General features: G+C 43.4%; 2 protein-coding genes across 2 annotated transcripts; both read left to right on the plus strand.

Moving 5' to 3' along the window:
- The first annotated feature begins 4,297 nt into the window (after positions 1-4,297).
- LOC130386030 (B-type lectin plumieribetin-like) lies at positions 4,298-4,938 on the plus strand. Its single transcript, XM_056594817.1, has 2 exons — positions 4,298-4,390; positions 4,669-4,938. The coding sequence occupies exons 1-2, from the start codon at positions 4,298-4,300 to the stop codon at positions 4,936-4,938; spliced, it is 363 nt and encodes a 120-aa protein (XP_056450792.1).
- A 12,032-nt stretch (positions 4,939-16,970) lies between these two features.
- On the plus strand, positions 16,971-53,177 carry LOC130386032 (uncharacterized). Its single transcript, XM_056594818.1, is given in 22 exon segments — positions 16,971-17,558; positions 18,741-19,024; positions 19,227-19,290; positions 21,940-22,223; positions 22,423-22,489; positions 25,060-26,226; positions 27,266-27,272; positions 27,953-27,971; positions 29,659-30,082; positions 30,807-31,084; positions 31,264-31,330; positions 32,999-33,282; positions 33,462-33,525; positions 34,495-35,646; positions 36,122-36,196; positions 36,976-37,221; positions 43,343-44,034; positions 45,968-46,005; positions 48,420-48,727; positions 49,338-49,615; positions 49,788-49,851; positions 52,207-53,177. Coding segments are annotated over 22 exon segments (7,128 nt in total). The 5' UTR covers positions 16,971-17,263.
- Positions 53,178-60,948: the final 7,771 nt, after the last annotated feature.

The raw sequence follows: 60,948 nt of genomic DNA on the forward strand, positions 1-60,948 counted from the left end.
GTGTCAGCAGTCAGCACTTTCATTCGGCTCACTCTCATGTTATTGCCCTCTGGGGCAATAACATAATTCTATTATGTTAAAAGAAAAGAAGAGGGATAATTGGGCTGAAGAAATTGGTGACCCTTTGAAAATATGTTGGGTCTCAAACCCAAGCGCTTCTTTTTTTAATCAGCCTTGCTGACCGTGTTGAAACCTTTCCGTTAGAAAGTCTTTACTTTAGTTAAAAAACACTCATCCTGGTCTGGTAAAAGTGAACAATTGAATATTGGAATCCGGTCCAAATAATCATGACCGTATATGAAGACATATTTCATCCTTAACCTCCAACTGGGTGACAAGGAGCATATAGCTCCAGACATTCCCAATTGTAGCTCTCTCAGACATTTAGCGCTCCATTTACACATTATACACATTTATTAATCTTATTAATCTAATCTTGCTAGGCGGCTATGCTCATGATGCTCTCAAAAAACAATGATGGAAAACAAATAGTCTTGCACAGTGCCTGCTGGTTTGTACTGTTTTATCGGGGAGTTCTGAAGCTACATGCTCCTGGTCACCAAGCTGGATAGCATGACCCCATAAGAAGCATAATGTCTCCATTTGAGGTCATGATGAATTTGACTTGATTGCAACTTTCAATTGTTGACTTTAACTGCAAGGTTTTCATCACCAGTCAGCAAGACTGATTCTAAAAGAAGTGCTTGGGTTTGAGACCCAAGGGGTTGGGGTCCAGCGTTCATTCTGCCCATAGATTAGTCTGTTTCATTAAGAATTAATTTAAATACGCAGCATATTTTCAAAAGGTACCAAATTCCTTCACCTCAATTATCCATCTTCTTCTCGTTCAACAAACAGAATGTTGTCTGGCTGGTCATTCTAAAATACCATGTACTATTTGATGGACAATAGCAGGTCAGAGGTCAGGGAATGTGGTTTCCCAAGAAAGGAGTCTAACCAGAAAGTCCTTACTGCCTAGTCTGGTGCAATTGAAAGTAAGCCAGTTGAGCAGGGAGAGGAGGATCTGAGGGTTCACGTTGGCGAAGTCTCCTGAACATCCTCAAATGGACTGGTCTTTATATCTTATCGTTCTGTACTTTCTCGTCTTTGAATCAGACAGCCAGTACCTATCCTAATACGGTGAGCTGTAGCAAAAGCATTTGAGGTGCCCCACTCTGTCTTATACCTAAAAATAAATAAATAATATAAACAACAACTCCAGAAGACTTGATTCGACATGTACATAAATAATCGTGAGCGACTCGCATTGATTACCCGTCAGGCATATAGGAAGAAGCAATTGGATGAACAGTATACTTATTTGGAAACCTTTCCATTTCATCTCTGAGAAGATACTAGGATTCAGTTCAACCTGATACCAAACTCCACTGTAGAGTCAAGTGAGCCATAGAGAGAATATTCATCCCAAAACGTTGTTACCGAACCTGCACTCAAAATGTCACGCCACTGTAGCCACTGCTTGTCATTGATAACTAAATGAAACATGGATTGTAATTTTTGACCGTCGTCTTAATTGTCAGCGTTTTTCTTTCTATGATTAACAATTTTTATCAGCCTTTTTGATTGATGCATATGAATTGAACAAAACTGTCTGATTCAAAGACGAGAAAGTACAGAACGATAAGATATAAAGACCAGTCCATTTGAGGATGTTCAGGAGACTTCGCCAACGTGAACCCTCAGATCCTCCTCTCCCTGCTCAACTGGCTTACTTTCAATTGCACCAGACTAGGCAGTAAGGACTTTCTGGTTAGACTCCTTTCTTGGGAAACCACATTCCCTGACCTCTGACCTGCTATCGTCCATCAAATAGTACATGGTATTTTAGAATGACCAGCCAGACAACATTCTGTTTGTTGAACGAGAAGAAGATGGATAATTGAGGTGAAGGAATTTGGTACCTTTTGAAAATATGCTGCGTATTTAAATTAATTCTTAATGAAACAGACTAATCTATGGGCAGAATGAACGCTGGACCCCAACCCCTTGGGTCTCAAACCCAAGCACTTATTTTAGAATCAGTCTTGCTGACTGGTGATGAAAACCTTGCAGTTAAAGTCAACAATTGAAAGTTGCAATCAAGTCAAATTCATCATGACCTCAAATGGAGACATTATGCTTCTTATGAGGTCATGCTATCCAGCTTGGTGACCAGGAGCATGTAGCTTCAGAACTCCCCGATAAAACAGTACAAACCAGCAGGCACTGTGCAAGACTATTTGTTTTCCATCATTGTTTTTTGAGAGCATCATGAGCATAGCCGCCTAGCAAGATTAGATTAATAAGATTAATAAATGTGTATAAAGTGTAAATGGAGCGCTAAATGTCTGAGAGAGCTACAATTGGGAATGTCTGGAGCTATATGCTCCTTGTCACCCAGTTGGAGGTTAAGGATGAAATATGTCTTCATATACGGTCATGATTATTTGGACCGGATTCCAATATTCAATTTTTCAATTTTACCAGACCAGGTAAAGACTTTCTAACGGAAAGGTTTCAACACGGTCAGCTAGGCTGATTAAAAAAAGAAGTGCTTGGGTTTGAGACCCAACATATTTTCAAAGGGTCACCAATTTCTTCAGCCCAATTATCCCTCTTCTTTTCTTTTAACATAATAGAATTATGTTATTGCCCCAGAGGGCCATAACATGAAAGTGAGCCGAATGAAAGTGCTGACTGCTGACACAGCCATTTACTGGTTACCAAACTGAAATCGATTTATGAAAATTAGAATAGTAAAGGTATATTATAATAAATGGTTATCCTATATGAAACCACCAACACCTGGAATATAGTCTGTTCAGGATTTCATGATAACCAACTGATTCAATCAATTCATTGTTTGATCATCATTCATATCTCTGCCCGATAAACAGGTTAGTAAACAGGTTGCACTAACTTTTTTATGAAAGCTGAATCTTAATCCTTCTTAGCTACAAACTCCTAAATTTGGTTCCGGTGCTTAAGAGAAAAGGCAAAGCTTACTTCTAGTCACATTACTTCCCTATGTCCCTTTAGTGAAAACATGATATGTATATCAGATATAATGTTGCAGTCTTTATACGTCGGGGAGCTGCAATTCTTGCTATTCTTGTTAGGCTGCTATGCTTATGATGCTGTCCAAAAACAATGATGGAAGACAAATAGTCTTCCACAGTGCCTGCTGGTTTGGACTGTTTTATTGGGGAGTTCTGAAGCTACATGCTCCTGGTCACCAAGCTGGATAGCATGACCTCATAAAGCATGATGTCTCCATATGAGGTCATGATGATTTGACCTGATTGCAACTAACTAACTAACTAACAAGTTCAATTGTTGACTTTAACCAAACCCTAATGAGGGTTTACGTTTAATCCAAGTAAAGAATTTCTAACTGCAATCTTTTTATCACCAGTCAGCAAGACTGATTCTTAAAGAAGTGCTTGGGTTGGAGACCCTTGATGGGAGTCCTCCCTGTGTCTCTCCAAAGAGCTCCGCAAGGAGAAGTCCCCAGATGGGAAATCATCCTGCGTCCCTCCAAGAGGCACGCAGGTTGAAGACCCCTGGATGGGAAATCAACCCGTGCTGCTCCGAGGTCTCCATGAGCCGAAGTCCTCTCTGGATGGGAAACCAGCCTGTCGCTCAAAGAGCTCCGCAAGCTGAAGACCGCTGTTTTGACTGAAACACAGACTTCTTATACACTTCTGTCAGGACCCTGATAGCAGCTGTGCCCTCCAATAAACTATGGTATTGATTAACCAGATGGTAAACTATCGGTGAACCTCGTCAGGATGTAGTCAACGCCGTGCCTTGTCAGATGGAACCCCTAAGCAATGTATTTTCAAAAGGTCCCCAATTCCTTCAGCTCAATCATCCCCCTCCCTCTCTTTCAACAAATAGAATGATGTTATTTCCCCAGAGGGCAATATTATGTGGCCCAGTACACACGCCCCTAGCTGCCTTACCTTGTCTTGGAACCATAAATAGTGGCCAACTCCACGACAGCTTCACCTCAACTTCTCATCACAACATCTACATCTGCCTTCACAGGTCAGTCACATGTGTGAGGAAACTCTGCACTTAGTAAAAGGTTTAAGATAACCAACTAGAATACACTTTAGATACGGTGTAGGTAATATTTAGGAGCTATTGTTTGATCATAGCAATCCATCAGTTATGAGTGAGGGAAATCTGCTGTGAGAATATGTTTGAGAGTGCCTGCCTCTGTATGAGAACTTCAACTCCATAGATGATGTTTGAGTCCCTATTATTGTGTCTTTTAGGGTGAGTCTTCAGAATGACGCAATTCAACTTCATAGCCACCAACCAGGAGCTTCGTAAGGGGGACTCCCTTATGAGTCAAGATGGGAGCCACAAAGCAATCTTTCAGGTGAGCAAAAAAAGTTATTTTAGTTTCCATCATCTCAATTCAGTTTAGCATAACATTTGTTGAAAGGTTTGATGTGTAATTTGTATCAAGCGTTTCAAAGCAAATAGGGGAAAATATTATGACTTCACAAAACAACATAAAAACCTTCCAAACAAGTACAACATTTAAATAGATAAGAAGTAGCAAATATTCTCTTGCTTGTTTAAAAAAAAAAAAAAAAAGTAGGGGTGGCTCTTTCGATACCTTAAAATAACTTCGTAACATGATTTCAATCCTAGGATGACGGCAATTTTGTCATCTACAAGTGGTCTCCAAGCTGGCATTCCAACACGGCTAACGATGGGGGAATCAGAGTTCTGCTGCAAGAGGACAACAACCTGGTTATGTACACCAAGGAGAGGAAATCCGTGTGGTCCTCTGTCACCTGGAATGAAGCGAACTCCAGCAAGATGCGTCTGACCATGACAAACGAAGGTCACCTGGTCCTGGACAAGGATGCTCAGGCCATCTGGAGCTCTGAGAATTCTGAAGGTCAGAAAGAGTGTTGAGATGTTGTTCGGGAAAGATCTCTTTGATTGAGAACACATCTCCGTTCATCATATGTTGAGATTCTGGATGACAATAAAGATTTCAAAAAAATGGTTTTGTTCGTCAACTTAATTGTCAGCACTTTTCTCTTTCCATGAAATATTTTCATCTGCTTTCTTGATGAATGAATATGAACGGAACCAAACCTACAGAAAAAAATAAAAGTTCTGACACTGCTATTTACTTATTAATGGTTACTAAACTGAAAAGATGTATGAATATTAGAATAGTATAGGTATATTTTAATAAATGGTTATCCTATTTAAAACACCTGGAATACTCTGTTTAGTATTTCATGATAACCAACTGATTCAATTAATTAATAATAATAATAATAATAAATTCAATTTATATAGCGCCTTTCAAGGTACCCAAGGTCGCTTTACAAGAGGTGTACACAGGGGGGGGGGGGGGGGCAGGTTAAAGGCCATAGGCCTCTAAGAAGAGGTGTGCCTTCGGGAGCTTTTTGAAGGACTCCACTGAAGTGGCACAGCGGATATGGAGGGGGAGCAGATTCCACAGAGTGGGGGCAGAGGCGCAGAAGGCCCTGTCCCCAAAGGTCTTGAGTCTGGTGCGGGGGGTTTCCAGCTGGTCCTTAGCAGAGGACCTGAGGCACCGCAGGGGGGCGTAGGGATGGAGGAGGTCAGAGAGGTAACGGGGGGCCAGAGCATGCAGGGACTTGTAGGTGAGTAGGAGGATTTTAAACTTGATCCGGGACTTAACAGGTAACCAGTGGAGCTGCATCAGGATGGGGGTGATGTGCTGCCAGGGCTTAGTGCCAGTTAAAACCCTGGCAGCTGAGTTCTGAACATATAGCAGTCGGTCCAAGGTTTTGGAGGGGAGACCTGTGAGGATGGAATTACAATAGTCCAGACGGGTGGAGATGAAGCAGTAGATGAGTGTTTCACTGACTGAGTCTGAGAGTGAAGGTCGGAATAAAATAATAAAATAAATAATTCATTGTTTGATCGTCATTCATATCTTGGTCCGATAAATATTACTTGGAAACCGGTTGCATTAAGTATGTTATGACAGCTGAATCGTGATCCTTTCTTAGCTGCAAAGTATTACCTGAGTTTGGGTCCGGTGCTTAAGAGAAAGAGAAAGCTCACTTCTAGTCAAATTATTCACCCATTCATGCGCAAACATTTGAACTGCAAAGCATATCCCAATAGTAAAAATATGATATGTGTTGAAACCTTTCCGTTAGAAAGTCTTTACTTTAGTTAAAAAACACTCATCCTGGTCTGGTAAAACTGAACAATTGAATATTAGAATCCGGTCAAAATAATCATGACCGTATATGAAGACATATTTCATCCTTAACCTCCAACTGGGTGACAAGGAGCATATAGCTCCAGACATTCCCAATTATAGCTCTCTCAGACATTTAGCGCTCCATTTACACATTTCTGAAAAAAACATGTTTATTTGAGTTCATAAAGTCAAAAAAGTATTAAAAAGATAATATGTATAAATGTTAAAGGGTATTGTTGATAAAAAAAATGTATCTGAGATGTACCACCTTCAAATATTGTATGTTTAAAAATTGTGTGCGCTTTATGTAACGTTATATTAATTTAATTTAATTCATTAGTCTTTAATCATTTATATTGTATGTAATGTTTGTTAATGTGCTTTTACAAGAATAATGTAACATGTCTTCTCTAGATTTCAGCATTCATGTTGTGTTTACTCGCTTGGACCGATAAATCAATTAATACTAGCTTGAGAGACGGAGGAAATGACTGAGAGATATATAATTTAAACCATTTTAAGTTTTATTTTCCGTGTAGTTTTCGTGGTGTTAGCTGATGGAAGTGAGTGATAATATGAATCTTCAAAAGACATCTGAATGATCAGTGTCATCAGCGTAGACAACAAGGAATTCTGGGTGAGACCCCTTTCTGAGACAACCTCTTTTCCAGTCCTCTGACACGCACACATGTTGCACATGCAAATAGTAGATAGTATTTCAGAAATACCTGCCATACAACAATCTGTCTGTGTAAAATAAAGAGAGGAGGGGGATGATTGAGCTTAAGGAATTGGTGAGCTTTTAAAAAAAAAAAACTACTAAAACATGATGAGACAGATCCTCCCTCCTCTCAGACAAAAATGCCTGTGGGAACCAAACCCCTTGGGTTTCAAATACATCTACTTCTTACAGAATCAACCCTGCTGACTGTTTTTTCAACTTAAACCCTCAACAGAGTTTGGCAAAAGTCCATAATTGAACGTGCAATCAAGTCAAATTGCTCATGACCTCATATGAAGACATATGCTTTATATGAGTGTTTAGAGTTTTTTTTTTTTTTTTGGTTTAACACAAATACAACATCTGTGCAAGGCTGGAGCAAAGCCTATGAAGGCTTGTACAGAGTTCCACGCCTATGAAGGTATGCTATCCAGCTTGGTGACCAGGAGCATATAGCTTAGAAATCCCCAATAAAACAGTCCAAACCAGCAGGCACTGTGCAAAACTATTTGTCTTCCATCATTACTTTCAGAGAGCATCATGAGCATAGCAGCCTATAGCAAGATTAGCCTGCTGCAATCTTCATATGTTGGAGCTTACATTACAGCTGATATATTCAATTTTTATTATATATAGACATGCTTTGCAGTTCAAATGTTTTGTCATGTATTGGTGAAAGGGTGAATCATTTGACAAGAAGTGAGCTTTGCCTTGCTCTTAAGGGGCCTACATATCGCCCAGACGTGGGGGGTGCCTCGGTGAAATGCAGCAAGAAAGCTGGGAGATTTCCCACTTTTCAACTCGTGGGGCCGGTGTACGAGTCATCTCAAACAAGTCGCCTAAAGGCCTCCACACACCGGCGCCGCAGCGTCGCATCAAAAAGTCTGCCCCCATTATTCCGGGTGTGCTAGCACACACCGGCGCCGACTAGCCGCGCGGCAGCGTTCCGCGCCGCGCCGCCCAACTACTCTTCGAGACAATGTTCTATTCCCGAGCGTCGCCGCCCCTGAAAAAGCGCTTTGTAAAAGCTGGTTTGTACATCCCGGGTCCCGTAGGCACCTCCATATCTACCCCTCACCACTGGATGTCGCCCTCTTTCGTTTGTGATAAACAATTACGTCTCAACACTCTTTCTGACCTTCAGAATTCTCAGAGCTCCAGATGGCCTGAGCATCCTTGTCCAGGACCAGGTGACCTTCGTTTGTCATGGTCAGACGCATCTTGCTGGAGACCCCTTTCTGAGACAACCTCTTTTCCAGTCCTCTGACACGCACACATGTTGCACATGCAAATAGTAGATAGTATTTCAGAAATACCTGCCATACAACAATCTGTCTGTGTAAAATAAAGAGAGGAGGGGGATGATTGAGCTTAAGGAATTGGTGAGCTTTTAAAAAAAAAAAACTACTAAAACATGATGAGACAGATCCTCCCTCCTCTCAGACAAAAATGCCTGCGGGAACCAAACCCCTTGGGTTTCAAATACATCTACTTCTTACAGAATCAACCCTGCTGACTGTTTTTTCAACTTAAACCCTCAACAGAGTTTGGCAAAAGTCCATAATTGAACGTGCAATCAAGTCAAATTGCTCATGACCTCATATGAAGACATATGCTTTATATGAGTGTTTAGAGTTTTTTTTTTTTTTTTCGGTTTAACACAAATACAACATCTGTGCAAGGCTGGAGCAAAGCCTATGAAGGCTTGTACAGAGTTCCACGCCTATGAAGGTATGCTATCCAGCTTGGTGACCAGGAGCATATAGCTTAGAAATCCCCAATAAAACAGTCCAAACCAGCAGGCACTGTGCAAAACTATTTGTCTTCCATCATTACTTTCAGAGAGCATCATGAGCATAGCAGCCTATAGCAAGATTAGCCTGCTGCAATTTTCATATGTTGGAGCTTACATTACAGCTGATATATTCAATTTTTATTATATATAGACATGCTTTGCAGTTCAAATGTTTTGTCATGTATTGGTGAAAGGGTGAATCATTTGACAAGAAGTGAGCTTTGCCTTGCTCTTAAGGGGCCTACATATCGCCCAGACGTGGGGGGTGCCTCGGTGAAATGCAGCAAGAAAGCTGGGAGATTTCCCACTTTTCAACTCGTGGGGCCGGTGTACGAGTCATCTCAAACAAGTCGCCTAAAGGCCTCCACACACCGGCGCCGCAGCGTCGCGTCAAAAAGTCTGCCCCCATTATTCCGGGTGTGCTAGCACACACCGGCACCGACTAGCCGCGCGGCAGCGTTCCGCGCCGCGCCGCCCAACTACTCTTCGAGACAATGTTCTATTCCCGAGCGTCGCCGCCCCTGAAAAAGTGCTTTGTAAAAGCTGGTTTGTACATCCCGGGTCCCGTAGGCACCTCCATATCTACCCCTCACCACTGGATGTCGCCCTCTTTCGTTTGTGATAAACAATTACGAGAATGGACGATGAGAGACTGGTCGTCGAGGTGGAAAAATATGTCGAATTGTATGACCAAAGTTCCCGTCATTACAAAGACAACTCCAAAAAGGTCATTGCCTGGCGAGCCATAGCTCTGGAGATTGGATCTTCAGGTGAGAAATCAACAATGGTGGACTAAGTACCCAAACCATTAACCATATGGGAAATAGACGAAATCAAGTCACATAATCACACCATGTAGGTAGAAACCAGATTACTTGTAATATATATTTTTTTATTTAAGGCAAGGCAACTTCATTCATATAGCAATTTTAATACATGAAGCAGACTCAAAGTGCTTCACATAGAAACATTCTCATACAATAAAATAGATAAGTAAAAGGAAACACAGGCAAAGCTCAAAAATGCATTGTCATGTATTAACTGTCTCTCTGGTATCAGATCATGTATTACGTAACTGTCTCTCTGGATTTAAGGAAAAATAACATAAAGTGTCTCGAGCACTCAAATAAAATACACTGGCTACTGAATCCAGCACAGCAATAACATCACTGTATTTATCCCGAGGGATAAAAAAAAAGTATATATATATATATGCAAAAGAGTATACCAGAGTACAGTCATCATAGGCTGCACCATATGGTTCTGCCATTGCACACTTAGTGGCGAATTGAAACATTGGCGTGCCTCTCAAGGCTAGATTCCACCGGAGGCGTACGCGCCGCGGGACGGCTGCGCCGCGGTCACGCAGCTGATCGCTTCCACTATAATCAATGAGACTATTTCCACCGGGCGCGCCGCGGAACGTTTCAGCAGCGTCCCAGGAGCGGCGTGCCGCGCCGCGGCGCTATCTTTCCGTCCAATTCTATTTTTGCCGCGAGCCGCTGCTAAACCGCGTCAATTTCGACAGAGCAGGTCGAGCCGGGCAGGAAGTGAAAAGTAAAAGCCATAGAGCATCCGGTCAATTTTCAAAATAAAACACAATACTCAGCTCCTGTAACTTCACATCAACATTATTACGTCATGACCGGTGGGTCTCAGAGGGTCGGCAACATTGACGACGAGAGACTCATTGTCGAAGTTCAGCAACATGAAGTCATTTATGTACCAAATCATCCTTTTTATAAGGAAAATGTCAGAAAGGACAAAGCGTGGCATTTAATTGCAATAGTTTTGGGAGTGGAAGGTGAGTACATTAGGTTTAGAATTATCGCGTGATCTCGTGATCTCGCGTGAATACTGGCGGGCTCCCAAGGCAGCGCTACGCTGCCGTTACGCGCCCGGTAGGAATGGACGCAGGGCAGAGGACGCAGCCGTTCCGCGGCGCAGCCGTTCCGCGGCGCGTACGCGTCCGGTGGGATCCCGGTGTAAACATCAGGTGGCGCTGTCACGTTAAAATTGTACCAGGGGCGAAAATTGTACCGGCCTACGTCATCGTTTGTTTACATCCTGACAACCTGCCCGGCAACAGACGACGCGATGCAGAAAACATGTTTCCAAACGACGAAATAACATAATACAGATAGCGGATCGCTATCTGTATTATGATAGATAGCGATAACACTTGTTTTTACTTTATATTTGTATTGTATTTAATTGTTTAATCGAAACAATAAAGAAAATTGCCCGCGAAACGGGCGATCGCGTCAAATGACAAATGTTTTGCCCGCGAAACGGGCGATCGCGTCAAATGACGTAGGAGGGTTCTTGAAACATAATACAGATAACGGATCGCTAGATAACACTTGTTTTTACTTTATATTTGTATTGTATTGAATTGTTTAATCGAATTTAGCTAGTAAACTGAGTGTTTTAAGCAGGTTTCATAGTCTAGAATGTTCAAGAACCTTCCTACGTGATTTGACGCGTCATTTGACGCGATCGCCCGTTCTGCGGGCAATTTTTTTTATTGTTTCGATTAAACAATTAAATACAATACAAATATAAAGTAAAAACAAGTGTTATCGCTATCTATCATAATACAGATAGCGATCCGCTATCTGTATTATGTTATTTTGTCGTTTGGAAACATGTTTTCTGCATCGCGTCGTCTGTTGCAGGGCAGGTTGTCAGGTTGTCAGGATGTAAACAAACGATGACGTAGGCCGGTACAATTTTCGCCCCCGGTACAATTTTAACGTGACAGCGCCAGTCTCGTGGTGCTAGTCCGCCCCTCCCTCGCACCACGCTGATTTGCTTGGTTGTGTGCTCGCAGCAGCCTTCAGATTGGTTGTGTGATAGCAGCACACAACCACTCAGAAGGCATTTTTAAACTGCCAAGCAGATACGGTCGCTGCTTGGCAGATGTTACAATTTCACTGTCTTGCCTGTGTCAAACCGTAGCCGGTGTTGTGCCGAAAAGTGATCAGTTGCCAGAAAGTGATTTCAGCCGCGGGAGCGCGCACAGCCTGTTAAAGCCAGGCTATCGCCTCGAAACGTGTGTGCGGCAGCAAAGTCAGATCAGTCATACTAGTCAATAGCACTACAGGACTATTGTCCGCTGTATTAACACAGATATGTATTTTAAGGTGACAAGACATCAACGTTGTACGGGGATCGACGTCTGATCACTCATAAGCTACTAGTCAATAGCACTACAGGACTATTTTCCGTGAGTCAATTATCATTTTTTTATGCTTTTAAACCACTGCAATCGAAATTATTTCTGTGTGTCTATACAATAAAACATGTATTTTCTTACCATGCATTGTTTTCCCAGATTATAGATTTTTGAAGAAGAATTTTTTTTCTTCTCAAAATGAATTGAAAACATTCATGAGTAGGTCCGATCACATTAAATAGATTAGGGTTCAAACTGACACTATACGATTCATGTGGGCCATGTGGGGTAGATAAGAACAAATCCAGTCTCTTTTATCAGCTGTGAAAATATGACACATTGGAGTCGTTTCCCTCCTGCCAGAAAATGATCTGAAACCGAATCTTGGTACTGAAATGTTTCATATGCCTTAAAATGAGTTGAGAACATTCATGAGTATCAAATTACATAGATTATATCCCATCCAGTGTCTATTACCAGCTGAAACACCTTCACATGGGCAAATATAAGACATTTCAGTCGTTTCCCTCCTGCCAGAAAATGATCTGAAGCTGAATCTTGGTACTGAAATATTTATCTGCCTTAATATGAGTTGAGAACATTCATGAGTATCAAATGACATAGATTAGAACAAGTAAGAGGGAGCAACCCGGACAAAGGCTATCTTTGAAAGCGGAGACGTATGCAGACGTTTGCAGTGATGTCATGGCGTTGCTCTCGCCGGCTCCATGGCTGGCTCTGGCCGGTGTGAAACCAACTGGTTCATAACTGTGATAAGGCTGGAACCAGTTTTGAACTGGCCCTAGCACCAGCCCGGAAATGGCTCTCGGTTCTTTTTGGTATGAAAGGCCTATGCGTGCTGTAACCAGGTGCAATTGCCACAGCCCGCTAAAACAGGTGCAATACCAGGCTTGGCCGCTGAGAACTGGTGGATTCCAGAAGTATGCACTGTTCCTGGGGGCCTGGCCGGGAAGGGCGTCGATGCTAATTTCACTTCCGCAAAACAATCTGCGTCGGCACAGTTGCCGCCTTCAAAACAGCCCGGAGGTTCGGAACGGCCGATTCTTACCTCCGGGGGCAGACGGACGACCCGCCCCAAACGTTGCCTCCGGAACTACTCTTCATATCTCCGTCTGGTTACAGCGTTGTTATGGATGTTACGCAATAAATCCTCTCGAGGGCATTGACTGTCGTTTCACAAATTAACGGCATCGACAATCGCAAACATGATATTTGTAGAGATGATTTTGCTTTGTGTCATCCGAAATCGGCGACAAAAAGTGTAGGCCAATGTGGCGGTGGCATGTGACACCCCTCACCAACCCGCAGATTATTCCCTCAAAATGTTCTTAAATGACCAGTTACAACTCATTGCCAAAGCAGGGGAACAATAAAATAAAAAGGTCAGGTATAGTATAATATAAGTATAAAACGTTAAATACAATATATATACATATCAGATATTATACTACTCTGTCTATTTTCGCGAATGGTCTGACTTTTGACTCTATAATGCTGCCCCGATTTCCGGTGGTATCGCTTCGGTTCTCCCGGAGCACTCCGGATTCGTAAGCTCAGAGGCGACGGACCCATTGACGGACGAAACACCTCCGGGACCGGACGAAACGGTCCGTATCCGTATTTACCGTAGGGTGTGAATGGGCCTTTACGTGTCTTTACGTAAACCTACCCCTTGTTCCGAAATCAGTGTTCAGGAAACGCCCCTCAGAAGTTGGTAGGCTGCGACAGAAAACCGGAAAACTGATTATTCTGGAGACTAGACTTGCCCGCGGGGACCTCTTTGCGCTTCCTTGCTTAATCAGATGAATCAGTTATTAGAACTGCTTGCGATGGTTCAACATGAGCGAGAATTTATCAGTCGATGTTTATAATTATAAGCTATAATGTAGCGTAATGCAAATGTGGAATGGGTTCGCCTCTTACTGCTGGCTGCAAGGTCACTTTAGTCTATCACTAAAATTGGCTTGTTGTGACGTGATCTCGGGGGACTCGGGTAGCATGCCGCCTTCAAAACGGTCTGAGTTTCCGGGAGGTTCGGAGAAAAGTGCTTTAAACACTCTGTTGGGTCTGAGTTTACGCTCTGAGTTGCGTGCGGAAGTAGAGCTACCCGAGTCCTCTGAGTTCACGTCACAACAATGGCTGCCCATTTCATTGATAGACTAAAGTGAATTTGCAGCAAGCAATAGGAGGCGAACTTAACACCAATTCTAACATTTGCATTACGATACATTATAGCTTACAATTATAAATATCACATGAAAGATTCTCGCTCATGTTCAACAATTCCAAGCAGTTCTAATAACTGATTCATCTGATTCAGCAAAAAGGTCCCTGGGGGCATCCATACTTGTTGTTCTGAAGTCTAGTCTCACGAACGATCTGTTTTTCCCGTTTTGTGTCATAGCCTACGAACTTTTGAGGAGCGTTTCCTGAACACTATTATTTCGTGAGAAGGGAAGGTTTACGTAGACACGTAAGAGCTTCCGAACCTCCAAGCTTATTTGAAGGCGGCATCAGAATTCCGAGAGATGAGGACAAAAAGAGGGCGTGCCTCCTTGAAATGCCGCAAGAAAGCTGGGAGATTTCCCCACTAAATCGGAAGGCTGGGGCCCCTACGCAGGGTCGGCCCTGGGCATAGGCAGTATAGGCGAATGCTAAGGGCGCATCCATCGACAGGGGGCGCCAAAAATATGTCTCTTTTTTTTGTCTTTTCTTTTTTTTTGCATACTGTATTCATCTAACTTTAACTTCAATGTTTATATTACTTAGTACCAGTAGTTACGTCGAAATAAATATTAGACAACATAACATAACATGTAAAATAAAAGAGCGCCCTAGTTTCCGTGTCCCCCCCCCCCCCCATAGACTCTACCTGAATCGGGAGGTCGGGAGGGACGAGTTACCTTAGTTACCCAATTGACACATCATTCTAACCGGAGAGGAGATAGCTATCTATTTGCACATCACAATGTCAAAGAAACCTAAACACTCTGGCGCCCAGGGGAGGAAGAGCACGAAAGAAGAGGAGGAAAAACGGGAAAAGACAGAAACACTAAACTTTAATTTGTTTATCTTTAATTTAGGCCTGGCTGGCTGTAGCCAACTGGTCACTTTGTCGGGCTCTTGTTCACCTTTATATCTTTATTTCTCTGGAGCTAACTGTTCCCTATACATAACTCCGCTTAATACGTGGCTATTGGTTTAATTTATTCACTTATCGAAGCAATATTTGGTTTTATTATTTAGTAAGTACAAATAATCCGCCAACAGTTGTCAGGGCGTAGCGCGTTGCCAAGCAACGTGTAAACAACCAGAGTTAACTAGTCATGCAGTGTTTGTTTTTAAAAAAGAAAAGGAACATCAGCTCTTTACCTAGCTGGTCCGCTGCTCAATCCAAACCCACACGCTTCAATGAAAATCAAAACATGTCAGCTATGTTCATAGGTCCATAACAGTTTGTAACCCACAGTAAAATGGGGGTATTATCCTTAAATCATCCAATGCATTGTAGTAACCATTGTTAGAGCGGTGTGTATTTTCAAGCTGATTTGGGTGATAGTTTGTGGTTTGCATGTCTTACATTTCCAATATCTTTCATTCAATAATATATTATTGTATTTTTTTTACACTTCAGTTGAGTGCTTGTTTAATCTCTGGTTAGAACCGAACTAGATAAACCATACTGCATTTAATTGTATTTACAATAATTTGATTCTGAACTCATATCTATTATTGTGCTTATGAATGCCTTTAGTAAACATCATGCATTTCTTTGCAGTATTTCTTGTATACCTTGTTGTATGAATGGTTCATTGTGACTTGTTTTTACGGCAAATTGTTTAATTGTTAAAAATTCTAGCGTCTGCAGTATTTGTGCATACCATATTGTGTTTATGATTCATTGCTTGTTACTTGGTTTGTAATATGTTTTGTGTGTTTAATTTTCCATCTAAAATCAAAGAGTCTCAAAGAGAAACCTTTGTAGCTTTTCTGAGTTTATGAACATTGGTAGTCGAATTTACTGTGCGATCCAAAGGGGTAGGGGGCGCCAGCAAAAATCTTGCCTAGGGCGCCAAATTGGTCAGGGCCGGCCCTGCCTCTACGAATAGTCAAATCTCCTAACGTTTATGCCTCCTTTCCTTAACCTTTGTGGACAACGTCATCGGGTCAAGGAGAGATGAAAAGGTGCTTCCTTTTGAACAGCACTGTTTAAAATTAATTCGACTCCACTTTTCCTAAGAGACGTTATTGCCCGACGGCTGGTATTGCCGACCACTAGCGTCTCTAGTGTGACACTACAATTTTTCCGAAGATTGACAACAAGCGCTCTGTGATCCATGCGTTCTTGTCGTATTTATTTCATTCAGCTTGACGCCAACGGTGAGAATCACTTAGGTCTGACTTGGCCGACGGGAATATTTTAGGCCACTTGAATTCCAATTCACATGTGAAAAAAAAGAGGCTTAATTTATGTTGATGTTGAAATTAACTGCCCCCAGTAGTCTTGCTTAAATGTGAAGTTGATATTTTATTTTCTTATGGCGTATTCTATGTGCTTACTTACGGTGGCGCATTGCATTCACATCACAAAAAAAAAATCTGGTTATCTCGTAATTATGAAATAAAGAACTCATAATTATGAGAAAATATAGCCTAATTAGGCCCCTACGAGATCTTTATGTCATAAAGATCATATATCTTTCTCATAATTACGAGATAATTATCTCGTAATTACGAGATACTTTCTCGTAATTACGAGATAAAGATCTCGTAATTATGAGATATTTTCTCATAATTATGAGATTTTTATGTCATAATTACGAGATAACCTCATTTTTTTTGTGATGTGACTGCAATGCGCCACCGTACTTACTAACAAGCAATAAATGAATTCATTTCTATTAAAATAATTATGTTTCTGGAATTGGCATCAATTATTATCAATTGTATTTTCTTCTCTTCTATTCTTCTGCTTGTGCGTCTTCGGGTAGTGTCGGTAAGCTTCGTCAGTGGCATGTTCCTTTCAATGTTGCCGCCGTAAAGAATTATGGGATACCACCAGAGAATGTCTAATATGAGACGGGCTCTGATACCACTATCTCCTTTCGCAAAGGAAGTCCATGAGGAACCTTTGCTAAAGGAGGGTTAAAGAAAGCATTGAGGCCCCTTCCTAAGCATTTTTAGAATTCGAAACACCTTTACTCCAAGCACTTCCGGGTCATCTCCATAGGAAAGGGAAGTCCTTTTCGACCGCTCGTATTTTGTATTCTATTGTGGGGTTTTATCCACAACAGTATCCATTTGTTAATAAACATGTCACCGTGCGGCCCAACTTTGGAAGAACAGCTTTCGTCCATAATGGATTTACTTGCGAAAGGTGCTGTATCTGAGATTAGCCAACTGTTCTTGGAAGGCTCGGCTACGATTCGCTTGCAATTAACTCGGAGCATGAAAGAAAACCAAGCGCTGAGGAGGAGGATGATGGTGATGAGGAGTAAGATATTTTCTTTGCGGCTTCAAACGAGATCAAATGCATCGTGTGCAGCCAGACATTTTGCCCTGGCTCGAGCCATCGTCTGCAAACCACAGACTAAACCACTGGGAAATGGTGAGTTGTGTCCCGGCTGTGATGGGTGGAAAGCAAGACGGTTCAGGGGGCACTATTATTTTCCACATTTGTAGCAATTGGAAAAAGTTTTAATAATCATGATTCCAAGTTAATAATGACGTTAATCCCATTTCCTGTCTTTGAATGGTCTTGGATGTAATGTATTCCTCATCCTCGTCATCAGGCCTAAAGCACAAGGCGGTTGGAAATTCCACAAATCTTACAGCACCCATAGATTCTAGGCTGACTGCTAGATTCTGCCTGCCCTAAAAAGCCTGATGCTCTTTTGCAAAACATGACCAGAGCCCTGGTGAAACACGAGTCAGATTTGGTAGTTGCATTTCGAAGATGGAAACAGTCAGGAGCCCAGACGGGTTTCAAGACAGATGCCACGTGAGCTGGTTTATCATTCTTATCACATAATTAGTCTTTCACATTCAATAGACAGGAGTATAATCTGCGTACGAGTAGGTATATTCAATAACATGTTCCACTGATAGAGACAGAATTTGGAAAGACTGCTTTTACTTATAATGCACCAGTTGCTGGGAATGAAATTCTTTGCTCAAACGTACCGCTTTCATTTCACCTACTGAGTTGTTGAAGTCGTATCTCAACCAAACAATTCAAATTGTCTGCGCCTGTTTTTAATTTCTGACTTTGTTTTATGTCCCTATTGATTACCTTTGTCCTATGTTAATTGTGTGCTGCTACCTTGGTCAGTGCTCACTTGTAAAATGGATGCCTCAATGTGATTTCTGTCTGGTTAAATAAAGGTTGAATAAACAAATAATCTCAAACATCATTAAATTCAAAACGTAAAAATGATAGCTGATCAGCCTACAGGCAATGACACGTTGTAGTTTGTTATTGTAAACTATAATAAGTGTGCCCATCTTGCATGTCATGTTGTGCACATGTGATTTTGCACTGGTGTTCGATCAGTGTCCTCAACCTGGTCACCCGCTTGGGCTTTTTGGGAGCTCTAGGGAGGAGTTGGTAGGAGGAGACATCCCTCTCAAACTCTGAATCTCTGTTTGCAGTGCACAATTATACCTGTGTCAATGTTACATAAAGATATTTCTAAATAGTTTCGTTCAAGTGTACAAATGCACATTGTCTCCTTTTGTGCAAATAATGTATCGAAACAATTACTTTTTATCATTTTTTCCCTCTCTGCAGAAGACTGCGATGACTGTGGAGACCCCAGCACACAGCGCGGCGCCCCCTCAGATAGTCTGCATGTGGACGCCCCTGGCTCCTCCCACATGTCCAGTCACAGCGAGGAGCTGAGGATCCTGAGCGTCCACGGAAAAGGGGAGGGCCCACTGGCGCTGCACGGCCATGACACCCTCTTCACTGCGTCCGAACCAGAGGCTCTGAGGTCGCTGTCCACGGAACACGGCGTGGTCAAGAGCCTGGAGCGCGGCGAGCAGCTGGTCCGCCGTGAGGAGCTGACTGGGCAGGTTGGAAATCATCTTCTCATTCACCATCCAAAAGAGAGGCCTCCTCTGCTACAACTCCACCACACACCCATAGAAAGCACACACCTTTATGATTCAATGTGTCGTTAGCGGGGATTGACTATTTTTGGATTGACTATTGAACTATTTTGTGCTAATGAAAGATTATGTCTTGTGTGTGTTTCCTTCTTTCTGTGGAAAGCAGCAGACCCCAGACACCATTTTAACCAAGGATGAAGAGGATGTTGGTGGAGGCATTCCCGCTGTAGGTTAGTAATACACATTTCATATAGGGGGTTTATTTGTTCATCAACACGGCGGATGCGAGCGCAGAATGATCGTAAAAAGAAAATTTGTTTGACCGGTTGCCATGGTTATCTCTGTGTGGTTTCTTCTACTAATTATGCTTGCACTTAAAAGCCTGGTCCTCTTTTGAAAGTGCATTATGACCAGAGCCCTGCTAAAACACAAGGACAGCTTATACAGTTTATAGTAGAATGATTTACATCTTCTTCATAGCAGACAGGTGTCAGGAATGCTCAGATCAGCTCTGATTCCCAATATAACTACAGTATTGGTAAAACAGGGGATGGAGAACAACAGATCGTCTGGGTTTTGTCTTCATGACCTCCCCACCTCTTTAAAAGGGGGAGACGTAGCGGTGCTACGTCTCAAATGGATACATACTGTATCCCTTTGTGCAAATTATTAATTTGGTACAATTAGTACAATTCAAAGCTGCAAACCTGTCGCTTTTTGGCGACAATCGCCGTTTTCTTAGTCAATTTGGTCATTCACGTGAATCGTGTAGAACCGGAGAGGTTTCTTTTTGGGTTGGGGGGGGGTCCAGAATTGCGAAAAATTATTGGATCATTCTTATAATTGACATTTCTCTGGGCCAATCGGAATCTTGAAGCACACAGCGCAATCTGAGCTCGCCATTGGATGAGACGGTCGCCTGGCTACCGCGCATGCGCATCCGCATCCGCATGCACATGCATGCGGCCAAACAACGCAAGAGAGCTTGCGAAACACTCGTCCAGAGGGGTGTTCAACGAACGGAGGTTTAACAAACACTGAGTTAATGCTGAACTCTAGGTTGATTTACCCTGTGCCGAGTGACTAACCCAGAGTTTTCGGTTCCACAGCAGCGGTTATGCATAGGTTCAATCAACTCAGGGTTGGTAAACACAGGGTTGTGCGTGTCCACGCCAAACCTAAAAAGACGGGATGCATGGATCATGGAAACCCTGATCGAAATGGCGAAACGGGCCGCTTATTTCAATGAAATGGAACTTCAGGTTCTCCTGGAGAGCTATGACGAGTAGGAGGACATTGTCACAAGAAAAGGGAACGCTAAAGCCTCTGCAGCCCGGAGAACCAAAGCCTGGCAGCGGATCGCTGACCGCGTAAATGCGTTAGTTACACGTCAAAAGCATGATCCTTAATATTTGAGCCATGAATATATAAATATCCCAGTTAAGCATTCTTAAAGATCCTACCACATAACCCCTTTCTTCTAAAAAAATATGTACTCCGATGGCTTCCAAGCGGTCAGCGGATCAAGTATAAAAATGAAGCATAAAAAACATACAAACTGGTAAGCTTTTCCCACCATCGTATTGGTATAAATTTAAATAAGCCATTTTTTTAAGCCAATCGTGAAAAGGCCGACAGTCGGCAGACTGGATCTGGCCCTCAAATTGTATTGACCCCGGTGGAGGAGATGTTAATAAACATCAATTCAGGGCGCCCTGGCATGGAGGGGGTACCTGGAGGTACCTACCTCCTCAGAGAGACAGGGGCCATACCCCACTGGTTGAATGTAGGTTTTTGTGTTTTCTTGTATTTTTGATTTTTTTTGCCTTCGAAGTAACTCATGCAAACCATGTGCTTGCCACAGCGCATACTATTCCAAATGTTTCTTTTTTTGGTAACTGGGTAGAAAACCTAAAAGTGACAATTCATCAACTTCACAGATCAAGATGGATTAGTGCGTGTAGCAATCAAACATTCTCCAGTGGATGCAAGTCCGTTAGGACTATTTTATACTTTGTGTTGTAAGTGCCTCTCGGCATAGTACTCAGACAATATTGCTCTTTGTATGATATGAGGCCGATACAAATCTTGGATGGGTCATCTGAAAGGACTGAGATGTGCTCAGCATCTCCAACATTATAGCCTAGATAAAACTACCATTTGCAAAAAAGGAGGGCTATGCAAATAGTCTTGAGTGAACTGAGGCCAGGTCCTCGATTGGTAGTGTTGGCTATGTAAGGCTATTTAAATATATTAAAGATTTGCGCGAGAATCTATAGGCCTATCTCTCCACTCCAGCAAAAAGTCATATGATATGCCAAGATGTCGAGCCGTGGTCTTACCAATCGCTCCCGGTGGATTGCACGTATAATTTGCGTTTCGATATCAGCAGTTCTCTCATCAAAAGGGCATGCCATTGTGAAAACATGAAATCTGCGGTGAACGCGTTTAAATACCCAAAACCGGGTTATGTTTCAAACTTAACCTGCGCATTACCTGCTCCGACATGGTTTGATTCAGAGCATATGTTTCTATAGCAACTAACATACCGTGATCCTTTTGGAACGGAAAACCTAGGGGTACAGCAAACCCTGGGTTAATTTACCCGGTTATGTGATAAAACCGGCTTTGTGGAACACCCCACAAGAGACAAAAAAAGAAAAATTGTGACAGTTGTAAATAAAATATTTTTTATAAGCCTAAAGGATGTTTAGACATTGATTTTTGATAAAGTATGCCGAGTTTTGTTAAGTCACGCTCAGACTAGTGTCATTTGTATATTACAATCAAAAAAAAATCCCCCCGTGACAATGTCACCTTTTTTCCTCTGAGGAGTTTGCAGGTCTGACAATTACTTTCTGCCTTTATTCCCTCTGCAGAAGACTGCGATGACTTTGGAGACTGCAGCACACAACCCAGCGTCACCTTGGATAGTCTGCATGTGGACGCTCCTGGCTCCTCCCACCTGTCAAGTCACTACAGGGAGCTGAGGATCCTGAGTGTCCACGGAAAAGGGGAGGACCCACTGGCGGTGGACGGCCATGACAACATCTTCACCGTGTTCAAACTGGAGACTCTGAGCTCGCTGTCTGCGGAACACAGCGTGGCAAAGAGCCTGGAGCGCGGCGAGCAGCTGGTCCACCGTGAGGAGCTGACTGTGCAGGTTGGAAATCATCTTCTCATTCACCATCCAAAAGAGAGGCTTCCTCTGCTACAACTCTACCACACACCCATAGAAAGCACACACCTTTATGATTCAATGTGTCGTTAGCGGGGATTGACTATTTTTGGATTGACTATTGAACTATTTTGTGCTAATGAAAGATTATGTCTTGTGTGTGTTTCCTTCTTTCTGTGGAAAGCAGCAGACCCCAGACACCATTTTAACCAAGGATGAAGAGGATGTTGGTGGAGGCATTCCCGCTGTAGGTTAGTAATACACATTTCATATAGGGGGTTTATTTGTTCATCAACACGGCGGATGCGAGCGCAGAATGATCGTAAAAAGAAAATTTGTTTGACCGGTTGCCATGGTTATCTCCGTGTGGTTTCTTCTACTAATTATGCTTGCACTTAAAAGCCTGGTCCTCTTTTGAAAGTGCATCATGACCAGAGCCCTGCTAAAACACAAGGACAACTTATACAGTTTATAGTAGAATGATTTACATCTTCTTTATAGCAGACAGATGTCAGGAATGCTCAGATCAGCTCTGATTCCCAATATAACTACAGTATTGGTAAAACAGGGGATGGAAAACAACACATCGTCTGGGTTTTGTCTTCATGACCTCCCCACCTCTTTAAAAGGGGGAGACGTAGCGGTGCTACGTCTCAAATGGATACATACTGTATCCCTTTGTGCAAATTATTAATTTGGTACAATTAGTACAATTCAAAGCTGCAAACCTGTCGCTTTTTGGCGACAATCGCCGTTTTCTTAGTCAATTTGGTCATTCACGTGAATCGTGTAGAACCGGAGAGGTTTCTTTTTGGGTTGGGGGGGGGTCCAGAATTGCGAAAAATTATTGGATCATTCTTATAATTGACATTTCTCTGGGCCAATCGGAATCTTGAAGCACACAGCGCAATCTGAGCTCGCCATTGGATGAGACGGTCGCCTGGCTACCGCGCATGCGCATCCGCATCCGCATGCACATGCATGCGGCCAAACAACGCAAGAGAGCTTGCGAAACACTCGTCCAGAGGGGTGTTCCACGAACGGAGGTTTAACAAACACTGAGTTAATGCTGAACTCTAGGTTGATTTACCCTGTGCCGAGTGACTAACCCAGAGTTTTCGGTTCCACAGCAGCGGTTATGCATAGGTTCAATCAACTCAGGGTTGGTTAACACAGGGTTGTGCGTGTCCACGCCAAACCTAAAAAGACGGGATGCATGGATCATGGAAACCCTGATCGAAATGGCGAAACGGGCCGCTTATTTCAATGAAATGGAACTTCAGGTTCTCCTGGAGAGCTATGACGAGTAGGAGGACATTGTCACAAGAAAAGGGAACGCTAAAGCCTCTGCAGCCCGGAGAACCAAAGCCTGGCAGCGGATCGCTGACCGCGTAAATGCGTTAGTTACATGTCAAAAGCATGATCCTTAAAAAAAATATGTACTACGATGGCTTCCAAGCGGTCAGCGGATCAAGTATAAAAATGAAGTATAAAAAACATACAAACTGGTAAGCTTTTCCCACCATCGTATTGGTATAAATTTAAATAAGCCATTTTTTTAAGCCAATCGTGAAAAGGCCGACAGTCGGCAGACTGGATCTGGCCCTCAAATTGTCTTGACCCCGGTGGCGGAGATGTTAATAAACATCAATTCAGGGCGCCCTGGCATGGAGGGGGTACCTGGAGATACCTACCTCCTCAGAGAGACAGGGGCCATACCCCACTGGTTGAATGTAGGTTTTTGTGTTTTCTTGTATTTTTGATTTTTTTTGCCTTCGAAGTAACTCATGCAAACCATGTGCTTGCCACAGCGCATACTATTCCAAATGTTTCTTTTTTTGGTAACTAGAAAACCTAAAAGTGACAATTCATCAACTTCACAGATCAAGATGGATTAGTGTGTGTAGCAATCAAACATTCTCCAGTGGATGCAAGTCCGTTAGGACTATTTCATACTTTGTGTTGTAAGTGCCTCTCGGCATAGTACTCAGACAATATTGCTCTTTGTATGATATGAGGCCGATACAAATCTTGGATGGGTCATCTGAAAGGACTGAGATGTGCTCAGCATCTCCAACATTATAGCCTAGATAAAACTACCATTTGCAAAAAAGGAGGGCTATGCAAATAGTCTTGAGTGAACTGAGGCCAGGTCCTCGATTGGTAGTGTTGGCTATGTAAGGCTATTTAAATATATTAAAGATTTGCGCGAGAATCTATAGGCCTATCTCTCCACTCCAGCAAAAAGTCATATGATATGCCAAGATGTCGAGCCGTGGTCTTACCAATCGCTCCCGGTGGATTGCACGTATAATTTGCGTTTCGATATCAGCAGTTCTCTCATCAAAAGGGCATGCCATTGTGAAAACATGAAATCTGCGGTGAACGGGTTTAAATACCCAAAACCGGGTTATGTTTCAAACTTAACCTGCGCATTACCTGCTCCGACATGGTTTGATTCAGAGCATATGTTTCTATAGCAACTAACATACCGTGATCCTTTTGGAACGGAAAACCTAGGGTTACAGCAAACCCTGGGTTAACTTACCCGGTTATGTGATAAAACCGGCTTTGTGGAACACCCCACAAGAGACAAAAAAGAAAAATTGTGACAGTTGTAAATAAAATATTTTTTATAAGCCTAAAGGATGTTTAGACATTGATTTTTGATAAAGTATGCCGAGTTTTGTTAAGTCACGCTCAGACTAGTGTCATTTGTATATTACAATCAAAAAAAAATCCCCCCGTGACAATGTCACCTTTTTTCCTCTGAGGAGTTTGCAGGTCTGACAATTACTTTCTGCCTTTATTCCCTCTGCAGAAGACTGCGATGACTTTGGAGACTGCAGCACACAACCCAGCGTCACCTTGGATAGTCTGCATGTGGACGCTCCTGGCTCCTCCCACCTGTCAAGTCACGACAGGGAGCTGAGGATCCTGTGTGTCCACGGAAAAGGGGAGGACCCACTGGCGGTGGACGGCCATGACAACATCTTCACCGTGTTCAAACTGGAGACTCTGAGCTCGCTGTCTGCGGAACACAGCGTGGCAAAGAGCCTGGAGCGCGGCGAGCAGCTGGTCCACCGTGAGGAGCTGACTGGGCATCGGGGCCGCGGCAAGGACCGGCCCGCTGTGTTGTCTGGCGAGTGTTTTCCCGACAAAACCAATAAGGTCATCCACAGGCGTACCCACACCGGCGAGAAGCCGTACGGGTGCGACCAGTGCACGATGAGCTTCAAACGGAAAGACAGCCTGAAGAGCCACATGAGGAGGACTCACCCCGGGGAGAAGCCCTACAGGTGTGATCAATGCGTGAAGTGCTACTATAGGAGCTCTCACCTGAAGAGGCACATGACGACTCACTCCATGGAGAAGCCCTACAGGTGTGATCAATGCGTGAAGTGCTACTATAGGAGCTCTCACCTGAAGAGGCACATGAAGACTCACTCCGGGGAGAAGCCCTACAGGTGCAACCAATGCGTGAAGCGCTTCAATCAGAGCTCTCACCTGAAGATCCACATGAGGACTCACTCCGGGGAGAAGCCCTACAGGTGTAACCAATGCGTGAAGCGCTTCATTAGGAGTTCCAACCTGACGGTCCACATGAGGATTCACTACAAGGAGAAGCCCTACAGGTGTGACCAATGCATGAAGCGCTTCATTTCGAGCTCTCACCTGAAGAGCCACATGAGGACTCACTCCGGGGAGAAGCCCTACAGGTGCAACCAATGCGTGAAGCGCTTCATTTTTAGCTCTCACCTGAAGATCCACATGAGGACTCACTCCGGGGAGAAGCCCTACAGGTGTAACCAATGCATGAAGCGCTTCAATCAGAGCGGTCACCTGAAGAGACACGTGAAGACTCACTCTGGGGAGAAGCCCTACAGGTGTAACCAATGCGTGAAGTGCTTCAGTCGGAATTCCATTTTGAAGGTCCACATGAGGACTCACTCCGGGGAGAAGCCCTGAAGGTGCAACGCCAGCCTCAGTGACCCTAGCAATTTGCGTTGGCACATGCTCAAGCACAGAGGCAATGGGATGCTTTGACATGGGCAATGGGACCTTTTGATTCACGCCTCTATCCTGTTTTTGTTTAAATTTGTCTGCTGTAGTTATTTTTTATTCACGATTAGAGACGCTTTCCAACTTTTCATTCACTTTTCTTTTATTGTTGTAAATAATTGATTTATGTGTGATGATGAATCATTTATTTTTTGGACACTTCGGACAACCAAAATTAATTTTACAATTTGGAGCATGATCATGGGAAGATATAGGCAGCAAATTTACAGAGCATTCATTCAATGAGTCAATGGGTGTACATGATTCTTATAGGCAATTTCACATCGTGGGTTAATACAAAGGAAGCAAAGGTGTACAAGTATCTATAGAAGTTCGGACTTCTATAGAAACTTGTACAAATCGAAATATTGCCGCACCAATATTGCCGCACTCTTGTCGTCACACCAATCCCTCAAGATGATAGGAAATTTTGCACTGACCCTATAATGACATGCCGCGTCCTGCTATGCGGTCCAACACCCCCATCTAGTGGCCACTTGACGCCAGTGTACCTAATTCTTCCGTCACACCTGTTTTCAATCATCAATCTCCACTTTCTACTTCAGCCGGGGATCTCCATCCAACCGGCGCCAGTTCGTAGTTTACAACTACCCAGTTCGCATCGGTCCTACCAGTATTCTCTAGACCCAGTTCAGGGTTCCCGTTCTCTTGATAACCCTCTCCCCTCTCCCTTCGTTCTCCGTCCGTTACTCTGCCTAACCGTCGCCGAACCCATGCCGGCCTGACTACCCGCCTGTTGTCGAGTCCTTGCCTGTCTGACTGCCTGCCTGATGCTGAACCCTTGCCTGCCTGACTACCCACCTGTCGCTGAGTCCTTGCCTGTCTGACTGACTCCCTGTTGCCGAACCCTCGCCTGCCTGACTGCTTCGCCCCAGCTTGTCTCCTACCCCGTGTCCCAATAAACCCTGTTTCCTTTTTCCCCGTCTCTGTCTCCCTGTGTCCAGCGCTTGGGTCCCCTCGCCCTATTCCTTAACATATAACCTTGCAGGAAATCACATTTGCAGTTGAACATTGTAAAACTAACAAATCTCCTGGAGTTGATGGCCTCTCTGCAGAGTTTTTTCAGGCTTTTACACAAGATTTAGCTCTTTTTCTACTTGAAGTAATATTAGAAAGTGTTGAAAAAGGTTCTTTACCTCCTTCACTGACCCAAGGCTTAATTACGTTAATCCCCAAGCCCAAAAAGGATCTACTGTTTATAGATAATTGGCGACCTATTTCATTAGTAAACACTGTCTACAAAATGTTTGACTCAATTGAAAATAGATTAAAAAATGTTTTTATTGATGAAGTCCAATCAGGGATTCGTGAGAAAAATACATGTCTCAAACAATATTTGGCTTGTCTTAGATGTAATTGATTTATCATTTTTATGTCCTGATGATAGCTTTATCTTTTTCTTGGACTTCTATAAAGCTTTTGACACAGTAGAACATAACTTTATATTTCAAACTATTGAGAAATTTGGTTTTGGCGAAAAAATAATCTGGGCTGCCCTGCCTCTGTCTACCTATTCATTTTTTCTACACAACTTCTTTCCAAGTGCCAATTTCTATCAAAACAATATAATTACTTTCCACAAGTTCTGGACTCTGCTTGTATCTGAAGAAGTGTGAACTTTTTTCCCTTAGAGAAAGCGACACCTCCCAGGTTTGTAACATACCAATCAAAGATAAGATTACTTCTAGGGATTAATATAATGAATAACGAGGAGGAGAGATGCTCTGTAAACTTTAATTTGATTGGTGAAAAGACAAAGAAACAGCTTAATCAATGGCTGCAGAGAGATTTATCCTTGAAAGAACGAGTATGGTTGACAAAGGCAGAAGGTTTATCTCGGCCTACATATTACGAATATTACATATTACGCAGGGACGCGGGAAGTGGGGGTGCTTAGGGTGCTGCAGCACCCCCCTGGCGGTCCCTGGCTGTAACTGCAAGTGAGAACGTTTTCTGAACAAATCAATACTTTTTTTTTTTGAGTAGAATTTTTATCATACAACATGATTATTCATGCAATTATTGACATCCACCCTTTTTGTTATATTTATCATATTAGCATTTAATTTTATTTAGGACATTGTCTGTGTAGGCTGACGTAGTGACGCACAACCTAGAACAATGCTGTGTGCGCGACGGGAAAATTCGAAAAGTCAAGCTTGTTACAAGTGCAATGTGTCGCAGAAAATAAGTATTTTCCGATTTTTTGGCACCAAGAAGGCAAAACTTCGCGATCAAAACACAAGCCTTCCAATTCCCTGCATTCCGTATGTGACCTGTCCATAGCTCAATATGGTAGGCCTACTATGCTGATTATACATAAGCATGTTGGTGTTCAACATCTGTTGTGGTGAAAAACATTCTAAAACTGGTGTAAAATGTTGCCATATTAATAGACACGTTGAATGTTATCGTTTTAATTCTGGAATCCCGCACGAAAACTGGTTGGCAAAAAAAGAGCAAAGATGGACGGACGGTTCACTTGACGGAGAAATCGTCACCTTCCTAATATCAGACAACTCGTAAGTCTGGATGAAAATGTAGGCTTTCGTTTACAGTCACTTTATTTTGTAAACCTTTAGAAATAACCTCCTGAATCCTTGTTATAACGCTGTGTATATTCCCGGACCGCAACAGCTTGTCGGCATGTTGTTAGTGTGTGCAATTTAGCACAGTATCAGCCGAGTTTACTCTAATTTCCACATTGTTTACTTGCTAACCATTTCGAATAACAGTGGCTAGTTGGCAGAGTTAGTATTTTTACACACCAGTAAGTGTTTATCAGAGCGGAGCCCTAAATGTGACGTCACCCGTCATATCGTCTCTGTAAACATTGGATGTTGCGCAGCATTTATTATGACGTCATTATATAGACTCTCTCTCAGCACCCCCCACTCGGACTGACTTCCCGCGTCCCTGATATTACGGCTTACATATTACGAACTCGGCACTACGGTGCCGAGTTCCAAGTGCGGGTGTGGTGACGTATCATGCGTCGAGAGCAGCGAAGAGCTGTAGTTCACAAAGCGGCCTCACGTAAAATCTAAAATTATCAAACTTCTTCACGAACATTTTTAGTTTTCTTTGCATGAAAAATTATCATTTAAATCCACAAACAACATATGTGTAATCCAGGGCATATAAAGGGACCAGAAAATAATTATTTTCTCTCCATTGACACCCATTCATATTTTTCGATCTCATAGGTCCCATGAGCTCTACCGGAAGAGGCGTGACTTCGCCACTCTATCTCCTTTCGTAAAGGAAGCATATTGAGGAACCTTTGCTAAAGGAGGGTTAAAGAAAGCATTGAGGCTCCTCACCTAAGCATTTTTAGAATTCGAACCACCTTTCCTCCAAGCACTTCCGGGTCATCTCCATAGGAAAGGGAAGTACCTTTCGACCGCTCGTATTTTGTATTCTATTGTGGGTTTTTATCCACAACAGTATACATTTGTTAATAAACATGTCACCGTGCGGCCCAACTTTGGAAGAACAGCTTTCGTCCATAATGGATGTACTTGCGAAAGGTGCTGTATCTGAGATTAGCCAACTGCTCTTGGAAGGCTCGGCTACGATTCGCTTGCAATTAACTCGGAGCATGAAAGAAAACCAAGCGCTGAGGATGAGGATGAAGGTGATGAGGAGTGAGCTGTTTTCTTTGCGGATTCAAACGAGATCAAATGCATCGTGTGCGGCAAGTCGTTTTACCCTGGCTCGAGCCAACATCTGCAAACCACAGACTAAACCACAGGGAGATGGTGAGTTGTGTCCCGGGCCGTGATGGGTGGAAAACAAGACGGTCCAGGGTTTCAGGGGTCACTATTAGTTGTTACATTTGAAGTAATTGGGAAAAGTTGATGATTCAAAATGAACAATGAATAATAGTCCCATTTCCTGCTCTTTGAATGGTCTTGGGTGAAAAGTATTCCTCAGTCATCCGGCCCGAGACACAAGGGGGCGGTTGGAAATTCCACTCATGTTACAGCACACATGGATTCTAGGCTGACTGCTAGTTTCTACCTGGTGCTCTTTTGAAAAGCATGAACACCAGGGCCTTGATGAAACTCGAGTCAAACTTGGAAGTTGCATTTCAAAGATGGAAACTGTCAAGAGCCGAAAATGGTTTCCAGACGAATGCCACATGAGCTGGTTAATAATCTCAAACATCGATTCATTCAAAACCTATAAATGTTAGCTGATCAGCTTACAGGGAATGACGCGTTGTCGCTTGTTATTGCCAGAATAGATTAATTACGCTTGTCTTGAATGTCATGTTATGCTCGTATCATTTTGCGCTGGTGTTCGTTCAGTGTCCTCCACCTGGTCAACCGCTTGAGCTTTGAGTTGAGGGAATCTGTGTCTGCACTAGTACACATTTTGAACCCTCTGTGTTACATACATTTAAATAGTTTCTTTATTGTCTCCTTTTCTTCAAATAATGTTTCAAAACAATCACTTTCTGTCATTTTTTCCCCTCTGCAGAAAACTGCGATGACTTTGGAGACCGCAGCACACAGCGCGACACCACCTCAGAGAGTCTTTACGCCCCTGGCTCCTCCCACATGTCCAGTCACAGCGAGCAGCTGAGGATCCTGAGTGTCCACGGAAAAGGGGAGGGCCCACTGGTGCTGGACGGCCATGACACACTCTTCACCGCGTCTGAACGGGACGCCAAGAACTCGCTGTCTGCAGACCACAGCGTGGTCAAGAGCCTGGAGCGCGGCGAGCAGCTGGTGCGCCGCGAGGAGCTGACTGGGCAGGTTGGAAATCATCTTCTCATTCACCATCCAAAAGAGAGGCGTCCTCTGCTACAACTCTAGCACACACCCATAGAAAGCACACACCTTTATGATTCAATGTGTCGTTAGCGGGTATTGACAACTATTCTGTGCTAATGAAAGAATATGTCTTGTGTGTGTTTCCTTCTTTATGTGAAAAGCAACAGACCCCAGACACCATTTTAATCAAAGATGAAGAGGATATTGGTGGAGGCATGCCTGCTGTAGGTTAGTAATACATATTGCATATAAAGCAAGCAAATAAACGACCTGGATCAACTGAGAATGTACTCTGCTGCTAAAAAAACAAGGACTAATTATACAGGTTGTAGTAGAATTATTGACATGTTCTTCATGGCAGACGGGTGTCAGGAATGTTGAGATCAGCTCTGATTCCCAATAGGGGTGTACCGATACATGTTTTCGTATTGAACCGAATCACTACGGATGTCACGGTAGTGATTCGGTAGCATTTCCACCCTCTGGTGGAAATGCGCAATTTCTGTTTACTTTGCAGTTTCATAAATAAGACATTCAGAATTTTCTGTTTTATAACTGAGTCTGGAGTCTGGAGGTTAAGTGTAGTACTTATTGTTTACTGTTTAAATCTTAGATTACACAGTTCAAGCTGTTGCAGCTAGTTCAGGGGAGAGACTGTATGACACTAGGTGGTACAACCTGAGACAATAAAAAATAGTTGCCTTCTGCATTATTGTTTTTTCTTTTCCCTTCATTGTACCGAACTCGTACCGAGACGTGATGTCTGCACCGAGGTATGAACCGATCCGTGACTTCATTGTGCCGTTACATCCCTAATAATATTATTCCCAATATAACTACAGTTTTGTTAAAACAGGTGATAGGAAAACAGATACCATGGGTTGTGTCTAGGGATGTAACGGTATGAAAATTTAACCTCACGGTTATTGTGGCCAAAATTATCCCGGTTTTCGGTATTATCGCGGTATTTTTAAACACCCAAAATATGCCCCTACTTCAGACTTAGTCCTCTTAGTAGGTAGGGATGGGCAACGATCGTCGAATAGTCAGACTCGCGTAGAATATCAATAATATAATATGACTATAGTTATTTATTACACGGCTCTTCTCAATGCTGTTGAACGCTCTGTTCACTTGCATGGGCCGTCACAACTTCTGGTGGTGAATAATTTTTTAATAATTCACCGTTGCTAAGCATATAATGACCGCTGTCAAGGAAGGTAAAAAAAACGACTTCTCTGCTGATCAAAACTACGACTGCTGGTAACAAATAAATTGTAGAAAAAAAAAAAGTTCACCGTCATGCTGGCTGTGTTCAGTAAAATAAATAAATAAATAAATAGCAATCTGTTTTCGGCGCATGTAGGCCTATCTGCCTAAGCCCACGTTGAAATAATTTTGATGTTGAATGTTGACGGGCAGTTGTTGAAATAAACAGATTGATTTCATACAAATCATAAAAGCCTCTCTCTCTGTCATTGTGTGTGTGTGTATCCGAGTTGCGGGCGTGTGTGTGGGGGGGGGGGGTCTTGATTTTCGAATATTGAATAGTAATTTTGCCAGAAATGCACATTCCTAGAAGGCTAATGGATGTCTTGAGCGCTGTCGTCTCCTCCTTCAGCCATGATTCCAACTTCAAGAAACTTAAAAACATTATGTGTAGCTCCCAAGTAGTACACACGAGACCAGAGGTCTTTGTTCGTTTTATTTTCCAGGTCGAACCAACCCGTGAGAATTGGGTTTATAGAGAAAAATAATTAAAATGAATAAATACAATTGACAATATGCAAATGTAGGTTTTTACAACAACACATCAGGTGTTACATTTACACCAAAAAAACACTGTGCAAATAATGAATTAACACAATTACATTCTGTCATTCTTTCCCTCTGTAGAATACTGCGATGACTTTGGAGACTGCAGCACACAACACGGCGCCACCTTGGATAATCTGCATGTGGACGCTCCTGGCTCCTCCCACATGTCAAGTCACAACAGGGAGCTGCGGATCCTGAGCGTCTATGGAAATGGGGAGGGCCCACTGACGGGGGACGGCCATGACAACCTCTTCACCGCGTTCAAACCGGAGGCTCTGAGCTCGCTGCCCGCGGTACACAGCGTGGGAAAGAGCCTGGAGCGCGGCGAGCAGCTGGTCCGCCGCGAGGAGCTGACTGGGCAGGTTGGAAATCATCTTCTCATTCACCATCCAGAAGAGAGGCTTCCTCTGCTACAACTCTAGCACACACCCATAGAAAGCACACACCTTTATGATGCAATGTGTCGTTAGCGGGGATTGACAACTATTTTGTGCTAATGAAAGATTATGTCTTGTGTGTGTTTCCTTTCTGTGGAAAGCAGCAGACCCCAGACACCATTTTAACCAAGGATGAAGAGGATATTGGTGGAGGCATGCCCGCTGTAGGTTAGTAATACACATTGCATATAGGGGGTTTATTTGTTCATCAACACGGCTGATGCGAGCGCAGAATGATCATAAAAATAAAATTTGTTTGACCGGTTGCCATGGTTATCTCTGTGTGGTTACTTCTACTAATCATGCTTGCACTTAAAGGTTGGGTATGGAATTCGCTTTTTTGGCCATTTTTGCAAAATTACTTGAAATCCTTATCATAACCCACTTACAGCCACTGAGTTAGAAGTACTGACATGAAAATTAAACGAGTCAATCATCTGTGGAACGGGCAGGGCTCGAAAAACTCCAGCCAATGATTTCCAGAGCCACCGAGCTGCATTGGACAGTAAGTACGTCAATCAAACGGTCGCACTGCACTCCCCCTCTCCCCGCGCGACCCCTTCGTGCACGTACTCAAAGCTCGTGACCCAGAGCAAGCTTCTGTATGTTGTTATCCTGCGGTAGCTACTGGAGCTAGCTAATGGCTCGCTCTCGCGCATCTGTGTTCACTCGTGCATGATTGCGCGTCCATGTACTTGGAATTGGTGGAGTCAGAGTCAGCGTTGAAGGAGAGGGGGTAGGACCATTTGAGTTGTTTATTTTCAAAATCTGCTGGCGTTTCGCAAATGCCATACCCAACCTTTAAATGCCTGGTCCTCTTTTGAAAGTGCATTATGACCAGAGCCCCGCTAAAACACAAGGACTACTTGTACAGTTATAGTAGAATGATTTACATCTTCTTCATAGCAGACAGGTGTCAGGAATGCTCAGATCAGCTCTGATTCCCAATATAACTACAGTATTGGTAAAACAGGGGATAGAAAACAACAGCTCGTCTGGGTTTTGTCTTCATGACATCCCCACATCTTTAAAAGGGGGAGACGTAGCGGTGCTACGTCTCAAATGGATACATACTGTATCCCTTTGTGCAAATTATTAATTTAGTACAATTACTTCCTGCCTTTATTCCCACTGCAGAAGACTGCGATGAGTTTGGAGACTGCAGCACACAACACGGCGCCACCTTGGATACTCTGCATGTGGACGCCCCTGGCTCCTCCCACATGTCCAGTAACAGCGAGGAGCTGCGGATCCTGAGTGTCCACGGAAAAGGGGAGTACCCACTGGCGGTGGACGGCCATGACAACCTCTTCACAGTGTTCAAACTGGAGACTCTGAGCTCGCTGTCTGCGGAACACAGCGGGGCAAAGAGCCTGGAGCGCGGCGAGCAGCTGGTCCACCGTGAGGAGCTGACTGGGCATCAGGGCGGCGGTAAGGACCGGCCCGCTGTGTTGTCTGGCGAGTGTTTTCCCGAAAAAAACAATATGGTCATCCACAGGCGTACCCACACCGGCGAGAAGCCGTACGGGTGCGACCAGTGCACGGAGCGCTTCAAACGGAAAGACAGCCTGAAGAGCCACATGAGGAGGACTCACTCCGGGGAGAAGCCCTACAGGTGTGATCAATGCGTGAAGCGCTTTATGAGGAGCTCCAACCTGAAGGTCCACATGAGGACTCACTCCGAGGAGAAGCCCTACAGGTGTAACCAATGCGTGAAGCGCTTCATTGTGAGCTCTCACCTGAAGATCCACATGAGAACTCACTCCGGGGAGAAGCCCTACAGGTGTAACCAATGCGTGAAGCGCTTCAGTACGAGTTCCAACCTGACGGTCCACATGAGGACTCACTCCGGGGAGAAGCCCTACAGGTGTAACCAATGCGTGAAGCGCTTCAGCCAGAGCTCCCACCTGACGGGCCACATGAGGACTCACTCCGAGGAGAAGCCCTACAGGTGTAACCAATGCGTGAAGCGCTTCAGTACGAGTTCCCACCTGACGGTCCACATGAGGAGGACTCACTCCGGGGAGAAGCCCTACAGGTGTAACCAATGCGTGAAGCGCTTTATGAGGAGCTCCAACCTGAAGGTCCACATGAGGACTCACTCCGGGGAGAAGCCCTACAGGTGTAACCAATGCGTGAAGCGCTTCAGTACGAGTTCCCACCTGACGGTCCACATGAGGACTCACTCCGGGGAGAAGCCCTACTGGTGTAACCAATGCGTGAAGCGCTTCAGTACGAGTTCAAACCTGACGGTCCACATGAGGAGGACTCACTCCGGGGAGAAGCCCTGAAGGTGCAACACCAGCCTCAGTGACCCTAGCAATTTGCGTTGGCACATGCTCAAGCACAGAGGCAATGGGGTGCTTTGACACGGGCAATGGGACCTTTTAATTCACACCTCTATCCTGTTTTTGTTTAAATTTGTCTGTTCTAGTTATTTTTTATTCACGATTGTAGCTCTATAGCTCTGTTCCAGACTGTTCCCGGGAAGAAGATTCCTGCGCCTGGGAGTTTGCAAACCATTTCAGGTTTTGTTGTTAGCTTATGCAAGTGGTAATAAAGCCTTAATCTTTCAAACCTAGTCCTTCTCGACCTCTCGTATTTTGTTACAGTATTCGATTTTTTAATTTTTTATCCACAACAGGGTAAAATATGTTGATAAACATGTCGCCCTGCGGCTCAACTTTGGAAGAACAGCTTTCGTCCATAATGGACGTACTTGCGAAAGCTGCCGTATCTGAAATTAGCCAATTGTTCTCGGAAGGCTCGGCTACCCTTCGATTACAAATAACTCAGAGCCTGAAAGAAAACCAAGCGCTGAGGATGAAGGTGATGAGGAGTACGCTGTTTTCTTTGCGGATTCAAACGAGATCAAATGCATCCTGTGCGGCAAATCGTTTTGGTGGGAGATGGTGAGTTGTGTCCCGGGCCGTGATGGGTGGAAAACAAGACGGTCCAGGGTTTCAGGGGTCACTATTAGTTGTTTCATTTGGAGTAATTGGGAAAAGTTGATGATTCAAAATGAACAATGTATAATGACGTTAGTCCCATTTCCTGCTCTTTGAATGGTCTTGGATGTAATGTATTCCTCAGTCATCCGGCCCGAAACACAAGGCGGTTGGAAATTCCACTCATGTTACAGCACACATGGATTCTAGGCTGACTGCTAGTTTCTACCTGGTGCTCTTTTGAAAAGCATGAAGACCAGGGCCTTGATGAAACACGAGTCAAACTTGGAAGTTGCATTTCAAAGATGGAAACTGTCAAGACCCGAAAATGGTTTCCAGACAGATGCCACATGAGCTGGTTCATAATCTCAAACATCGATTCATTCAAAACCTATAAATGTTAGCTGATCAGCTTACAGGGAATGACACGTTGTCGCTTGTTATTGCCAAAATAGAATAATTACGCTTGTCTTGCATGTCATGTTATGCTCGTATCATTTTGCGCTGGTGTTCGTTCAGTGTCCTCCACCTGGTCAACCACTTGAGCTTTGAGTTGAGGGAATCTGTGTCTGCACTAGTATACATTTTGAACCCTCTGTGTTACATACATTTAAATAGTTTCTTTATTGACTCCTTTTCTGCAAATAATGTCATTTTTTCCCCTCTGCAGAACACTGCGATGACTTTGGAGACCGCAGCACACCGCGCGGCGACCCCTCAGATCGTCTGCATGTGGACGCCCCTGGCTCCTCCCACAAGTCCACTCACAACGAGGAGCTGAGGATCCTGAGCGTCCACGGAAAAGGGGGGGGCCCACTGGTGCTGCACGGCCATGACACCCTCTTCACTGCGTCCGAACCAGAGGCTCTGAGCTCGCTGTCCACGGAACACGGCGTGGTCAAGAGCCTGGAGCGCGGCGAGCAGCTGGTCCGCCGTGAGGAGCTGACTGGGCAGGTTGGAAATCATCTTCTCATTCACCATCCAAAAGAGAGGCTTCCTCTGCTACAACTCCAGCACACACCCATAGAAAGCACCCACCTTTATGATTCAATGTGTCGTTAGCGGGGATTGACAACTATTTTGTGCTAATGAAAGATTATTTCTTGTGTGTTTCCTTCTTTATGTGGAAAGCAGCAGACCCCAGACACCGTTTTAACCAAGGATGAAGAGGATATTGGTGGAGGCATGCCTGCTGTAGGTTAGTAATACACATTTCATATAGGGGGTTTATTTGTTCATCAACACGGCGGATGCGAGCGCAGAATGATCGTTTCAAATGGATACATACTGTATCCCTTTGTGCAAATTATTAATTTAGTACAATTAGTACAATTCAAAGCTGCAAACTTGTCGCTTTTCGGCGACAATCGCCGTTTTCTTAGTCAATTTGGTCCGCATCCGCATGCGCATCCGCATCCGCATCCATGCGCATGCATGCGGCCAAACAACGCAAGAGAGCTTGCGAAACACTCGTCCTGAGGGGTGTTCCACGAACGGAGGTTTAACAAACACTGAGTTAATGCTGAACTCTAGGTTGATTTACCCTGTGCCGAGTGACTAACCCAGAGTTTTCGGTTCCACAGCAGCGGTTATGCATTAGTTCAATCAACTCAGGGTTGGTTAACACAGGGTTGTGCGCGTCCACGCCAAACCTAAAAAGACGTGATGCATGGATCATGGAAACCCTGATCGAAATGGCGAAACGGGCCGCTTATTTCAATGAAATGGAACTCCAGGTTCTCCTGGAGAGCTATGACGAGTAGAAGGACATTGTCACAAGAAAAGGGAACGCTAAAGCCTCTGCAACCCGGAGAACCAAAGCCTGGCAGCGGATCGCTGACCGCGTAAATGCGTTAGTTACACGTCAAAAGCATGATCCTTAATATTTGAGCCATGAATATATATAAATATCCCAGTTAAGCATTCTTAAAGATCCTACCACATAACCCCTTTCTTCTAAAAAAATATGTACTCCGATGGCTTCCAAGCGGTCAGCGGATCAAGTATAAAAATGAAGTATAAAAAAACATACAAACTGGTAAGCTTTTCCCACCATAGTATTGGTACAAATTTAAATAAGCCATTTTTTTCGTGAAATCGTGAAAAGGCCGACAGTCGGCAGACTGGATCTGGCCCTCAAATTGTCTTGACCCCGGTGGAGGAGCTGTTAATAAACATAAATTCAGGGCGCCCTGGCATGGAGGGGGTACCTGGAGGTACCTACCTCCTCAGAGAGACAGGGGCCATACCCCACTGGTTGAATGTAGGTTTTTGTGTTTTCTTGTATTTTAGATTTTTTTTGCCTTCGAAGTAACACATGCAAACCATGTGCTTGCCACAGTGCATACTATTCCAAATGTTTCTTTTTTTGGCAACTGGGTAGAAAACCTAAATAACAATTCATCAACTTCACAGATCAAGATGGATTAGTGCGTGTAGCGATGAAACATTCTCCAGTGGATGCATGTCCGTTAGGACTATTTTATACTTTGTGTTGTAAGTGCCTCTCGGCATAGTACTCAGACAATATTGTATGATATATTGTTTGATCTTTGTATGATAGGAGGCCGATACAAATCTTGGATGGGTCATTTGAAAGGACTGAGATGTGCTCAGCATCTCCAACATTATAGCCTAGATAAGAGTACCATTTGCAAAAAACGGAGGGCTATGCAAATAGTCTGGAGTGAACTGAGGCCAGGTCCTCGATTGGTAGTGTTGGCTATGTAAGGCTATTTAAATATATTGAAGATTTGCACGAGAATCTATAGGCCTCTCTCCACTCCAGCAAAAAGTCATTTGATATGCCAAGATGTCGAGCCGTGGTCTTATCAATCGCTCCCGGTGGATTGCACGTATAATTTGCGCTCCGATATCAGCAGTTCTCTCATCAAAAGGGCATGCCATTGTGAAAACATGAAATCTGCGGTGAACGCGGGTTTAAATGTTTCAAACTTAAAGGTTGGGTATGGAATTCGCTTTTTTGGCCATTTTTGCAAAATTACTTGAAATCCTTAGCATAACCCGCTTACAGCCACTGAGTTAGAAGTACTGACATGAAAATTAAACAAGTCAATCATCTGTGGAACGGGCAGGGCTCGAAAAACTCCAGCCAATCTTTTCCATTGCCACCGAGTTGCATTGGACAGTAAGTACGTCAATCAAACGGTCGTACTGCACTCCTCCCCCGCGCGCGCAGTACTCGTGACCCAGAGCTCGTGACCCAGAGCTCGTGACCCAGAGCAAGCTCCTGTTTGTTGTTATCCTGCGGTAGCTACTGGAACTAGTTAATCCACATTTGGACCTAGTAGTAGAAGACAATTTCCATGGCAGACAAGACGCCACCATCCCCACCACCACCACCACCACCAGCAAAGAGAAGGAAAACTCTTTTTCAGAGAGTAATTGATAATAAAAACGCTGAAAGAGAAAAACTGAAATCAAGAATAATCCTAGGCGCTGCTTTCGAACGTTGGCGGTAACTGAAGGACGAGAAGGGTCTAAAAATCGATGCTTGTGTGGCGGTTGACCTAGTTTCAAAGTTTATACCGTTTATACTCGGTAATTCCGGTGTTGAGACGAGTGTATTACTCGTTGTGAAAATGTCCACACCGTGGCAACCCTAGTGAAAACCAGGACTTCCAATACAATTATATGAAACAAACATACATTTTCTAAAAATAGTAATGATTTATGTGACCGTTTAATGTTTATAATGGCGCGTTTCCACTGCAGGGTGCGGAACGGATCGGATCGCAAAGGTGCGGGTCGGGTCGCGTTTCCACCGCCAAAAGTGGGCGTGACCCGGACTTTGCCGTACCCGTTCCGGCTCCGTTCTCGGGACTCCTCCGTTGGGGTACCGCAAACGAGACGAGACGCCTGAAAGGGTCCCGTGAAATTCTAGCTACACCCCCCCTCCGTTGATTGGTCGACAGAATCGTCACTTCCGGGTGACGCGGGGATAAAAACAAACGAACAGTAGCCTCGAGGTATTATTCTTTACAATTAACTTGTCCCGTAAAACGCTTGCTTGGGCGAACAAGGAGGTGGAGACGTTCGTCTGCATTCTTGGGGAGGAAGACGTTTTTTACGATGTTTACGTAACTGCCGCGGAGATCGTCATCCGGCCTACCACCAAGGGTACTGTCGGCAGTGGAAACGCGACCTCGGAACTGAGCTGGGCTATACCGCCCCCTCCCTACCGCACCTTTGCGATCCGATCCGTTCCGCACCCTGCAGTGGAAACGCGGCATAACATCTGGTGCAACCATAGCCGCGAGAACGTATTCTCAGCAGGGGCTGCTAAAAAAAAAAACTCAGCCTGCACTAGACTCGCAACTCGTTACATTGATAAAAAAGATATATAGCAGCGCAGCTCAATTACACCAGTGCATGCGCGCACAGTTGAAAATCGATCGTTGTGTTCACTTCCTTCACACCATGGTTCACATCCAGCTGCTCACAGAACAAGTTTAGCGCACCACCGCTACCCTCACACTTTTTCATCTAACCTTTTTTCAGCACTAGGTCATATGAGCATTAAATAAATGCTGCGTCTCAAAATGCCTTGGACAGCAGCGAGGATGACTCGCTTTGCCACGGGCCGAAACAGTTCGGAGCGACCACAGCCAGAGCGAACACAGCGGGGCGGAGGAGTGTCAGGAATAGTCTTTGGTGTACACATCAGTACCGCCTATTTGCACTACTGTTTAGTGGCAATGCAGTGTATTATTCTATGCCTTTTTATTTTCGTATATTATTTCAATGAATACAATTTATTTATTCATAAAAACAAGATCTGGTCTTCAAATCTTTTTTCCAAATATAGGTCGTCTTACAATGGGGTTTGTGTTTATATTCAGACCAATACGGTACAGCGGGCGCATAATGTGACGCTTCAGAACCTAAAATCCCGTTTCTCCCCGTTGACACGACAACACATAATCGGCGTTTTCAGAAATCTCCACTTTGGCCGGAGTTTTTAGAAATGATCGTTTTCTGTGATAAGACAGGGCCTCGGACAGGGGGTGTTGCAGCACCCCCAGCACCCCTACTTCCCGCGGTACTGGGTGCAACTTACAGCTGAATGTAGTGCCATGTTGTTAAACGAAAACCTACGCTAGCCTGGCTCGCTCTCGCGCATCTCTGTTCGCGCTCGTGCATGATTGCGCGTCCAGGTACTTGGAATGGGTGGAGTCAGAGTCAGCGTTGAAGGAGAGGGGGTAGGACCATTTGAGTTGTGTATTTTCAAAATCTGGCGTTTCGCAAATCCCATACCCAACCTTTAACCTGCGCATTACCTGCTATGACCTGGTTTGATTCAGAGCATATGTTTCTATACAGTGATGCAAACTTGTCACCTTTCGGCGAAATTCGCCGTTTTTGTTCCGAAAAAGGTCATTTGTGTGATTCATGGAGATCTGCAATAAAAATATTTCGGGGGGGGGGGGCGTCCAAGTAATCGGCGAACGCAAGCTGTCATCAATATTTATTCCAAGCTTGTTCGTTTGGCCAACCCGTGTAATCATTTCATCTTCGGGTCTGTAGCTGCCTTGATGCCGTACTAGACAGGAGTGACGTTGGTACGCTTCAAAAACGTCAGGCTTTCTAACGTAGGCTAACGTGCTAATGAGAGCTAATGATTTGTTTGACCGGTTGCCGGTTATATCTGTGTGGTTAATTTGCAGTTGCGGTGTTGTCAGCTTACTGTTAGATTAAACTGCAATCAGAAAATGCGGTTATATGCTATAGACCCTATAGTGTCTGTGGTGTAAAGGCTGGGACGAATTAAAAAATATCAATACACTTTATGTTGAAACTATAGACCGTCCCGATTCCCATTGAAACGAATGGCGCGGTGATTATTCTTCAAAACGAGATCTGTTAAATTGTGAAAAATAAATCAAACTGTAATCAGACAACACGGTTATATGCTATAGACCCTAGAGTATCTGTGGTATAAAGGCTGAGACGAATTTCGAATTATAAATATGTACAATCCATAACGTTAGCTCTCTGGCTCATAGCTCAGCGGACTAGAATACCTCCTAGAATCATTGCCTGTTGGCCGGAAACGGAAATGGGGGCTGTTTACGTTTGGTTGTAGTCTTTTCGCTCGGTTCTCCGACTCAACAGTAGGGCTTGAACCGAGCGAAAAGACCACAACCAAATTTGAACTACAACGAAACTAGTTCCCTTTCCGCTTCCGGCCAACGAGCAATGAGTCTTCCAACAGAAATCAATGGGATTTACAAAATGCGCTAAATGTACAATAAAACACGCTAGAAACTGTATTTCGCTACGATGCTTGATTCAACCACTCTATTTCATCCTAGACAAATCACGAAGTGGGCTCGATGTTCAAAATACCGAAAAAAAATAATAGCTCACAGCAACATATTGAAAAAAAGAACTATGAACTAGTTTATTTTTTGGAACTGTGAACTTAGTTCAAATCTTTGAATTATGAACGCTGAACTGAACTAGTTCATTTTAAAATTTGTGAACTGAACTTTGAACTAGTTCACGTAGAAAGTGATCTATCCCAACACTGTGTGTGTGTGTGTGTGTGTGTGTGTGTGTGTGTGTGTGTGTGTGTATATATATATATATATATATATATATATATATATATATATTCCGTGAGGGGGTTTGGGTCCTTGTCACCTTTTTCATCCCTGATGTGTTTGCACCCCTGCTATAGCAACTAACATACCGTGATCCTTTTGGAACGGAAAACCTAGGGTTACAGCAAACCCTGGGTTAACTTACCCGGTTATGTGATAAAACCGGCTTTGTGGAACACCCCACAAGAGACAAAAAGAAAAAAAAATTGTAAATAAAATATTTTTTATAAGCCTCAAGGATGTTTGACATTGATTTTTGATAAAGTATGCTGAGTTTTGTTAAGTCACGCTCAGACTAGTGTCATTTGTATATCACAATCAAAAAAAAATCCCCCCATGACAATGTCACCTTTTTTCCTCTGAGGAGTTTGCAGGTCTGGCAATTACTTTCTGCCTTTATTCCCTCTGCAGAAGACTGCGATGACTTTGGAGACTGCAGCACACAACCCAGCGTCACCTTGGATAGTCTGCATGTGGACGCTCCTGGCTCCTCCCACATGTCAAGTAACGACAGGGAGCTGAGGATCCTGAGTGTCCACGGAAAAGGGGAGGGCCCACTGGCACTGGAAGGCCATGACAACATCTTCACCGTGTTCAAACTGGAGACTCTGAGCCCGCTGTCTGCGGAACACAGCGTGGCAAAGAGCCTGGAGCGCAGCGAGCAGCTGGTCCACCGTGAGGAGCTGACTCGGCATCGGGGCGGCGGCAAGGACCGGCCCGGTGTGTTGTCTGGCGAGTGTTTTCCCGACAAAACCAATAAGGTCATCCACAGGCGTACCCACACCAGCGAGAAGCCGTACGGGTGCGACCAGTGCACGATGAGCTACAAACTGAAAGACAGCCTGAACAGCCACATGAGGAGGACTCACTCCAGGGAGAAGCCCTACAGGTGTGATCAATGCGTGAAGTGCTACTATAGTAGCTTTCACCTGACGAGGCACATGACGACTCACTCCAGGGAGAAGCCCTACAGGTGTGATCAATGCGTGAAGTGCTACTATAGGAGCTCTCACCTGAAGAGGCACATGAAGACTCACTCCGGGGAGAAGCCCTACAGGTGTAACCAGTGCTTGATGCGATTCATGAGGAGTTCCAACCTGACGGTCCACATGAGGACTCACTCCGAGGAGAAGCCCTACAGTTGTGACCAATGCATGAAGCGCTTCATTACGAGCTCTCACCTGAAGAGCCACATGAGGACTCACTCCGGGGAGAAGCCCTACAGGTGCAACCAATGCGTGAAGCGCTTCATTTCGAGCGCTCACCTGAAGATCCACATGACGACTCACTCCGGGGAGAAGCCCTACAGGTGTAACCAATGCGTGAAGCGCTTCAATCAGAGCAGTCACCTGAAGGCACACATGAGGACTCACTCCGGGGAGAAGCCCTACAGGTGTAACCAATGCGTGAAGCGCTTCAGTCAGAGCTCCACTCTGAAGAGCCACATGAGGACTCACTCCGGGGAGAAGCCCTGAAGGTGCAACGCCAGCCTCAGTGACCCTAGCAATTTGCGTTGGCACATGCTCAAGCACAGAGGCAATGGGGGGCTTTGACACGGGCAATGGGACCTTTTGATTTACGCCTCTATCCTGTTTTTGTTTAAATTTGTCTGCTGTAGTTATTTTTTATTCACGATTATAGACGCTTTCCAACTTTTCATTCACTTTTCTTTTATTGTAAATAATTGATTTCTGTGTGATGATGAATCACTTATTTTTTGGACACTTCGGACAACCAAACATTAATTTTAAAATTTGGAGCATGATCATGGGAAGATATAGGCAGCAAATTGACAGAGCATTCACTCAATGAGGCAATGGGTGTACATGATTCTTATAGCCAATTTCACATCGTGGGTTAATACAAAGGAAACAAAGGTGTACAAGTTTCTATAGAAGTTCGGACTTCTATAGAAACTTGTACAAATCGAAATATTGCCATTAATCAGCCACTACTTTCTTGAACCCTCTTATCGTCACACCAATCCCTCAAGATGATAGGAAATTTTGCACTGACCCTATAATGACACGCCGCGTCCTGCTATGCCGTCCAACACCCCCATCTAGTGGCCACTTGACGCCACTGTACCTAATTGTTCCGTCACACCTGTTTTCAATCATCAATCTCCACTTTCTACTTCAGCCGGGGATCTCCATCCAACCGTCGTTTACAACTACCCAGTTCGCATCGGTCCTACCAGCATTCTCTAGACCCAGTTCAGGGTTCCCGTTCTCTTGATAACCCTCTCCCTTCGTTCTCCGTCCGGTACTCTGCCTAACCGTCGCCGAACCCATGCCGGTGTAAGTACCATATTGGCTCGGCTACCAGATCGGCTCGGGGTCCGTCGTCTGCTGATTACGTTACACAATATCATTGGCTGTACGCTTGAATGGGCGTAGGCTACATTGTGATTGGCTGCTAAGGGACAGTTGTGATTGGCTGTTTTGTGCTGTAGCTCTGGCTGTCGTCATAGCAACCACAGCGAGCACATGTGTGAGCGCGAGTAGGTCTGTCTAGTTTCGGTTTTTCCAGCCTAACGTGATTCAAAGTAGCCAAATCAGGCTGAAAACGTGCCCAATCTGGCAACACGGACGGCTTATCTTAACTGCCAAGATGATTCCGAGGGATGTTTTGTTTTTAGAAGAAAACTATCCATACAGATAGGTTGGGAATGGTCTATGTTCAAAATGAAAGATCATTACAGGCTCTTTAATTTAAGCCATAAAAGACCTTATTGCTGTAGATAGCGTATTGTGTGACGTAATCAGCAGACGACGGACCCCGAGCCGATCTGGTAGCCGAGCCAATATGGCACTTACACCGGCCTGACTACCCGCCTGTCGTCGAGTCCTTGCCTGCCTGACGCTGAACCCTTGCCTGCCTGACTACCCACCTGTCGCTGAGTCTTTGCCTGTCTGACTGACTCCCTGTTGCCGAACCCTCGCCTGCCTGACTGCTTCGCCCCAGCTTGTCTCCTACCCCGTGTCCCAATAAACCCTGTTTCCTTTTACCCCGTCTCTGCCTCCCTGTGTCCAGCGTTTGGGACACAGGGATACATTCTCGGAGTATGCGGAGTATGATAGCCTGCGCGCTGTATACAGTCGAGGAGGAGGAAGAAGTCGTTAATCCATGTAGATGGAGCAGAAAAAACTTTTTAACGTTCAGTTAGTAATTACTTCTTGTTAAATTTCAATTCAATTTCAAGATAATAATTAAACGAATTAAAAAATGTTTTTCAACGAAAATTTTTGTTATAATGTCTGTCTGTCTGTCTGTCTGTCTGTCTGTCTGTCTGTCTGTCTGTCTGTCTGTCTGTCTGTCTGTCTGTCTGTCTGTCTGTCTGTCTGTCTGTCTGTCTGTCTGTCTGTCTGTCTGTCTGTCTGTCTGTCTGTCTGTGTCTGTCTGTCTGTCTGTCTGTCTGTCTGTCTGTCTGTCTGTCTGTCTGTCTGTCTGTCTGTCTGTCTGTCTGTCTGTCTGTCTGTCTGTCTGTCTGTCTGTCTGTCTGTCTGTCTGTCTGTCTGTCTGTCTGTCTGTCTGTCTGTCTGTCTGTCTGTCTGTCTGTCTGTCTGTCTGTCTGTCTGTCTGTCTGTCTGTCTGTCTGTCTGTCTGTCTGTCTGTCTGTCTGTCTGTCTGTCTGTCTGTCTGTCTGTCTGTCTGTCTGTCTGTCTGTCTGTCTGTCTGTCTGTCTGTCTGTCTGTCTGTCTGTCTGTCTGTCTGTCTGTCTGTCTGTCTGTCTGTCTGTCTGTCTGTCTGTCTGTCTGTCTGTCTGTCTGTCTGTCTGTCTGTCTGTCTGTCTGTCTGTCTGTCTGTCTGTCTGTCTGTCTGTCTGTCTGTCTGTCTGTCTGTCTGTCTGTCTGTCTGTCTGTCTGTCTGTCTGTCTGTCTGTCTGTCTGTCTGTCTGTCTGTCTGTCTGTCTGTCTGTCTGTCTGTCTGTCTGTCTGTCTGTCTGTCTGTCTGTCTGTCTGTCTGTCTGTCTGTCTGTCTGTCTGTCTGTCTGTCTGTCTGTCTGTCTGTCTGTCTGTCTGTCTGTCTGTCTGTCTGTCTGTCTGTCTGTCTGTCTGTCTGTCTGTCTGTCTGTCTGTCTGTCTGTCTGTCTGTCTGTCTGTCTGTCTGTCTGTCTGTCTGTCTGTCTGTCTGTCTGTCTGTCTGTCTGTCTGTCTGTCTGTCTGTCTGTCTGTCTGTCTGTCTGTCTGTCTGTCTGTCTGTCTGTCTGTCTGTCTGTCTGTCTGTCTGTCTGTCTGTCTGTCTGTCTGTCTGTCTGTCTGTCTGTCTGTCTGTCTGTCTGTCTGTCTGTCTGTCTGTCTGTCTGTCTGTCTGTCTGTCTGTCTGTCTGTCTGTCTGTCTGTCTGTCTGTCTGTCTGTCTGTCTGTCTGTCTGTCTGTCTGTCTGTAACCCAAGATCCCTCAGCGATATGCCTCAAAACAATCAGACGCCAACGTCAAAGCCGAGCCCTTTCGGATGCTAGGCCGAAACAACATTTGTCTCACGACTCCTTTCAGCGGCCCCTCCTTCTCCTGCAAAATAATAAATAAATAAAACGGCTAATAAAACGCTTGAGGTGGCGTTTTGAAAAGAGAAAAGTTACATTTTATTAGTACATGGTATAGAGAAAATTATGAGCCTTTGATTGATATACAGACATTTTTAGCGGAGACACATTCCTGTTCCCCACTTGTATTGGAGTGAACGGAGATAACTACCTCGGCCCCTTGTATGGGAGTGAACGGAGATAACTACCTCTGGGCCCCTTGTATGGGAGTGAACGGAGATAGGCTAACTACCTCTGGGCCCCTTGTATTGGAGTGAACTGAGTTAACTACCTCTGGGCCCCTTGTATTGGAGTGAACGGAGATAACTACCTCCGGGCACCTTGAATCGACGGACGCGTCTACAGGCCGCTTAAACAGCTGCAATACCAGGCTTGGTCGCTGAGCCCCGGTGGATTGCGAAAGTATGCACTGTTCCCGAGGGGGTTGGGTTTACCGGATGACGCGCTGAAACAAAGATGGCTGCGCCCGTAGTAAATTAGTTGAGCTGTATATATTCTTTGCATTGGTACCACATTGGTCGTTAATGTCGATTTTGAATGCTCTTAAACACTTAATTACATTTCTGCTTTAATCTGGTCACCAATTTATGCATTGCATGGTATTGTTGGGCATGCAATTCAATGTAAATGTTTGTTTTCAAGCCGGTTTGCTAAACAGGCTAATGTAGCAAACAACAAATGACAGCCTGCTCCTGCCCTTCGTGGCACGGGAATAACAGCACTTCTTGAAATAGGCGAAAATAGCAAAATATTATTTAAATGTAAACGGAGTTACTTTAAATGCTAAGTCGATAACTGATGGATGTTCAGGAGTTCTTTGTAAACCATTTCAGGTTTTGTTGTTACCATATGCAAGTGGTAATAAAGCCTTAATCTTTCAAACTTAGTCCTTCTCGACCGCTCGTATTTTGTTGGGTCTTTATCCACAACAGAGTAAAGTATGTTAATAAACATGTCACCGTGCGGAAAAACTTTGGAAGAACAGCTTTCGTCCATAATGGACATACTTGCGAAAGCTGCCGTATCTGAAATTAGCCAACTGTTCTCGGAAGGCTCGGCTACCCTTCGATTACAAATAACTCGGAGCCTGAAAGAAAACGAAGCGCTGAGGAAGAGGATGAAGGTGATGAGGAGTGAGCTGTTTTCTTTGCGGCTTCAAACGAGATCAAATCCATCGTGTGCGGCAAGTCGTTTTACCCTGGCTCGAGCCAACATCTGCAAACCACAGACTAAACCACAGGGAGATGGTGAGTTACTGGTGTCCCGGCTGTGATAGCCGGATAACAAGACGGTTCAGGGGGCACTATTAGTTGTTACATTTGAAGTAATTGGAAAAGTTGATGATTCAAAAAATGAATAATGACGTTAATCCCATTTCCTGCTCTTTGAATGGTCTTGGATGTGATTCTAGGCTGACTGCTAGATTCTACCTGGTGCTCTTTTGAAAAGCATCAAGAAGAGAGCCTTTATGAAACACGAGTCAAACTTGGTAGTTGCATTTCAAAGTTTCCAGTCAGATTTTTTTTTCTGGTTTATAATCTCAAACATCAATTCATTCAAAAGTATACATTTTAGCTGATCAGCAGGGAATGACACGTTGTCGCTTGTTGCCAGAATAGAATAATTGTGCTTGTCATGTTCAGATCATTTTGCGCTGGTGTTCGTTCAGTGTCCTCAACCTGGTCAACCGCTTGAGCTTTCAGTTGAGGGAGGGGGGCTCCCAAACTCTGAATCTGTGTCTGCACTAGTACACATTTTGAACCCTCTGTGTCAATGTTGCATAGATTTAAATAGTTTCTTTCTTGTCTCCTTTTCTGCAAAACAGTCACTTTCTGTCATTTTCCCCCCTCTCTTCAGAACACTGCGATGTCTTTGGAGACCGCAGCACACAGCGCGACACCACCTCAGAGAGTCTTTACGCCCCTGGCTCCTCCCACATGTCCAGTCACAGCGAGGAGCTGAGGATCCTGAGCGTCTATGGAAAAGGGGAGGGCCCACTGGCGCTCGACGGCTATGACACACTCTTTACCGCGTCCAAACGGGAGGCCAAGAACTCGCTGTCTGCAGACCACAGCGTGGACAAGGGGCTTGAGTGCGGCGAGCAGCTGGTCCGCCAAGAGGAGCTGACTATGCAGGTTGGAAATCATCTTCTCATTCACCATCCAAAAGAGCTCTGCTACAACTCCAGCACACACCCATAGAAAGCACACACCTTTATGATTCAATCTGTCGTTAGCGGGGATTGACAACTATTCTGTGCTAATGAAAGAATTTGTCTTATGTGTGTTCCCTTTATGTGGAAAGCAGCAGACCACAGACACCATTTTAATCAAGGATGAAGAGGATATTGGTGGAGGCATGCCCGCTGTAGGTTAGTAATACATATTGCATTTATGCAAGAAAACGACCTCGATCAACTGAGAATGTACTCGTTTCTACCTGCGCTAAAAAGCCTGGTCCTCTTTTGAAAGCGCATCATGACCAGAGCCCTGCTAAAACACAAGGACTACTTATAAAGTTTATAGTAGAATGATTGACATGGGTGTAACGATACATGTATTAGTATTGAACCAGAATCGCATTTCCATGAGTCAGGGGGATAATAAACAAACACGTTATCCGCGAGGTATTTCTGGACAACGGCGAAGGCTTCGTTTATTGAAGGAAATGTTGTACAAAAGTTTGCCGTCCGCCTTGGACGTCCTACATTGTTGCTCTTTGTACATTGTGCGTGTTCTTCTTTTTCCTTGGATTTATTAGCAGACTACAATGTGTCCGGCAGCTATGAGGTCACAACGCTAACGTAGCTGCCGCGGCTATCGCAATCCAGTTTAACCCCCCCCCCCCCAACCATTAGGGTACTGTCGGCGGTGGAAACGTGAGCCATAACTGAGCTGCGCCGATCCACACCTTCACTACTCCACCAAGACGCACCGAACCGACCCGCACCCTCCGGTGGGAATGCGCAAATTCTGTGTACTTTGCACCTTCATGAATAAGACATGCTGAATTTTCCGTTAAATAACTGATTGTCTTATTTTGTTTACAAGTTACGGATGGAGTCTGGAGGTGATGTGGGGTACTTATTGTTTACATCTTAGATTACACAGTTCAGGCTGTTGCAGCTAGCTCAGGGGAGAGACTGTATGACACTAGGGGCCCTATTTTAACGGTCTGAAGCGCAAGTGAGAAGCGCAATGCGCAAGTAGCTTTGTGGGCGGTTCTATGGCGATGTTGCTATATTTCCGGCGCATGATTGACTCTTGCGCCCGGCGCTAATCTGAAAAGGGTTGGTCTGAAGTAGCCAAATTACCCGTAGGTGTGGTTTGGGTGTAACGTGCAATAGACCAATGAGAGCGCCATCTCCCATCCCCTTTAAGAGCAATGGGCGCATTTGAATCTGACGAGTTTGATAGCGCGTTTGCAGTCTCCGATGAGACAGATGCATGACGACATGAATTTCAAACTTCAAATGGCTTAGTTTATGCCCAAATAATATGGGCTAATTCACACATGGAATAGCGTTTTCTTCCACAACTTCAGAAACACTGAGTCCTCAAATAAATTTCAGCAAAGAAAACTTAACACACAAATGATATGCGGTAACTCTGGTTCTATTTAATGATATACGCAATACAGTAACCAACATCGTTGCTTACCAGTATTGTATGCATTATCATTATCGACTTGTGTTGCTAATATGCATGTGTCCCCCCGTTAATATACATTGCCATGGACTGTATTATGCGTTACGTGTGTTCAAACAGATCGACGCACATACGCGCGCCCGCTTTCATTCATTATTTTACACATACACACACGCGCCCCCGCATTCATTCATTCTTTTACACATACACACCCGCGCCCGCATTCATTCAATCTTTTTAACACTCGCTCGCGGTAAAACAATGTTTTCTCACGATCAAATACTCATCAATCCTAAAAATTATGGGCTTTGACACAATGTCTGTGTCAAGACAATATGTGTTTGCTGCACGGTGTTTGCAGATGCATTGATTTAAAAGTACAACTTATTACCGCTGTATCAGCTGTTCAAATAATTTCCCAAGTGCCTAGGTAGATGAGAGAAGCAAAGTGTGCACAAGCAACATTATGCATGCGCCCTTAAAAGAGCATCTGAACAACGCGCCACTGACTCTAAACCAGGTATTTCCTGGGTGGCACAATTGTTTTCTGAAACAAAAAAATAGCACTAGAGAACGTTTGCACCAGAACACGCCTCCTCCTTTTGCCGAACCGTCCCTTGGGGTGCAAGTCATTCCCTAATTTACAGGCGCGTGACGGTGGACGGAAAAGAACGCTCTGCGCCAGTTGCAAACTGGCAATGACATGCGTCAGTGTAGAAAGTCAATTGCACGGGATGCAAGATGGGGCCCTAGGTGGTACAACCTGAGACAATAAAAAAAGAACTGCCTTCTGCATTTTTGTTTTTTCTTTTCCCTTCATTGTACCGAACAGTGATGTCTGATCCGCGGTATGAACCGAACAGTGACTACAGTGTACCGTTACACCCCTAATTCCCAATATAACTACAGTTTTGGTAAAATGGGTGATAGGAAAACAGATAGCCTGGGTTGTGTCTTTATGACCTCCCCACATCTTTAAAAGGGGGAGAAGTAGCAGTGCTATGTCTCAAATGGATACATACTGTATAGCTTCATGCAAATGAATTAACACAATTACATTGTCTTTTCTCCCTCTGCAGAAGACTGCGTTGACTTTGGTGACTGCAGCACACAACATGACGCCACCATGAATAGTCTACATGTGGACGCCTCTGGCTCTTCCCACATGTCAAGTCACAACGGAGAGCTGCGGATCCTAAGTGTCTATGGAAAAGGGGAAGAACCACTGGCGGTTGATGGTCATGACAACCTCTTCACCGCGTTCGAACCGGAGGCTCTGAGCTTGCTGTCCGCAGAACGCAGCGTGGCAAAGAGCCTGGAGCGTGGAGAGCAGCTGGTCCAACGTGAGGAGCTGACCGGGCATCGGGGCAGCGGCAAGGACCGGCCCGGTGTGTTGTCTGGCGAGGTTTTTCCAGAAAATACCAATATGACCATCCACATGCGTACCCACACCGGCGAGAAGCCGTACGGGTGCGACCAATGCACAAAGCGCTTCCAAATGAAAGGCAGCCTGAAGATCCACCTGAGGACTCACTCCGGGGAGAAGCCCTACAGTTGTGAGCAATGTGTGAAGCGCTTCAATCAGAGCTCCGATCTGAAGGTTCACATGTGGACTCACTCCAGGGAGAAGCCCTACAGGTGTGACCAATGCGTGAAGAGCTTCACTAAGAGCTCCAACCTGAAGATCCACATGAGGACTCACTCCGGGGAGAAGCCCTACAGGTGTGACCAATGCATGAAGAGCTTCGGGCGGTGCTCCAGCCTGAAGTGCCACATGAGGACTCACTCAAGGGAGAAGCCCTACAGGTGTGACCATTGCGTGAGGTGCTTCAGTCATAGCTCCGACCTGAAGATCCACATGAAGACTCACTCCGGGGAGAAGCGCTACAGGTGTGACCAATGCATGAAGTGCTTCGGACAGAGCTCTCACCTGAAGAGCCACATGAGGACTCACTCCGGGGAGAAGCCCTGAAGGTGCAACGCCAGCCTCAGCGACCCTAGCAATTTGCGTTGGCACATGCTGAAGCCCAGAGGCAATTGCGTGCTTTGACACGGGTAAAGGGACGTTTTGATTGAAACCTCTATCCTGTATTCGTTGAAATGACTGCTGTAGATTTTCCTTTCTTCATGATTATAGATGCTCTCCAACTTTTCATTTGATTTCTGTTTTTATTGTTCTAAATAATTAACCCTTTAACTGCCGCACCAAGAAAGCTGCTATGTAAAAATTATTTTTTTGCATTTTGTATTCCCTTGGGTTGATAATAATCAGAATCAAATGTATTTTTCTCAAAAGAACCCACAGTTCTTTAAATATCAGCCTCTACCAAACGGTTGAGATGTCACTTAATGGTTATAGTACCGGAACTCTGACAAATACAACAAATAGTAGAATAAATCAAATATTTTACCATTGGATCCAGTTTATTTTTATATTGTCAGTATTGCAAAACGCACAGGAGAAAAATTGCACCTCTAACATATCTCATTACACTTTCACTGTGTGGTGGTGCAACAGCACAATTATTTTTGGGGCGAAAATGCACATTTCTAGTTGAACACTAAGCTTGTTTGCATTTAAACATTAGAAAACAATGCAAAAACTGGGAAACATTGGAAAACACAAGGAAACATTACACTTTTGATATTCTTTATCTCAACACCACTCATCTCTAGTGGGGCAACAGCACCAATGCAGCAGTTCCATGCTCTTTGAGCATTAGATCCACTATTTTTTCTTTTTGAGGAGAAATACCCACATTTCTAGTAGTATACTATGCAGCATTGCTGGTTTGCATTTAAACATTGGAAAACAATGCAAAAACAGGAACACATTGTAAAAGGCACAAATACATTTCAACAACACAACTCATTGGTGTTGTAGTGCAACGGCACCAATGATTTTTGAGCATTAGATCCACTTTACTTCTGGTGGTATGCTGCAAAGCATTCCTGGTTTACAGACAAGCACAGGAAAACCTTGCATTTCTGACATTTCCATCTTGACACACCCTTCGGACAGAGGTTGCATCGCCCCCGCTTGTCACTGTGAAGTGGCCACTGTCCCATGTTGTCATAGCGCACATCTGGTTGGGGTGAGGGTCGTGGGGTGTATTTTTGATTCTCTGGTGGGGGAGAGCTGGATGTTGGTCGGCCAACTTTGGTTGCATACTTGTTGACTTTGATCAGACTGTGGGCGACTGCCAGGCGAAACCTTTTTAGACACAAGGGTTTCTCGTTCAGTAGGCCAAAGTCCCTTTTGTAGACCAGCCAGGAATTGGCGATGCACAAGTCAAGGATGTATCCGAAGAGGGGAAAGTACCATCTCCTTGACTTGACTGGGGTCTTGTACAGGTGCACAAGCATGCCGGACAGAACAATCCCTCCCATATGCTCATCATAGACGGGGATGAGTGATGGGCATGCGACGGCAGTCTTGGCCTTAGACTCTTTGCTCCACCGTTTGACCGTTGAAAAAGGCATGATCCCACAGGCGTTGCTCAGAAGATTGACACATTTGTGAGGAAGGCCGAGCTCTCTGAGTGGCCAACGACGTGCGTCGCGACGTAGGTCGCATTGGTCGCGTCGTAGGTCGCATTGGTCGCGACGTAGGTCGAATTGGTCGTGTCGTAGGTCGCGTCGTAGGTCGCATTGGTCGCGACGTAGGTCGCTCGTCTGGCTGCTTTCAGCCGCTGTGGTCGCTGGCTGGCTTGGTCGCTGAAAATCTATGGGCGGTCGTTTATCAGTTAATTTGCATGTTAAGGTAACTTAACTGTTTTTTTGCGACAGTTGAAGTAGCTCTTTATTGCAAATATTATTTTTATATTTTTATATTGAAGTAGGCCTACAGTTTAAAATTATGAAATCGTTGGTCCATCAGTGTCAATAAAATATATTAGTTGTAATTTGGGGCGGATTCAAATAATGTATTTTAGATAGGTTATTATATAGCCTATTTGTTTTGTTATATGACAGTAAGCCTAATAAGGTATATTATACACAAACTTCTTCGTTATAGAGTGATATAGCCTTTTAGTTGTAATTTGGGGTGTATTCAAATAATGTATTTTATATATTATATATAGCCTTTTTGTTTTGTTAAATCACATTAAGCCTAATAAGGTATGTTATGCACAAAGTTCTTCGTTATAGAGTGATATACTATAATATGACTGCAAAGTGTTGAAGAAATTGTCACAGTGGTACAAGCAGTAGTGACGCCTGGTTAGTAATCAAGAAGGCGGTTGTTCGATTCTCTCCGGGGTCAGATACTTTCCTGCTCTTTTAGTCAAACTTACTGACGCAATCAGCCTCTTTCATTTGAGCATTTTTGTATGTTTTAGTACGATGGTATGATAATTATATGACGTAATGACGGGCTGCGACACCTGGCTGGTATCGGCTGGCTGGCTGCGACGACAGGCCAGCCACGGCTGGCCGCTGTCTGCCGCTGTCTGCGGCTGGCATCTGGCTCTGGCAGGCTGACCGACTAGGTCGCGACCGTAAAAGCGTTGCGATCCTTTTGGCGGCAAATAGGTCGCAACCAACCAGAGGTATTGCTGAATGAGCGACCTGTGGCAGCCAGCCATTGTCACCGTGGCTGCTACCATAACCAAATAACTGTTATCAGTTAACATCTCATTGAACAGAATAAATACACATGCGTCAGTATAATAAAAACGTACATACAATAATATATAGGCCTATTGGTCTACCCATCTATATTTAATTAATTTTAAATTAACTTTGTAATAGGCTACAGTGTGTACAAATTTATATTGATTATATTGTACAGCCTTTTGATTGGTTAAATGTCAAAGACTAATAAAATATCCTATGAAGAAAGACAGTTATAGTGTAATATACAACACTGTCGAAATGTATCGAATAAAACAATGGGGGTAACACCAAGGACGCGGGAAGTCAGTCCCAGGGGGGGGGTGCTGAGAGAGAGTCTACATAATGACGTCATAATAAATCCTGCGCAACATCCATTGTTTACAGAGACGAGATGACGGGTGACGTCTAATTCAGGGCTCCGCTCTGATAAACACTACTGGTGTTTAAAAAGAGTTCTGCCAACTAGCCACTGTTATTCTCAAACGTTAGCAAGTAAACAATGTGGAAATTATGCCTAACCTACTGGAGACCGCGGCTCAATTTCTGTGGAAAACATAATATCTTTAATTTTAAACGTAACGCTATGATGACATATATAACCACAGACATATTTAAATAACATATCTCAGTGGGAAGTGGTGAGAGCTGTGAGCTTACCCCCTGGCGACCGGGGTTCAAGTCCGGTTGTTGTCGTCTGTTGGATGACTCTTATCTCTATTTCATGCGAATTATAAAGTCAAGTATAACCATTGTGTTGACTTTATCCGGTGTCTTGATGGTACATTGATAATTTCGGAGGTTAACACTCTAAACAGCGCAGGTTCGGATCCACGCATAAACGTCGACAGGGCTAACACTCAATTTTTATTGTTCGACACGGAAAAAACATTATGGGTAACCGTCGTTTTTTATCGGCCGTCATGAAATAAACATAAGGGGTAACTGTCGTTTTTTATCGGCCGTCATGAAATAAAACACAAGGGGTAACACTGTCGTTTTTATCAAATGAAACATGAGGGGTAAAACTGTCGTTTTCATCAAATGAAACATGACACTGTAGTTTTTTATTGGTCAACATGGAAAAAACATGAGGGGTAACTGTCGTTTTTTATCGGCCGTCATGAAATAAACATAAGGGGTAACACTGTCGATATTTATCAAATAAAACATGGGGGGTAACTGTTGTTTTTCTTTGGTCGTCATGAAAAAAAACATAGGGGTTGAAAAAAAACAACTGTGGTTTTTTATTGGTCGTCATGAAAAAAAACATAAGGGGTAACTCTGTTGTTTTTTATTGGTCGTCATGAAAAAAAACATAAGGGGTAACACTGTTGTTCTTTATTGGTCGTCATGAAAAAAAACATAAGGGGTAACACTGTTGTTTTTTATTGATCGTCATGAAAAAAAACATAAGGGGTAACACTGTTGTTCTTTATTAGTCGTCATGAAAAAAACATAAGGGGTAACACTGTTGTTTTTTATTGGTCGTCGTCATGAAAAAAAACATAAGGGGTAACACTGTTGTTTTTTATTGGTCGTCATGAAAAAAACATAAGGGGTAACACTGTTGTTTTTTATTGGTCGTCATGAAAAAAAACATAAGGGTAACACTGTTGTTTTTCATTGGTCGTCATGAAAAAAAACATAAAGGGTAACACTGTTGTCTTTGACGAATAAAATATAAGGGGTAACACTGTTGTTTTTTATTGGTCGTCATGAAAAAAAACATAAGGGGTAACACTGTTGTTCTTTATTGGTCGTCATGAAAAAAAACATAAGGGGTAACACTGTTGTTTTTTATTGGTCATCATGAAAGAAAACATAAGGGGTAACACTGTCGATATTTATCAAATAAAACATGGGGGGTAACACTGTTGTTTTTCTTTGGTCGTCATGAAAAAAAACATAGGGGTTGAAAAAAAACAACTGTCGTTCTTTATTGGTCGTCATGAAAAAAAACATAAGGGGTAACACTGTTGTTCTTTATTGGTCGTCATGAAAAAAAACATAAGGGGTAACACTGTTGTTCTTTATTGGTCGTCATGAAAAAAAACATAAGGGGTAACACTGTCGTTTTTTATTGGTCGTCATGAAAAAAACATAAGGGGTAACACTGTTGTTCTTTATTTGTCGTCATGAAAAAAAACATAAGGGGTAACACTGTTGTTTTTTATTGGTCGTCATGAAAAAAAACATAAAGGGTAACACTGTTGTCTTTGACAAATAAAATATAAGGGGTAACACTGTTGTTTTTTATTGGTCGTCATGAAAAAAAACATAAGGGGTAACACTGTTGTTCTTTATTGGTCGTCATGAAAAAAAACATAAGGGGTAACACTGTTGTTTTTTAATGGTCGTCATGAAAGAAAACATAAGTGGTAACACTGTTGTTTTTTATTGGTCGTCATGAAAAAAAACATAAGGGGTAACACTGTTGTTTTTTCATTGGTCGTCATGAAAAAAAACATAAGGGGTAACACTGTTGTTCTTTATTGGTCGTCATGAAAAAAAACATAAGGGGTAACACTGTTGTTTTTTATTGGTCGTCATGAAAAAAAACATAAGGGGTAACACTGTTGTTTTTTATTGGTCGTCATGAAAAAAAACATTAAGGGTAACACTGTTGTCTTTGACAAATAAAATATAAGGGGTAACACTGTCGTTTTTTATTGGTCATCATGAAAAAAAACATAAGGGGTGACACTGTTGTTTTTTATTGGTCGTCATGAAAAAAAACATAAGGGGTATCACTGTCGTTTTTTATTGGTCGTCATGAAAAAAACATAAGGGGTAACACTGTTGTTCTTTATTTGTCGTCATGAAAAAAAACATAAGGGGTAACACTGTTGTTTTTTTATTGGTCGTCATGAAAAAAAACATAAAGGGTAACACTGTTGTCTTTGACAAATAAAATATAAGGGGTAACACTGTCGTTTTTTATTGGTCATCATGAAAAAAAACATAAGGGGTAACACTGTTGTTTTTTATTGGTCGTCATGAAAAAAAACATAAGGGGTAACACTGTTGTTTTTTATTGGTCGTCATGAAAAAAAACATAAGGGGTAACACTGTTGTTTTTTATTGGTCGTCATGAAAAAAAACATAAGGGGTAACACTGTCGTTTTTTATTGGTCGTCATGAAAAAAACATAAGGGGTAACACTGTTGTTCTTTATTTGTCGTCATGAAAAAAAACATAAGGGGTAACACTGTTGTTTTTTATTGGTCGTCATGAAAAAAAACATAAAGGGTAACACTGTTGTTTTTTATTGGTCGTCATGAAAAAAAACATAAAGGGTAACACTGTTGTCTTTGACAAATAAAATATAAGGGGTAACACTGTTGTTTTTTATTGGTCGTCATGAAAAAAAACATAAGGGGTAACACTGTTGTTCTTTATTGGTCGTCATGAAAAAAAACATAAGGGGTAACACTGTTGTTTTTTATTGGTCGTCATGAAAAAAAACATAAAGGGTAACACTGTTGTCTTTGACAAATAAAATATAAGGGGTAACACTGTTGTTTTTTATTGGTCGTCATGAAAAAAAACATAAGGGGTAACACTGTTGTTTTTTATTGGTCGTCATGAAAGAAAACATAAGGGGTAACACTGTCGATATTTATCAAATAAAACATGGGGGGTAACACTGTTGTTTTTCTTTGGTCGTCATGAAAAAAAACATAGGGGTTGAAAAAAAACAACTGTTGTTTTTTATTGGTCGTCATGAAAAAAAACATAAGGGGTAACACTGTTGTTCTTTATTGGTCGTCATGAAAAAAAACATAAGGGGTAACACTGTTGTTTTTTATTGGTCGTCATGAAAAAAAACATAGGGGGTAACACTGTTGTTTTTTATTGCTCGTCATGAAAAAAAACATAAGGGGTAACACTGTTGTTCTTTACTGGTCGTCATGAAAAAAAACATAAGGCGTAACACTGTTGTTTTTTATTGGTCGTCATGAAAAAAAACATAAGGGGTAACACTGTTGTTTTTTATTGGTCGTCATGAAAAAAAACATAAGGGGTAACACTGTTGTTCTTTATTGGTCGTCATGAAAAAAAACATAAGGGGTAACACTGTTGTTTTTTATTGGTCGTCATGAAAAAAAACATAAGGGGTAACACTGTTGTTTTTTATTGGTCGTCATGAAAAAAAACATAAGGGGTAACACTGTTGTTTTTTATTGGTCGTCATGAAAAAAAACATAAAGGGTAACACTGTTGTCTTTGACAAATAAAATATAAGGGTGTCACTGTTGTGTGACACTGTTGTGTCACCCAACAGTGTCACTGTTGTTTTTTATTGGTCGTCATGAAAAAAAACATAAGGGGTAACACTGTTGTTCTTTATTGGTCGTCATGAAAAAAAACATAAGGGGTAACACTGTTGTTTTTTATTGGTCGTCATGAAAGAAAACATAAGGGGTAACACTGTTGTTTTTTATTGGTCGTCATGAAAAAAAACATAAGGGGTAACACTGTTGTTTTTTATTGGTCGTCATGAAAAAAAACATAAAGGGTAACACTGTTGTCTTTGACAAATAAAATATAAGGGGTAACACTGTCGTTTTTTATTGGTCATCATGAAAAAAAACATAAGGGGTAACACTGTTGTTTTTTATTGGTCGTCATGAAAAATAACATAAGGGGTAACACTGTCGTTTTTTATTGGTCGTCATGAAAAAAACATAAGGGGTAACACTGTTGTTCTTTATTTGTCGTCATGAAAAAAAACATAAGGGGTAACACTGTTGTTTTTTATTGGTCGTCATGAAAAAAAACATAAGGGGTAACACTGTTGTTTTTTATTGGTCGTCATGAAAGAAAACATAAGGGGTAACACTGTCGATATTTATCAAATAAAACATGGGGGGTAACACTGTTGTTTTTCTTTGGTCGTCATGAAAAAAAACATAGGGGTTGAAAAAAAACAACTGTTGAAAAAAAACATAAGGGTTACTCATGTTTTTGTTTTTTATTGGTCGTCATGAAAAAAAACATAAGGGGTAACACTGTTGTTTTTTATTGGTCGTCATGAAAAAAAACATAATGGGTAACACTGTCGATATTTATCAATTAAAACATAGGGGGTAACACTGTCGTTTTTATCAAATGAAACATGAGGGGTCAATACGTCTTATAATTATCATACCATCCTACTAAAACATACAAAAATGTTAAAATGAAAGAGGCCGATTGCG

The sequence above is a fragment of the Gadus chalcogrammus genome, chromosome 7 (assembly GCF_026213295.1).
Source record: "Gadus chalcogrammus isolate NIFS_2021 chromosome 7, NIFS_Gcha_1.0, whole genome shotgun sequence".
Lineage (NCBI taxonomy): Eukaryota > Metazoa > Chordata > Actinopteri > Gadiformes > Gadidae > Gadus > Gadus chalcogrammus.

Coding starts and splice junctions, on each gene's coding strand:
- LOC130386030 (XM_056594817.1), top strand. CDS start 4,298: ATGACGCAATTCAACTTCATAGCCACCAACCAGGAGCTTCGTAAGGGG. Junction 4,391..4,668: donor GCCACAAAGCAATCTTTCAG/GTGAGCAAAAAA, acceptor TTTCAATCCTAG/GATGACGGCAATTTTGTCAT.